This window comes from Choloepus didactylus, chromosome 10, assembly GCF_015220235.1.
Source record: "Choloepus didactylus isolate mChoDid1 chromosome 10, mChoDid1.pri, whole genome shotgun sequence".
Lineage (NCBI taxonomy): Eukaryota > Metazoa > Chordata > Mammalia > Pilosa > Megalonychidae > Choloepus > Choloepus didactylus.
Window position 1 is genome coordinate 23,224,440 of NC_051316.1, and position 72,089 is coordinate 23,296,528.

Here is a 72,089-nt window from a genome sequence, read left to right on the forward strand (position 1 = left end):
CTAATTTGTCATCTGAGAATTAAGTTCACTATTTCAAAAGCATGGCATTCTGCTTTGATAATTGGTGTAAACAAAGGCTAGGTTATAGCACTCATTTTAAAGTGCTAAAACATTTTACAAATGAACTTGATTAGAATATAATAGACAAAGGGGTCAGTATAGAATTCTCTTGCACCTTTTGTAATGTATGTTTTCATTAAGAATATGTATTTTGTAATATATGATTTTTTTCCCCTGAAACTCTTTAAGTCTCAAAAGAGTCTATCTGTTCTTTTTGAACTTTAAGGTAAATAGGAATCATCTAGAGTTCTGTGAGAATGCTGGTTCTAGTTCAGTTTTACTGAGAGTCTCAGATTTTTATTAGTCAGTATGATGGTTTGAAGATATCTGTACCCAAGAAAAGATCATGTTCTCTTAATCCATTCCTGTGGGAGTGGACATATTGTGGGTGGGCCCTTTTGATTAGGTTATTTCAGTTGATACATGCCCCAGTTAAGTCTTAATCCTCCTATTGGAGTCCTTTGTAAAAGGATAAGACACCTAGAGAAGCTGAGAAAAAAAGCCCAGAGAAGCTGAGAGAGAAAAGCCAGAAGCTGAAGGCAGTGAAACTCAGGAGAGAAGGACTAGCAGATGCCAGGTTGGCAAAGTCGCTGAGGATCGCCAGTAGCCAGTCTTCTGAGAGAAAGTATTGCCTTCTGATGCCTTGATTTGAACATTTTCATGGCCTCCGAACTAAGCTTATTAAGTTAATAAATCCCTGTTGTAAAAGACAGCTCATTTCTGGTATATTGCATTTTGTCAGCTTTAGCAGACTAAAACAGTCAGGAATGGATACTGGACTTTGAGATTATCATGTGGTTTTTCTTTTTTAGTTTCTTAATATTATAAATAACATTGATTTTTCAAATGTTAAACCAACCCTACATTCCTTACATAAATCCTTCTTAGTCATGATGTATTATCCCATTTATGTATTGTTAGATACAGTTTGTCAAAATTATGTTTACATAATGTTGATGAGGGATATTGTTCTGGGGTTTTCTTTTGCTTGCAATGTTTTACCTGGTTCTGGAGTCAAGATAATATTGGACTTCATTGAATGAGTTGCTGAGTATTTCATTCTTTTGAATTTTCTGAAAGCATTTGTGTAGAATTGGTATTATTTCTTTATTAAATATTTGGTAGAATTCACTGGTGAATTTATCTGGACCCAGAGTTTTCTTTGTGGGAAGGATTAACTTAAAGATTCAATTTCTTTAATAACTATAGGACTATTCAAATGACCCAGTTCTTCTTGAGGGAGCTTTGATAGTGTTTGTCTTGAGGAATTTTTCCATTTCATTTTAGATTTCAGAGGCATAAACTTGTTCATAATATTCAGTTATTATCCTTTTAATATACATAGGATTGGTGGTAACACTACTTCTCTGATTATTGATATTGGTAATTTGTGTACTCTCTCTTTTATTACTTGATCAAACTGGCTAATCTCAATGAAACAGCTTTTGGTTTTATTGATTTTTTTCTATTGATTTTCCATTTTCTATTTCATATATTTCTGCTCTGAACTTTATTATACTCTTACTTCTTCTTAGTTTAGCTTTAATTTGCTCTTTTTTCCTAAGGTGGAAGACTTGGTCATTGATTTGAGAGCTCATTTTCTTCTTTCCCAAGATAGGTATTTAGTGCTATAAATTTCACCCTAAATACTGCTTTAGTGGCACCCCATGAATCCGGATATGTTGTATTTTCATTTCCATTCAGTTAACATATTTTCCAATTTCTTATTTGATTTCTCATTTGATGCATGGATTATTTAGTTTCCAAATATTGGGAAATTTCCCAGATATATTTTTGTTATTAATTTTTAGTTTAATTTCATTGAAACCAGAGAATATACAGTGTTCTAGTTTCCTAGGATACTTAAAGGTGATACCATGAAATTGGCTTAAACAATAGGAATTTATTAGCTTACAGTTTTGAGGCTGAGAAAATGTACAAATCAAGGCATCAGCAAGGTGATGCTTTCTTCCTGAAGGCCAGCTGCCAGTGATCTTTGGCTCCTCTGCCACATGGCAAGGCTCATGGGGCTTCTGCCGGTCTTTCTCATCTCTTCTAGGTTTTATTGCTTTCATCTTCTTGTTTCTGTGGCTTTCTTTCTGTGTATTCATTCCATTTATAAAGGTCTCCAGTAATAGGATTAAGACCTGTCCTGATTGAGGTGAGTCACACCTTAACTGAAGCAGCCTCATCAAAAGGTCCTACTTCCAATGGGTTCACACCCACAGGTATGGATTAGATTTAAGAACATATTTTTCAGGGGTACATACAGCTTCAAACCACTACACTTTTTATGATTTGAATTGTTTTAAATTTATGAAAATTTGTTTAATGACCCAGAATATAGCCAATCTTGGTAAATGCTTTGTGTGCACTGAAAAAGAATGTGTTTTCTGCTGATCCTGGTGTGTGTGTTCCATATGTGTAAGAAGTCAAATTATTTGAAAGTGTTGTTCAAGTCTACTATAATTTTGCTGATTTTTGGTCTAGAAGTTCTATCAATTACTGAGAGTGAGGTATGGAAATTCCAACTATGACTGTGGATTTGTCTATTTTGTCTAATAGTTCAATTAGTTTTTGATTCAAGTATTTTAAAGCTCTATTATTAGGTTCATAAATGTTTTAGGGTTATTGTATCCTTTGAATGAATTGGCAACTTTATCATTGTAAAATGACCCTCTTTACTGCTAGTAATATTTTTTTTGGTCTGAAATCACCTTGTCTGATACTAATATAGCCACTCCAGCTTTCTTTTGACTAGTGTTAGCATGATATATCTTTTTCCATCCCTTTATGTTTAAACTATTTGTGTCTTTTTAAAGACTATATTTCTTGTAGGCAAGATAGAATTGGGCCTTTGTTTTTGAATCCAATTGACAATTGATGCCTTTTACTTGGGTTGTTTAGACCACTTATGCTTAAAGTGATTATTTATATGGTTAGGGCTGTCATTTTGTTGTTTTCTATTTATTTAATCTCATATTTTTCCCCCTTTTCTCATCTTCTGTCTTCTTTTGGATTTACTGAGTATTCTTATGATTCTATTTTTTCTCCCTGAGAGTATCTCCACCAAATATCCACTTGGCTCACTTCCTTATTTCCGTCAACTATTGCTTAAATATAAGTGTCATTTCTTAATGAGGACCACCTGATCATCATATTTAAATAGCAATCCTTGTCACCAAAAAGAAAGAATCTTTGCCAGTTTTGGGATAACTGAAAAACACTAGTTCCTAGGTATAATCTTACTCTGTGTGACCTTTCTTTCCATACACAAAGTAGCTATTAATGAGTAAAAACACTAGACTCATCAAAATAATTTGTTATTCTGGAAATTTTTCTATCCATGACTATAAAGTATATAGGATACAAAATTTTATTTTCAGAATGCTTTTATGTAAATGAATGCTGATTAATAAAGTTATGATCCAAGTACTTATACCTGAGTTAAATAATTTTGATTTACTAATTTAATGATTATTACATAATTGTTATTAAAGAATTTTCATTATTTTAATAAATTATTATAATACATCATTAGAGAACTAAATACAAATTTGTTTTTACCTTTTATCATCACATTAGGTGAGAAATGTACAGTACTTAGGTTTTTATCTTTTCCAAGATGAAAGTGAAATAGTAAGTCCATTTGCAAATCTAAATGCATTATCAATAAGGAACAAAAAATAAACAGACGCTATTTTAAATTGGTGTGGATTATTTACACTGGAATGTACCTGGGGCAGATGAATTATCTGGGAAATTAGATGCCCTTTGCAATCAATGCACTTTTCATCATGCATGTTACATGACAATGTCCTTCACTTTTGTCTTTACATTTTTAGTAAAGAGAATAATTACATTCTTTCTATATTAGAAGTAAATTTAGTTTAATTCAGTGGAAATCATTGGCTCTACTTCAGACAAAATTTCAAAAGATTAAAAATAAATGCACTCTACCTTCAACCTTTGTGCTTTGAAAACTGACCCACACACAGTAAGGAAGTAATGCCAAGAAAGCAGATTATCTAATGAAAACTTCAGTGTCTTCCTTCTCTCTTTCTCCTTTATCTTTCATGGGTGAATTTTCTCCTGAAACTAGTAGCTTCTGAGGGAATTTTAAAGGCATTTTCTACAGACAGATGATGATGTTTCTTGAAAACAATCAACAATTAATGCTAGAATGGCATGGACATAATATTAGGAGATACACACAAAGTATGATGAGTTTATTTTTGCCTTCAGGAGTATAATGGGCAGATTAAAAATTACTAAAATTAAGCAGAGTTGATTTTTCATATCCAAAGGCAAAGGGCAAAGGAAGGTCTCATTTTTCCTTTTACTCAGCATTATAAATGAAAAAAAAATATTGAAATAAACATACAGTCTTTAACTTTGCTGATTAGGACCTCTTATCTGTGCTGTTCATTATGTAATGGCCAGTTATTACTTCCAAAGTTAATTTTGGTTTGGATTTCTCTAATTTATTTGTTTACTTATTAGAACATACAGTTATTGAGATCATCCAGTTTTTAATCTTTGGACATAATATTTACACAAACTTTTGGGTACAACTGCCTTTTTTTTCCCCTTAAAATTAGTTGAGCCCTCCCCTGGCCTAGAGCTGTGGAGTAGGTGGTCCTGGAGATCCCCGATTTCCCATCAACCTTCAGGAATCTGGTTCCCACTCACAAGGAAACAGAGATTTTGCCCACCTAGTGCTTGTCTGCTTCTGAGTGAAAACCCAGAGGAAGACCTATGTCAGCCAGATTGTTGAGAGCACAACCACTGGGGACAGTAGACTTCAAAGACATAGCTGTATACTTCACTCAGGAAGAGTGGGCCCTGCTGGACACATCCCAGAAAAAGCTTTTCAAAGATGTGATGCTGGAGAATGTCAATCATCTGGTCTCAGTGGGATATCAGGTCTGCATAACAGATGTGCTTTCCTAGTTGGGGCAAAGAGAGGAACTGTGGAGGCAGGGAAAGTGGCCTTCAAAAAGAAGAAATGATACCTATGCCACATACCTGCAGGAAGGACACAACTGTCATCAGATCATTGCAGATAGCTCTCACTCGAGAGACTCTCTTTGAATGGAATGATCTGCAAGGTGATTTCACTCACGTATCTAGTGACTCAGCATCTGTTAACTAACATGGGAAAGAAACCATTTTTCAGCAAACAATTTGGAAAATTCATCAGTGACTAGTAATTTTTTAATCGATGTAAGAAAATTCACAACAGAAATAAATCATATGTATGTCTTCTATGTGGTCAAGACTTTATTCAAAGTTCTGGCCTTAGATAATATGATGGAACAGTGAAGAGAAGCAATATGTTATCTATGTGAGAAAACCTTCAATTAAAGTTCTGACCTCAGATGACATGTGAGAACCCACACTGGACAAAAACCATTTGCATGCCATATATGTGGGAAATTCTTTAAGAATAATTCTAACTTTAAACAACATGAGAGAATTCACACTGGAGAGAAACCCTATGAATGTCATCTATGTGTGAAAGCCTTCAGTAGATCTCTGCCCTTAGACAACATTAGAGAACTCACACTGGAGAGAAACCGTAAGGCTGCTATGTATGTTAGAAAGCTTTCAATGTTATGACGTTAGAAAACATGAGAAAACTCACTCTACACATGCTTTTAATTTGGAAGAGACGTCAACCATAACTTTAACCTTTAACCATACCAGGGAACACACACTGAAGAAACACCATGTTTGTAGTCAATGTGAAAGAACCTTTAATCATCCTTATTACCTCAGTCAACGTAAGTGAATTCATACTGTAGAGAATCCCTATGAATGTCATCTATGTAGCAAAACCTTTAGTAGCTCTACTGACCATATACAACATGAGGGAACTCATAATATAAATGAAATGAATCAGGACGTCTTCACTCACACCTCTAACTGATAAACAAGCCTGAGAAATCACATACCTTAAGTTATAATTTATCCCTTACACAAAATGAATGTCCTCCACAAAAGAGAAAACCGTGGTCTGTCATCCCTGTGTACTATTATTCAGCCACATACCAGCCTTCGTGTGCACCAGAAAACTCAGTGTAGGGATAACTTCTAAGAGAGGAAATAAGAGAAAATAAGAGGGAAAAGTCTTAACCATGAGGATGAAGCTTCTTGGAGGCATGCCTCATCATTCATGCTAGAGAAGTTATTCAATGGTAAATCATGAGAAATTATTCACACAGCAGCACTGTGGGACACGTGAGGAGTTACACTTTCAAAACACTCTCAGTGTCATGAATGAGGAAAAGTCTTCAGTGATTAGTAATTCCTTAATCAGCATTAATATTCTTACACTGAGGAGAAAACAATCCTAAAGTCACAGTGGAAAAAACTTCAGTTGGATTTCACATCAGAAAGCTCAGACTATAAAAGTAAAAAATAACAACAACGACAACAAAAACCCTCCAAAGTACCTTTAACCACACAATTCAGCAAAGGATACAAAAATTTGAAAGAGACCAACTGAAAATACGTCTTTAAAAATGTAGGATTGGCAAGTGATCTGGAAACATTGAATGCAGAATTTTTCAATAAGTAATAAGAAATGAGGTTATTCTCAAAAGATTAGTACTTCTATATATGTAAGCAGTAAAAGTTGTTCTTGAAAAATCTAAAAAAACAAAAAACAAACAAAAATAAAAATAAAAAAAAACTTGCTTAAGAAGTCTGGCTATACCTTATCCATTTTCCGTTGAGTTATCATTCTACTTGAATCCAAGCAAAGTGTCTAATTAAAAATCATATATATAATTACCATCAGCACTCATTCCTGAGCAGCTGTTAAGGATGAGATTCAATTGTGCGCACATCATCCCAAAGTGAACTCATCCCGAGGGAGAGGCATTAGAAAAGGAGGAAACTGGTAAAGTCAATAAAAGATTGACTCCATTACACGGCCATCTGTTAATTTATGACTTTGCTTCAGTTGTTCTGTGGTCTCCCATTGATTTACGAACATTAATATTGTGTGACAACTGCCTAGTGTCTGCAATAAATTATTGTCTGATTTTATTTTGTCCAACAGTTGTTTCAACCATGCGAACATATTTATACCGCCATCATTTTTCACTGTGCATCTGCCTAGAGAATATTGGACTTTATAGGAAGTCACTCAGAAGTACTGCACAAATAACTTATGTAGTTTTCATAAGCTGTCAATGAAGCCACATTGATGACTTATTCTGCATAATATACCCTAGAACCCTGCAGGTGCACAGAAGATGGAAAAGTTGCCAAAGCTTAAATTAGCAAGAAACATTATTCCACAGTATCATAGGCACCTGTTTTCAAGGCATGTGATTACCCAAATATTTGCAGCTAAGATCACCTTGTTAGAAAGGACTTAATGACTGAATAGCAGTGATTTCACCCCTTGAACAAAATTTTTCTAATAGAGGAATCTCTTTTGAAAAGCTAATCTGTTATAGGAGATAAAATTAGGTAGCGGGTTAAACTTTTGATGCAGATTTATATAATACAAAGGCATCTTGTGTTGTTCAACTTGCTTGAGCTTCATCTAACATACTAAATAATTATATCCTAAGTTCTAGAATTTCTCATATCAAGTGCCACACACAGTGTTTAACATGAATTGCAGAGTCAACTGTATTAGACCACATGTTCTCTTGCTTGAGGATAAGAGTATTTAATTTATTGTTCTAACCAGATCATTCCCTGGTGATAGTTAAACCTGCTTGGTTCTGTCCAAACTTGTACACCCCACATTTATAATGTACAAGTCAGGCCATGTCCTTGCTCCAGTGGATGTTATGATCTCATGGGGGAAGATGAAAATACAGGTGTAGATAAATTAAAAACACCCCAGTACTCAGAAACAATATAAATGCAGAAAGATCAAGATACTGTCATCTCACTTCTTACCCAGATAGCCAATGACATCCTCTTAGCTGGTTTCTTTCATTGTCTGAGTCCCTCCATTTTTTTCCCCCGCACTGGAGATAGTATTCTATTTTTTCAAAGTACACATCTGAAAATTTTACACCACCATCCTCCACTGCCACAGACACTTACCACTTGTTATTGGTTTCTCACTGACTTCTTCAGGATAAAAACCAACATCCCTCCACAGCCTTTGAGGCCCTGAGTAACCAGCACTGCAAGGGGCTACCCAAGTTCACCCAGTACCTTGCTCCTCCTGCTTGCCCCCTGCAGCCACCCAGCCTTCTCTCCAATGCGCTGTGTTCTGTCTCAACACAAAGCCTCTGTGCTGGGTGTTCCTTCCCTGCCAATAGTCATCTCCCCAGTGCTTCATCTCCTTGCCAATGCTAACTCATGCTGAAGATCTCAACACACATGTCTCTTCCTTAAGGAAGCCATTCCTTGCTCCTTGCCTATGTCAGGTTTCTTTGTTAATTGTGCCCATAGAAATATATTTTTTTCTTCAGAATATTTATTTCAGAATATGATTATTCATTTTTATCATGAACTCAAAAATGTATTTCAAATGAGTGAACAAAAGAACTTGACATTTCTTATTATAAATGTTATGTTGCTCTTAAATATTACTATTCTATGAAGCAGTTTGAACAACACTGTTTCCTTTTAGTTTCAGGGAGGCACAACACTATGCAGAAAGGAAAGAACAGAACACACTTGTGTTTAATGTAAAATAGGCCTCGTGGTACAAAGTGAGGAGGAGATATTGAGAAGCTATTATTCCACAGAGTAAGGCCAGAGGTCACTAGATCAGTCTCATCAGAAATAGTGAGCAGACTATATCTTGAAATCAGGAAAATAAAATAATTTCCCCCACCTTCAACTATTCTCTACTTCTGGAACTTCCATTATTTGTTTGTTGGACCTTAACTGACATCCTAAATGTCCCATAACTTTTTTTTGTCATTTATGTTTCCAAGTTCTACTCTCACTCTCCTGCGTTGAGGGCAATTTCCTCCATCCCATATTATAACTTACCAACTGTACAGCTACGTTTAGTTATCTGTTTATCCTATGTTATGAGGTTTACCTTTCTTTTATTATATGATATCTCATACTTCTAATACTTCCAATTGGTTATTTTTCATATCTGGCTGTCTTTGTTCTCCAGGTCATCTATTATTTTAAATCTATTTTTCAGGCTGCTTTGTTATTTCTACTTCCATTTCTGTGAATTGTCTTGGGTATGAGTTTAATCTTTTGTGGCAACACATTTCTTATGAGAATTGTTATTCATCTTTAAAGATTTTGCTGTTGTTGTTCTTAAGCCTGCTGTCCCCTGTGAGATAGTTGTGTGATGCGTAAACTCAACACTCCAGCTGAAACAGCTTCGAGTGGTGAATTTCAAGGATCTTGCTCTTCAAGGTAGCATAAGTCTGACGGATGAATCTAAGAACAATGCATGTTGTGTATCTATTTGTCCTTAGGCTATGGGCAAGCAGCACATAAGTGGGATGTTAGCTCCAGTTCATGGGCTTAAAACATTGTCCCAACTTTCTACTTTCATGCATGGAGCAAATTTTTGGCTGCTGCCCCTTACAGGGCATGCATTGCTCTGTTCATGATCTTTCTTTGGCTTTGAAGCCCAGATCCTCAGTGGCTGATCCACATCCCAGCTTTCTGAGAGCAAGTGTCTTAGTTATTCCAACCACCAGGTTTTCCTCCACATTCCTGGTCCACAGAGATTCTTCTCTTGCCTTTGAGCATGGGTATGAATTTTATTATATTTTATATACGTGAATATTTTATATTTTATTTATTTATGTGTTGGAAGCATGAAAAGATAGGAACATTTGATCTGGAAGCTGACATTATTACTTCCTATATTTTAAAAATTTTATTTGTTAAAGGTATTACCAAATACTACATGTTCATTGTTTTAAAAATTCAAATAGCAGAGAAAGACTCTTATTTCACCAGGTCTAGAAGCAGTCATGTGACCTGCTTCTGGTCCATGCCAATACAGCATAATAAGATGTCTTCTGGTGGGTGGCTCCTGGGAAAGTGATTACTTTCCTGATATAACAAGTAAAAACAAGAGGAAAGTTTCCTGGTTCCTTTCCTTCAATTGTATCCTCTATTAAACTGAGTTTGTTGTCAGATGTTGTAGCAGCCATCTTACATCTGGAAGGTGCATGAGCACAAAAAGCCAACATCAAAGAATATAAAGCAGCAAGAAAGAAGAGAACCTGGTCATTTATGACATCTTTGAGTTGCCAGTCCAAATTTGAGATCAGCCACCTTATAAATTCTTGTCAAGAACACTTAAAATATTCTTATCATTTAAGCCAGTGTCATTTAACATTGCATTTTTGTTGCAGTTGAAAGTATTCCTAATTTACAAAAGGGTGCATTTTACATTTTTAATTGCAAATAATAATTTCTTTACAGTAGGGTTGCTATGTGTATTGGGTATATGTACTCACCAGCGATGTCAGTGTATGTCAGTTTCCCTATAACCTCAACAGAACAAGGCATTATGAGCACTGTCAACTCATGAGATGAAAAATTATATTTAATTTTTTAAAAACTTTGATCCTTGATATAAATCTGGTTAAGTGTCTTGAAAGTTTTGTACCTTCTCCAGCTATCATATTCATTTTCTACAAACTGTATACTTGCCACTTCTGCCATTTTGCAGCTGTACAGCTTTTTATTACAGACACATAAGATCTTTGGGTACATTTAGGGAATTAGCCATTTGCTTGTCACACATGTTGAAAAGATTTCTCTCTTTCCAAAGTTTCCCTTTTCATTTTGCTTATATTGTGCTTTGGCATAAAGATTTTCATCATAAAACAATAGATTTCATAAGTATTTTCTTTATGGCTTTAGAATTTTCTCTCATGTTTGAAAAGACTATACCCTCCATCAATTAATTTTTGAAAAATCATCAAATGCCTTCTTAAGCAAGTCTGATAAACCCAGGACTAGCATCCTAGTTATTTTGGGATATAGAGTCTGTCCCCAAGGAACTGTGGTTCATGTCAGGAACTCTGATAGGAATAATGTCAAGGGATGTTTCAAATTAAGATTCCATTTGTCCCAAACACTTAGTACAACTAGTGTAGTGGAAGAGGATGTGCTTTGGACTTTACGTTCAAATTCAGGCTTAGTGACTATTCCAGTTTGCTAATGCTGCCGGAATGCAAAACACCAGAAATGGATTGGCTTTTATAAAAGGGGGTTTATTTGGTTACAAAGTTACAGTCTTATGGCCATAAAGTGTCCAAGGTAACACATCAACAATTGGGTACCTTCATTGGAGGATGGCCAATGGTGTCCAGAAAACCTCTGTTAGCTGGGAAGGCACGTGGCTGGCATCTGCTCCAGAGTCCTGGTTTCAAAATGGCTTTCTCCCGGGACATTCCTCCCTAGGCTTCAGCTTCTCAAAAATGTCATTCTTAGTTGCTTTCGGGGTGTTTGTCCTCTTTTAGCTTCTCCGGAGCAAAAGTTTGTTTTCAAAGGCTGCCTCCAAAATGTCTCTGTAAGTTGAAGCCCCTCTCTCAGCTCCTGCGCATTCTTCCAATTGTCCCTCTTGACTGTAACAAGTTTGCTCCTTCTGTCTGAGCTTATATGATGCTCTAGTAAAGTGATCAAGACCCACGCTGAATGGATGGGGCCACACCTCAATGGAAATCATCCAATGAAAGATCTCACCCACAGTTCGGTGATCACATCACCACGGAAACATCCAATCAAAAGTCTCCAACCCAATCAACACCAATAACTTTCCTGCCCACACAAGACTGCATCAAAGATAATGGAGTTTTGGGGGTCATAATACATCCAAACCAGCACAGCCACTTAATAACTGCATCTTTTGACAAGTCACTTAACCTCAGTGAACCGCAGTAACTTCCTCACTATTACAACTGTTGTAACATGCTGAAATTCCTTCATATGCAGTCCAAGCAACCCAACTAACATGGGCTTACACAATTGGGTGTTTACTTTTTTCAGAGGGCAAAGGTGGTAAAAAGCTGCTTAAGCACCTCATAGAGCTGTTACCGCAGAAGAAGGTGAAGTACAAGAGCACTGGGCCTGAAAACGGCGTGCCTGAGCAGTAGGTTCTCTTGAAAAGCTTCCTGTTGAAGTTCCTCTCAGAGACAGCTGATTCCATCTCATTGGCCAGAACGGAATGGTCAGCCCTGGGCTTGAAGGATTCTGGGAAGGTGAGTGTTTTTATAAGGACACTTTGCTATGTAGACAAAATCAGTGGTTCTAGGTTGACAAGCAGAGCCACAGACGGGGATTCTTGTACAAGTGATTTGTTGAGGGACTTCTCTCAGGAGAAGGGGGATGAAAGAAGCAGGAAAAACCTATGTTTCAGCTGGAGAGTAGCTTCAGCCTGACCCCACAGAGAGCTTTGAAGAGCAAGTGGTACCACAGAGTTGATAACGCCTTAAGGCAAAGGGCCCCCTTCGAACTCTCTTGTTGGACAGTCATCTGTGGTGTGCTGCTCCCAGGAGGTGGGATGCAAGTAACTGAAAGGCAAGACCTCTCCCTCCACCAAGAGCATCCTCTAGAGAAGCCATCTGTCGTGAGCTGCTAGCAGACAACAGACGACTTTGGGAATGGTGCGCTGACTGAGTAATAGGGAACTGTTTGAGAACATATCAGTGCCTAATAAATTGCATTCCCTTTCTCAGGAAAAAAAAGAAGGCTAGATCTTGGGTAGGGAAATAGCAGCACCTACCATAATTAGAATAATCACTTTTATTATGATTATGATAGAGGTGAGCACTTGAGAACTTCAAGAACAGCTGGCACTGGGCTTGCTAATAGAGAAATTGTCTTTAGTTAAAAAAAAAGTCTTGGTACTTGCTTGGGATAGAAAGTGAAACTCTAAGGGAATGTCAACTGGCAGTAGTCAAATCAGCAAAGAGAAACCTAAACTTTTGTATGTCAGACAAGATGAGAAATTTAATTTTTTTCCTTAGAAGAAGGGAGACTGAAGAGAGAGGTAGGAAGGATGTATATGTGGGGGGGAGGGGCGGGTAGCAAGAGAATAACCAAAGTGAGGTTATGAAATGACCAGTGAGGATTGCCTGACTGAGGGGTCATCAAGGAACATTTTAAGAATAGGAATTTCTAATGCTCAATTTTAAGTCACTGTCATTTTCCCTCTCACACCCTTCCAATCTTCTCTAAAGTCTACTAAATGCATGAATATCATATATATATATGGGCACTGTATTAGTTAGGGTTCTCCAGAGAAACAGAACTGACAGGATATATATGTCTGCAAATACTGTGAAATTTCTTATAGGAATTGGCTTACACAACTCTGGGTATTGGCAAGTCCAAATTTTGTAGGGCAGGACACAGTTTGGTAACTCCAAAAGAGATTGTGATGAATTCCCTGGGAGAAGCTGGCTGGTTGAAGTAGAAATGGAAATTCTTTCTGACTGCTGAAATCACCAGTTCTCCCTTTAAGGCCTTCAATCGATGAGAAGAGACTTTCTTGTTGTTGAAGGCAATCTCCTTTGCTGATTGTAGATGTAATCAGCCATAGATGCAATCAACTGACTAATGATTTAAATCCATGAAATACCCTCATGGTAACAATCAGGACAGTGCTTGCTTGAACAAACATCTGTACACCATAACCTAGCCAAGTTGATGCATGAAATTAAGGAAGGGAACAGTGTCATATATGAGCTGTTTGGGTTGTAGATAGAAAAAACACATGCCGTACACATAAGAAGTAGGGATTTTCAATCAGCAGTGACCATGAAATTTTAGCTCACATAGGAGATTTCATGATTTTTGAGGATGGTATTGAACTTGCATAGGGCATGGAATTAGATATTTAATCTAATTTTATGTCCTTGAGATATAGATAAGTATCAAGGGAAAGGACTCACCTAAAAACTACATTTCATTTTTGAATTTTATAATCATAATAATTATGCCAATTTTTTTGCTTCTCCTGTGGACTAGTAATAGCAATGGAATATATTGGAAATTTATAAAATTTACAAAATGATGGCCTTGTATGAACAAAATCTTGGTTATAAGCCTGGAAACAAATGCCATTGTTATCTTTGAGCAACAAAAGAACCACAACAGTTTTCTTGGTTCTGCTACAGTATTCATCCAAGGTTTTGGAATATTATTAGAGGTTTTATCATTCAATTTCCAATGTTCACAGGGCTTGTAGGTGGGGAAACTGCATAATATACAATAATTCAATTTCATTGTTGTATAGTTCAAGACTTTCCTTTGTCAAGCCAATTCCAAAAGCTAAATATCCATCACACAGTGGGATATACTTGGGGGATTCCAAACACATCAGTCTGAGCATATGTCTTGATGTCAGACACTAATATGCCTGTCTTGGGTTCAATATGAAACCTTTTAAAAGCAATAATTGTGCCAATTTATGGATGGAAATTATAATTTATAGCAAGGATGAGAAATGGACTTTCTCTAGGGACTATGGTAAATGATGCATGTATAAAGGATGAAAACATTAGTTCAGTTGAATAATGGTGCTACACATAGACATGTTTCCACTGGCATCTGATCACAGTCAACCAGTAAAGTAAGATTTCTAGGATGAAATGTTATTTATTGTGACTAAATAATTCACTTTCTCCAATAAAATGTAGATGTAATCGGTCTTTTTTAGTCTTCCTTAAAAAAGAATTTTGATGAAGGTACTTTCAAGTTTATTGGTTGAGTTCCTTCATTATTAATTTTAAAAGCATTAGTTTCATTCATTAAATATAAGTTGAGCTGTGCCAAATGGAAGCTGAATTGGCCATTTCTCAGGTTGTGGTTTCATTGGGTATGGATGGACCCGATGAAAGCCCTTGGAGCACTGAAAGTGTTTTGAGAGAATCACTGTATTGCTATCAGCAGCCTATTGTCAAACCACTGAAAAGAGATAAGTAATAAAAGGACTCAAAAGTATGACCAGGACTTTGATCAGAGATATTTCCATGGAGTTGTGGAAGTGAAAATTAGATCAGAATGAACTGAAGGATAAATGGTTGGTAATGAGTAGATATAACAAGAGGAAACCATTCATGAAAAGGAGGAGAGGTCATCATCAGTGAGAGCTCAAGAGGTTGAAATAGGGTGTTGGTTTATTTGTTTGATTGGAGTGTGATATTTAAGGAAGTTTAAAGGCTGTTGAGAAAGAGCAAGCCGAAAAAAGAAAAAGTGGAAAGAGTCAGAAGGTGGTTATATTTGCTTCAAGTTCATGTGCTTCTACTGCAGTTTCTATTTGAAGAGCATAATCAGTTTCCCAGTAACCAAAAATACAAATGGTACCTTCCCAAGTGTCAGGACATAATGGTTAATAATAGATCCCAGAGATGGGATCTTAGACACTCCAACTAAAATATAAATGCCCTGCTTCATAAGAAGAGAGAAGGCCAACATTATTCTATTAGGCCACTTTCAACAACTTGATTTTTGCAAAGTGTCTTCCAATGCTTGAATTTCTCCAAGTTGTCTTAAAACACATGGTTGCTACCTACATTTTGTTATTTCAAGTTTCAGGCTTAATGGAATTTGCCCAAGAACATAAAACATAGGGTGCTGAGGGTTAAAAACAGTCTGTCTTATTCTTTTGGTTTTTCTGAGGCAGTGCTTTTCAAACTTAAATAGCATACAGATCACACAGGGATCTTGTTGAATGCAGATTCTAACAAGATATCCAGGTGATGCTGATGTTTCAAAGAGCAAGTTTCTAGGATGTTCTGAGGTTGTATTTACAGCTATCTGCCTACTAACAGAAAGTGAAGAGATAAGAATTCACACATGCCATTCAGCATGTTTACCTCAATATGTACCCTCATTCCAAAATCAAAGAAATTGATTAGAATGAATTTAACACGCAAGACAGATAGCACGTCACTTTTTTTTTTTCAAAAAAGTAAAATTTAGTTTTGCTAACAGTGTTAAATTATTTGCTAAAAATCTGGTTCTATTTCCAAACTAGTTAGAATAATGCTAACAATACAAGAGACTTAAATGGCATTTCTTGAGACAGAAGTTCCACTCCTTATAAATTTTTCTCATTTTTAACATTTAATTTAATGCTCAAGAAATTTTGGTGAGAATTTTGGTGTGGTTTCTAGGTAACTACATTGACAAAATATGTACTTTTCCTTTTACTTGGTTGGTGTTACAGTGTGTATTGTATCATTAAGTGGAAAGCAGAAAAGATTGGCCATCATGAAACTCTTATTTGAATTCTGCATTGGTTAAGCTTTCAGTGTATTCATAATCCAGTTATCTAGCTTTCACAATCCAGTTTTTTATATCTCTGGAGTTTGGGAAAAACATCCTGTCTCACTTTTCCATGACCTGTGGATGGAGTAACCATTAGATTAACGCTCTGGTGGGTGTTTTTAGTACATTTTAGACCATTTTTATGCTAGGTCATTCAGAGAGATTTGATTAAGCCTAAATTGGGGGTTTCTGGAACTACATTCAATTCAATAAACTCTCTTAAAATAAAGAGAATTCTGTCAGGTGACCTTGTGAGGGCAGTAGGATCTTGAATATTTTTGAGTCTGGGACAGGAGGACTGGGAATCATTCCCTGGGTCTGGAGCTGTGGAGAGATTTCCTGACTGTTCAAGTCCTCATTAGGGCAGGCCCAGCTGCTGAACATGACCTTCAGGAAGGAAGGTAGAACTCCAGTCAGTTGACTGATCCAGGTTCCTGACTTTGGATCCTGGAGCTGGTCCAAGCTCTGGAGCCAGAGCTCCATCCTCTCATCCTGAGGCATCCTGAAGGGGTGATTTCACAAGTTGGCTAGGGTCAGAGGTTCTGCCAGGCTCTTTGAGGGAGGAAGGGGCAGCAAGTGGGTAGTAAACACACAGATCTCCCCCAGTGTCACCAGCGGAGGGCCAAGACATGTGATGGCTCTTGGCCTGAGGTCAGTCAAGCTACAAGGAAATCACACTCTCTGTCCTTCTAACCCAACCAAGATCATTTAAGGTCCAGAGATGGTAAGCTCTCATTTAAGGTGAAAACAACTAGGGCAGTGCAAGTTATAAAAGAAGATTTTTATAAGGAAAGGGCCACATGGAGAGACGCCCTAGAGAAAAAGACATTGCCCAGGGAGAATGGACCAACAGAGAAGGGCACCACAGCTGATGAATGGGGTCATCTGAGAAGCCAGCCTGGCATGGACCAACCCAAGACAGGCTGGTGCTGAGACTGGACCTGGCAAGCTGGGTGCCTGCTGAGACAGTGGGAGCTCCTCCTGTGTTGGGGGAAGGGGCGAAAATGGGGCAAGTGGGGTAGATGCCATGAGAGTGGAATGGGTGCTGCTTGGCACATCACCAGGGCACTTAGCCACAGTGTGAAAGTGGTTAGATACCCCACACCCTGGGAAGCTATGCTCTTTACCCTCCCACTTAGGAATGCCCAAGCTTCCATGTGGAGGGAGAAGGGCAATGCCCACTTCCCTTATGCGTCAGGAGACAGCCCCAGAACTGCCAGGCAAACACACAGGTCCAGGAACCATCTGTGAATGGTTAGTGTTGAGAAAACCCTGAAGCAGTATATTAAGGGCTTGTATGAGGCAGACCATCTGTATTCCTGTACCAGGAACCTGAACTAGTTTTCAGAAGCATTTGTAAGGCTTGGTGTTAAGTTTTCCTTAAAACCTTGATAGAACTCACTACTGATATAATCTGGGCCTGGAATTTATTTGTGGAAATGATTTTAATTCCAAATATAATTTCTTTAATAGATATAGGGCTATGTAGATTTTCTAATTCTTCATATGTGAGCTTTGTAATTAGTGACCTTCAAGAAATTTGTCCATTTAATCTAATTTATTGAATTCATTGGCATCAATCTGCTTAGTGATGTCATCTCTCTCATTCCAGGTATTGGAAACTTATTTCTTCTTTTTTTTCCCTGACCAAGTTGGCTACATTTTTGTCAATTGTATGGGCCTTCTTGATCAATCACTTTTAGGTTTCACTGATTGCCTGTATTGTTTTTCAATTTTTTATTTCATTGATTCACAGTGTGATCTTCATTATTTTCTTACTTTTACTTACTTTATGTTTTATGTTTCATTTGCTTTTCCTTTTCTAGTTTCTCAAGGTGGAAGCTGATATCACTAATTTGTGAATTTATTCTCTAGCACAGGCATTTATTATTATATATTTCTTCTTAGGCAATATTTTAGCTGCCTTTATCAAATTTAATTTGCTATGTTTTCAGTTTTACTCAGTTCAATATACTTGCAATATCCCCTTTGATTTCTTCTTTTACCCATTTTTTAGGAGAATGTTATTTTACTTTCAAATATTTGGGGAATTGTGAAATACCTTTCAGTTATTGATTTTAATTTCATTGTAGTCAGAACACAATGTATGGCTTGAGTGTTTTAATGTTTATTGAAAATTGTTTTGTAACTCTGAATATGGTCAATCTTGGCTAATGTCCCATGTGTTTTTGAAAAAAATTTGCATTCTGGTGGTATTGGATGGAGTGTTCTATAAATAGATCAAGTAGGTTGATAAATGTTGTTCAAGTTCTCTATCTCTTTGCTGATTTTCTGCCTCTTTGTTCTATCAGGTTTTGAGAGTGGGGTATTCAATATTTAAAACTCTGATTATAATTGAGGGTTTGTCTATTCCCCTTTGAGTTTCTTTCAGTTTTGGCTTTACGTATGTATGCATCAGTCAAGGTTCTTCAGAGAAAGAGAGCAAAAACCAAAAGGATGTGTGTGTGTGTGTGTGTGTGTGTGTGTGTGTGTGTGTGTGTGTGTTTACTGCTCAAGACTCAGGTTTTCTTTCTCTTGACTAGGCTGCCAGCCTTTCTCCTTGCATGCCCCTACCCACTGCCTCCTCTGCCCTGACTACCTTGAAGCCAGTTTTACAGCTGTGGGGCTGCAGAGAAAAACAAGTCGTACTACAAGGGAGAAAAAGGAAAAAAAAGACAACTTCAGATTATAATTATTCTAAATATCAAACTCTCCACTGACCACCCCTCCTCCCTCGCCACAGCCCTTATGCTACCCAGGCAACTGGGAGACTCCTAACTGGGTAGTTCCTTATCTCCCTCTTCTTTCCTCCTGGCCCTTACAGACCCCAAGTGGCCTAATTAATGCAAATAAGAACATTCTGGATCAAGTGGTCCTAATGACAATCTCAATAAATCCCTCACCCATCCCATGTTGCACCCTCCTTACTACCTGCCAGTGCTTTCCTTCCAACCCAAGCCCTGCCGTTAAAATGCTTCCTGTCCTTTATTTGGATACAGCCAAGTTCTAAAGCGAGAGCAGTCCCTGAATAAAGTCTGAATAAAGTCATCCTTGCTTGCTTTCTTTGACCACACAAATGCACGCACGCGCGCGCACACACACACACACACACACACACACACACTGTAGCAGGCTAACTTGTTAGCTTGTGAGTATGGTAAAAAACCAGAACCTTTACAGCTTTTGACTTAACATTTCTTTCCTGGAACATTTTTTTCTTATTGTTTAATAAATACTTACATAGAGTTTACTGTGAGGCAGGCTTTGTTCCAAGAGCTTAACAAGCATTGACTCATTTAATTTGTAAGGATTTAAACTGAGTACACTCTCTACGGAAAGAAATATTTTTTAAAACAAAATCTTGCTTTAGATTCTTGCTCATACAGTCCAAGCGTTTACAAATTTTTAGAAACTGAAAATCAATGTGTTCTCATAGAACATCTCCAGAAAACTAAATATGCTCTTCATTAAAATATTTCTTGTTAAGATGCCCAAAAATGGTTATGGAAGACACATGGGACTCAGAATCTCCATTTTTACATCAGGAGAGGAAACAAGGAGCTGAAATTCACTTTTATTTTATTCATGTGAGCAGTGACAGGTCAGTTTGTGGAGATATTAACTCCTGTTTTATTTTCACTATGTTTCTCCCTCCAGAATTCTAAGACAATTCAAGCACTGTGTATTACCTTGTCTCTATAAGGTTGCTGTGCAAAACCAAAGAGGAGCTTTCTCTATGACAAACTCCCCTCCTTGCTTTTGTTTTCTGAAATTCTATGCTCTTTAATGGGGGAGGGGGGGTAGGAGCCAGTCCCACTGAGGGGGAGTTGGGAGCAAAAGAGGAGGGGGATTTCCTGAAGACTGGAGGTAACCCCACACCTCACCTATTGCAAGCCGCTGTAAAAAAGGAAGAACTTTGAGGTGAATAGCTGGCAGACTCTTGCATTCACTGAGGGGTAGTGGCTCCCAGGCTCATCAAAGGTCCTGCACCAACCTTTGGGTTTGGATGACCTGTGCTTCTGTTGCCGTCATTTAACAAACCACCTCAAAATGTAATGGTTTAGAGCAACTACAGCTATTAAGAACAAGAGGTACCAGAAAATAGTGTGAGTACTGTGAGATGAAAATTTGGGGGCCACCAATGTCAAATCTACCTTCCCTTGGGAAGAAAGAACCAGACTTCAAGGAACTGGGCAGGTTCAGACATGCAAGTATAGCTGTCAGGTTGACAAGATGGATGGACTTCTCTTCTAAACCCAACATGTGCCTCTTGTATTCTCATGCTGTCCTTTGGATGTGACAAAATGCTCTTCCCACCAAAATAAAGTAAAATAAAATAAAAAGACTGGGATTGATTTCTTCCAGCCAAATAGGATGAGGGCTGTGAATCCTCTATAATTTGATTGAAAGAAAGTAATACAGTGTGACATTTCTTCCTCATCTGAATTTATGGAGAAATATTCATGGTCTGGACTGAGGCAAATGGGGTGTCTCAATAAACCGCTTTCATCCTGTGATGCTGTGGTTCTTGTGTCAACTTGGCCAGGTGATGGTGCCCAGGTGTCTGGTCAAGCAAGCACTGGCCTAACCATTACTGCAAGGACATTTGTGGCTGGTTAATAAACCAGAAGGCTGGTTTATTAAATCATCAGTCAATTGACTGCATCTGTGACTGATTATATCAATGAAGGGCATGTCTTCCACAATGAGAGAATTCAATCAGCTGGATTTAATTCAATCACTTGAAGACTTTAAGGGAGAAGAGAGAACTTTCATTTCTTCTTCAGCCAGCCAGCCTCTCCTCAAGAGTTCATTGAAGACCTTCACTGGAGTTGCCAGCTCACTGCCTGCCCTATGGAATTTGGACTTGTGCATCCTGCCCTATGGAATTCGGACTTGTGTACCCCACAATTGCATGAGACATTTTTATAAAATCTGTTTCCCTAGAGAACCTTAACTAATACAGTTCCCATACATGCACATGAGTGTCATTGAATTTTCCTAAGCAGAGCTATCACAAGAACATACTGTTTTTTAAAATTTTTTCTAGCAAATTATGGAGCAATGACAATACTATTGCAGGCAATATTTTGAAGACTTACTACATTCTGGGCTGTGTGTTAAGCGCTTTGAATATGTGAACGCAGTCTTCCAAGCAATATCATGAGGCAGGCCCTGCTTTTATCCTTGCTTCCACCACAGGGGAAAATGAGGCTTAAAGAGGGGTCAGGATTTGTTTGGAGTTACCTATGAGGAGAGAGACTTTACTTAAATTCAGATCAGATCCTTCTGTCTCCAAAGTCCATTCTTGTCCCACTGAACTACATGGGCAACTAAATAAAGGATAAGTAACACAATTTTTATCACCATAATTTATATCTGTGGAGCTGATATAATGCATCTAATATGAATCATACTGGACCTCCAATCTTGCTCAGAATCAAAATCCCTATATAATCATAAGCAAAGAATTTTATTATTGTGCTCATTTTTGTTTTTTCCATATTTATATCATTTCTCTTTTGCTACTTTTCCAAGTTCTAGATATTAGCGATACAAATAAAACATAAGTCCATACACGATTCTACACTTCAATTGGCTAACAGAGTTGAGAGCTTTTATTGCTACTTGGGCAAGTTTGGATGTATTATATTCCCCAAAATGCTACTTTCTTTAATGCAATCTTTGTAGGGGCAGATGTATTTAGTCTTGATTAGGTTGGAATCTTTGGATTAGGTTGCTTCCATGAAGATGTGACCCATCCAACTGTAGGTGATAAATCTGATTGAATTATTTTAATGGAGATATGGACCCTGCCCATTCAGGGTGGGTCTTGATTTAATCACTGGAGTCCTATAAAAGAGCTCACAAACAGAAGGACCTCAGAGCAGCTGAGAAAGACATTTTGGAGACAGCTGCTGAAAGCAGACTTTTGCTGAAACCTTGGAGATGCTATCACAGAGTTTGCTACTGAGAAGCTACGAGAGGACAAAATGCCCCAAGAGCAACATTTTGAAGAATGCACAGGAGCTGAGAGAGGAGTTGGAACACAACCTGGGATCAGCAGATGCCAGCCACGTGCCTTTCCAGCTAACAGAGGTTTTCTGGATGCCATTGGCCTTCGTTCAGTGAAGGTATATGCACGTTGATGCCTTAATTTGGATGCTCATGGCCTTCAGACTGTAAATGTTTAACCAAATAAATCCATTTATAAAAGCCAACCCATTTCTTGTATTTTGCATAATGGCAGCATTAGCAAACTGGAACACTACTGCTGTCCTTATTTTCTGGTTGGTATCCCACTACACAATGGTAAGCTTGCAACTCAATGTTAAAAATGAATTCAAATATGATGCAGTCATAGCAGATATTTCAGCCTGTAAAATACAAAATACCATCTACTCTTTTGCCTGCACCTTGACTTTGTTTTGAGAGAGAGCACAGACTACATCCTCATTAAGCTTCATGGTGACAAGGACACATTCTAACCTGCCTGGCTCCTGGCTCACTCCTGCACTGCCCCCAGATTTCTGCTGATGACAGCTTCATGAACATCCAGCTGCTCTGTGCCAGCAGAGCTGTGAAAACGGCACTGATTCAGTTCCTGCAGCCATTACAATAGAAATGAATCAAGGGTCTGGGATTATACTGCTCAGGGCCTGCCTTTAGCACCTTGAGCTCTTCGTTTATTTACTTTCATATTTATTCATAAACACAACAGAGAAGACATCTGTTACATGGCTGTTAAAATGTTTCTCCTCCTTTTGGTCTGTATTTTTAATTTTCTCATTTTCCCTAGTCTTTCATGTTTATTTTTACTCATCTTCTCTCCTCTTCCTCAGATTCAGCCAGACTTGCTTGTCTTCTTTCAACCAAAGGACAGAGGTAAGTCCACATTACAGCTGGGGAAACTGAGGTAATAGAAGTCGCCACGTGCTCAATTCTCCCACCTATAAGTGGCAGAGCCAGGATTCTAATCCAGGAGAAGTGGCTCCATGTTCAACCCTCTTAGGATTGGACTTCACAGTACATGATCAGTAGAGGTGTGTTCTGGTCTGAATCTATTATGTACCCCCAGAAAAACCTATGTCCTTTTAAACCAATCTTGTTGGGGTAGGCCTATTGTGGGTGGGACCTTTTGATTAGTTTGTTTCCATGGTGATGTGACCCCACCCATTCCAGGTGGGTCTTAATCCCCTTGCTGGACCCCTCTATGAAAGGATAAAAGACAGAGGCACTTTGGAGAGAGCTCAGAGAAGCTAAGAGCTGTAATACAGAGTTTACCCTGCAGAGTAGCAAGGAAGACCCACAGAAACTGAGAGAAGCTGAGACAGAAGCCCAGGGACATTTTGGAGAAAGTCACAGAAACCAGAAGCTAAATCTGGGAGAGAAGGATCAGCAGAGCCAGCCATGTGCCTTCCCATGAGACAGAGAAATCCCAGATGCCATTAGCCTTTCTTCAGAGAAGGTATCATCCTGTTGATGCCTTAATTGGGACATTTTCATGGCCTTAGAACTAATAAATCCTGATTGTAAAAGCCAGTCCATTTCTGGTATACTGCATTCTGGCAGCCTTAGCAAACTGAAACAAGGTGGGTAAGGTGGAGAGATACATGTTGGGGCAGAAACAAGCCTATAAGCTGAGTTATAAAACACAAAGAGGAGCCCATGGCAACTATAAAATAAAAGATTTGGTAGGAGTTGTAAATAAATTTCAAAGCGACAGTTTTGCTTGGCTTAAAACCAGGAAACATTTCATATTTTATAAGCAAAAACATTAAACTTCAAAATGTAAGTCTATCATATATAAGCTTCATAGAAGAAAGGAGTGCAAAAAGAATAACAACAAAATATAGCGTTTCTTTTCATCTTTAGCATTTTCCCTCCAACCAGCCTTATGATTTAAAGTAATGTTGTCAACATGTCGTAAAAGGACATGAAACTGACACTTGGCTATTAATGGCTCAATGACTTGCTGAAAGGGCCATAATAGAAGAAGGGCGGGCATTTCATAGCTGGGAATTCTATTCTGTAGACTTCCATGGCATCACACTGCCTCCCACAAATAATATTTCTTCTCAGAAAATGACCTCTCATTTTTCAGTGTTAGCACAGGGTGTCATCCAAATAAACAAATATGAGGACATCTGCAGACACATGAACGCACAATTGAAAGGTCTGGTTTCTTCTATCTTCTATCGATACCTGGAAATACAAGAGAAAAGATAGATTGAAATACATCTTCTCAAAATCTAAGCAAGGCACTTGTTAAAGAAGACTCTTCCATATAACAAAGGAGGTAAATTTACTCCCTTATTCCATGTCTAATGAAACACTCAGGAAATGGAAGTGTAAAATCCAGTAAGAGCAATACAAGTGAATTTAGAATTACTTCTCCAGAATACTCCTGTGTGACTTCTCTCTTTCTTTTTTCTTCACATGTGTATTTCTTTTTGTTATTGGAGACTAATTCTGATGGGCTCTACCAGAATTTTTCAGACTCAGAGAAATGCTGCTTGATACATTTTAATGGTCGCATCATCTCCTGATTCCTTGGATCAGCAGGGAATCCTCAGAAGGCAGAGTTAGTATGCATCTTAAAGCTATTCCGGGAAAGGATTCTAATCTCACTCTGTGGACATGAGAGCTGGATAGTCTGGGGAGGGTGAATGCATACATGCAATCTGGGAAACGTTTGCTCTGAGTTGCACATCCTGTCAGTGCAAAGTCTATTAAGGAAAAATAGGCTTTTTAAGCATCAGATTACTGCATACTTAGGGAAATGGCTTGCTACTGGGCATGAAGGTTATGGCCTGGCTCCTCCTGAGTTGTGTAGAGCGCACCTTGGACTATCTATCACGCAGATCTGGGTCCTCATCATGGCTCTCTTAGTCTCTGTGACCTCTTCGAGAAGGTGGACAAATAATTTTCCTCTGTGATAAATGGAAATAAAAATTTTCCTCACAGGACTACTGTAAAGATCAGAGCCAATGGATGCAAAATTCCTAGTAGAATGTTTAGTTTGCACATATTTTTAAAAAGGGGGTATTAGTTATTATTTTCTTTTTTAAGTTTAATTTTGTTGTTTTTTTTGCATGTTTTTTTTCCCCCAGAGACTAGTTTTTCTTCAGTCTTTGAGGATTCAGATCCTTACATGGGCGTTGGTGTTGGTCATGGGGCAAGCTGCAGGTCTAAATCACAATAGGGGTTTGGGCTCTTCTGCTCTTCACGAGAATGGTTCCAGATTACCTTTCTGTGAATGGCAGGACTTAGCAGTAATGTAGTTTCACATACTGCTTACAAAGCACACAGGTGTCTGTTACAACTATAATTTTTTCTGTGTATTGTCTGCCTCAATGCTGACTCTTGGCCTAGTGGATAAGCAGCCTCCAGCCCAGGGATGTAAACTCCCCAAGAGCCCAATCCCACATCTGCGGCCACCACCCATGCCACCTCCCTCACCCAGAGCCCACAGCTGGTCCCAAATGATAAGCTCATCATCTCCAGACCCCCAGTCCCTTTCCCTCTTTGTGTGCGTTTGCTTTAGACTAACCAATCTACTAACCTCCACCCATGGACCACAATAAAAGCATGAGTCTGCGAGCCCCCTCTTCCTCTACCCACTTTCTGGCTGAGCCACCCAAGCCCAACACCCTTTCCATCCACAGCTCGTGCTCCTCATCTCTCTCTCTGGGGCTTGTGAGTAACACACGATCTTTTCTCATGCCTTATGGCCTTGGTTTCCCCTTGTGTTGCACCTGACCAAACCCAGACCCACATTTAAAATCCAACTTAATTAATTAGGAGCAGCATTAAAGACACTTGTTTCAAAAATGTCCCTGATGGCTGCAATCTCTACTATTTGACCACTGAACTTACTAACTGCTTTTATCCTTGGGTACTCTGTGGGGACAGTTCTTAACAGCAAATCAGCTCCATGTGTTCACTGGCCCTTTTTGGCCTGACCAATGTTCCTTCTTTCTTTGTCATCTTGAAAGTGAGTACCGGAGACTTGTCCTATTAATTCTGATATTTTGTATTACTTGGAGACGCACCTTAGAAATTGTAGATTCTCCATAAATGAGAATTTACAGTTACACGTAATTAATTTACAGTAAATGTTAACTCAATAAATGTTAATTTAATATATGATCTTTCTTTAATTAGCCAAAGTAAAACCTTTTCACTTACAACTTCATGGTATTAGAAAAATGGGAGAGTTTTTTTTGAAGCTAATTTGGATTAAATTAAAGCACAATGCAGATAGCTGGAGGATGAATGTGACAAAGAAGTTGATGAATGGTGCAAAATTCTGACATAAATGTTTCTTAAACCTGGAACTAGTTTTGACTACTGTATCTGGTCCTGGATACCACAGGCTTCAGTGTGACACTGCAAATATATGTGTGTGTGTGTGTGTGTGTATATATATATACACACACATACATATATGTATCTACCACCTGAAGCTTTTGGCCCTCTCTACCCCTTATTTCTTCTGCAAATGTTTAAACTCACAGCATTATCCCCATTTATTGAAGGCCTCTGGCAATTAAAGTCAGTAATTTAATTATATGCTGCCTTGATATCACAGAAATTAGAGTATGTGTGTGTGTGTGTGTGTGTGTGTGTGTGTGCGTGTGTGTGTGTGTGTATAGTGTGTTTCCCAGGCTCATCTCTGCATTATCCCAGTGCAATGCCTTAAGAAATATCACCTTCACCATGACACATTTCTATAGGGTGACTCCAAAGTACTTCCTCACATCGCAGTAGCTATGGAGAACACTCACTGCATGATTTTAAGCACACGGGAGGTACGTTGCAGGTTTTTATGTCTGGGCAGGAAGTCCCCAACCCAAGTCAGAGATTGCCTCTATTTAAGGTGTGTTTGTCATAGAATGCTGACGCTCAATGAGATCTAAGATACCTTAAGATGATTTGATACAGAAAGGTCAGCTGAAATAAGCATGTGTGCATGCATCCAGCTCTCCAGGACTTCTTTGCTTGGACCCACCCACAGAATATAAGATTCCTTCGGTCTAGGGCGTGGTCCTAGAATTTCTTTTCCAACAAGATGCTGTTCCCACTACCATCCTGTGGACAGCACCTTTTTTGGGTAAAGGGCCAGATATTGAATTTATTTCAGCTTTAGGGGACACAAGGTCTTTGTCCAACTACTCAACTGTGTAGCAGGAAAAAATCCACAGGCAAAATATAAATGAGTAGGTGTAGTCGGATTTGGCCCTGGGGGCCACGGAATGCCAACTCCTGATTTAGATGATCACAGCTCACAAACAAGGATTACAACTTTAAAAACTCTAATTTCCGTGATATCAAGGAACCATATTATTAAATTACTGACTTTAATTGCCATAGAACTTCAATGACAGGAGGTAATGCTGTGAGTTTAAGGGGGAGAGAGTGCCAAAGCCTTCAGGTGGTCAACCGTATATTTACTGCATAACCGAATCACTTTTTACTACCCATTAATCAATTCCTCTTTTATTTCACGTGACAACAGCGATTCTTAATTAAGCAACTCTCAAAACAGTCTCATCTCTGTGCTTAGGAATGTAGTGAATATAAATTCCTTCCTTCAAAAGAAGAAAACAGGTTAATTAAGGAATAAAATACTGAGAGTATTTCAAGACTGATTTGTTTTCAAAGTCTAAATTTCTAACTCATTTGTTGTCCTTGCTAATGATCATTTGTAGTTCCAGTCATGCCACTAATGGCTAGAAAATAAAATGGGCTTTTTATTTGGTTCCCAGACTGGCGAAGAGTTTCGGTAATTAATCTGCCTGCTGTATTGTTATCGGTGCTGATATATTTGTTTCCCACTTGCAATGCGGTTAGCAGCAGGTGGAAAAAAAAGACATATTATGAATCTTTTCTCTGACAAAAACTTTTCTATACTTTTGCTTTCTTACAGATTTAGCTCAAACATGAAAGGACCATTCCCCATTGGCTATGGGTTTATTGTGAAAATCAATTTCTTTGATAAACAGTCCAGTGTAAAACTGTCATCTCTTTCTTTTCCCAGGGAAAATATATAAATAATAATGGTAATAATGGTTGATATGGAGGAATTTCCTGAATTTATATCTCAATATTAAATACTGTGAATACCGGGTAGTTCATACCATTGAAATAAAAAAACCCATAAGAGGAAATTATATTTGCCTATTTGTCACTTCAAATTCCTTTAAGCAAAATGTACCAAATTAAGAATGTGGGCTTATATTTTTGCTATGCTAAGTAAATTTGAAAATCACTGGGATGGTCATTAAAATTTAAAGGCTTAGTGCTCTACCTCACAGAATCTGTTGTTTTTTTTAATCTGTGGCTTCTTTCCTCCTTTCTTTCCTTCCTTCCTTCCTCTAAGTAAATTCTCACCAGTTACAATCTCGGAACACTCCTAACAAGCGTTTTTAATTCTTCCATGAGGATGATGACTGTTAGTTGAAGCCTAGTCTTCTACCAAGCATAAGCCGTGTCTCCTCTCTCCACATTGAAAGAAAATCAAATAGTGGCTTGATGAAAACATGATGGAGATGAGATGCTAAAGAGCCAACCACTTCTCATCAGGTAGTAGGATGGTATTAAGCCATGCTGCCCCACCAAGCTGTGGAATTTGAGCAAGTTGGGGCATGTTTTCAGAGTCTCAATGACCTTGTTGCCAAACCAAACAGATGGGAGTGATCCCTGCAGGCCTAAACGCCTGATTTTTATATTAGTACATCTGAAACTTTAGACAAAAAGGGAGTCTTTCTAGACTCAGTAAGAAAATAGACACGGTTTAGAAGGAACAAAAGAGATCATCACATCATTGCTTTCGGTTGAAAGGTTAGTTCTCCACGGTGATGAAGAGGCTTTTCCCACCATAATACTAGAACACTATGTTAAAGACTACTTTTCATTTTGCAAAGGAAAAAACTGTGACTCAGACGGGTGAAGTGACTTGTACAAAATCACGGATGGTGTAACGACATGCTGGAATCCAGCCTTCGGGAGCCCAAGCCAGCGAGCCCCTCGTGCTGCCCAATCCTTTACTCATTTTACTCTTCCTCCCCTCCCCCTCCTCGCCCTTCCCCTCCTCCCTTCCCCTCCATCCTCCTCCCCCTACAAAACCAAAGTAGGAAATAGTGCTGCCAAAAGTCTGTTAAACCTTCAGATTCAAACAAATTGAAACCAAATATTACTTAATATTCTAAATTTCAAGAAAAAGAAAGTATGCAAAATCCATTTGCTTGTCTTCATGGATAATTATGAAGCCACTAAGTATTAAACGAACTGTTGCTTGCTTCAATCAGTTGGCAAGCCTGAGTGATGAGAAGCAGCTGGCAAACCCTGTAATCAGCATCACCATTAAGATATTCCACAGCAAACCATGCCAGCCGTGGATTTTTGTTTTGCTTCTTTCCTGTCTTCAACACTGACATCAGATGGCCTTGTGTATGGTGGTAGAACATCTTCACATACCTATTCAGTTAACTATTTATTAAATGTTTACTATAGCCCAAGCATTCTAGAAGGTAGTAAGAATTTAATCATGAAAAATACTCATGAAATGCCTGCTGTGATGAAGCTCACATCCTAGAGACAGATGATAAACAAGAAACAAATAAATCATCAAAATATATTCAAGAAGTAATAAGTGCTATGAAGTAATGAAAACACAGTAAGAAAATAGCTTCGAATTAGTTAAGTTGGATTTTAAATGTGAGTCTGGGTGCAGATGGTGTGACACAAGGGGAAACCGAGGCCATAGAGAAAATACAGTGAGTTACAGATCCCAGAGAGAGAGGGGCATGAGGGGTCGATGGGAAGTGGGCTCTACAAAAGTGGGCAAGACAAACACAGGAGGAGGGAGAGGGACCCGTGGGCTGGTGCCTAATTGTGGTCCAGGGGTGGAAGCTAATAAGTTTCTCTCAGAAGTCAAGGATTGATTAGTTTAAAATAAATGTCCATGAGAACAAAAAGGGCCTGGGAGTCCAAGGGCAGTGGGGATGGTAAGCTTATTATTTGGGAACAGCTGTGGCTTCTGGGTGAAGCGTATGTGTGGCCTGGGTGGCGACCGCAGATGTGGGTTTGGGCTCTGGGGGAGTTTACCCCCCAGGGCTAGAAGCTGCTTATTCACTAGGCCACAGGTCAGTGTTGAGGCAAGTGGCTTAGCCAAAGCGAGATGGATGCCGAGGCAGCACACAAAAAAGTCAAGCACTGTCATGGGACGGTGGCTAGTTTAGTTTGACTGGTGACAGAAGATTCCTCCAAGAAGTCAGTTTACTGAGAACTGAGAAGGCTCCAACCTCAAAAAGATTTGGAAGAAGGAGCAGCAAGTGCAAAGGAGGTGAAGAGCTTCGAATGTTGGTAGTTCAGCATGAAGATCCTCCTAGCTGGAGCTCAGTAAACAAGAGGAAAACTGTAGCAGGAAGATAAGATTAAATTAGTATTTATCCTTATTTTCCCAGGTGTGCAGGTTTGAATGTATTATGTCCCCCAAACTCCATTATCTTTGATGCAGTCTTGTGTGGGCAGACACATTAATGTTGATTAGATTGTAATTCTTTGAGGGTTTCCATGGAGATGTGACCAACCCAACTGTAGGTAATAACTCTGATTAGATAATTTTCAAGGAGGCCTGGCCCCGCCCATTCAGCGTGGGCCTTGATTAGTTCACTGGAGCCCTATAAAAGCTCACACAGAAGGAGTCAGCTTGCTTTAGCCAAGAGGGACACTTTGAAGAATGCACAGGAGCTGAGAGAGGAGCTGCAGCTTACAGAGCAACATTTTGGAGACGGTCTTTGAAAGCAGTTGCCAGCCACGTGCCTTCCCAGCTAACAGAGGTTTTCTGGACACCATTGGCCATCCTCCAGTTAAGGTACCTGATTGTTGATGCCTTACCTTGGACACTTTATGGCTTTAATACTGTAACTTTGTAACCAAATACACCCCCTTTATAAAAGCCAATCCATTTCTGGTGTTTTGCAATCTGGCAGCATTAGCGAAACAGACCACCAGGATATTGAGATTCATGTAAGGCCTCCCATTTTATGTCCCATATAACCAAGACTGATCTTCTGTATTAAGAGAACAATATTCTTCCCTTCTGAATGGTCAAAAAAAGTTGAAAAAATTTCATACAATTTCCAGAGCTAAATAATATCACATGTATCTAATTTTATCTATATAGTCTCACTACATGAAAATTCTAAAATTACTTTATTTCATAATTTTGCACAAAAATTATGAGTGACATAGATCCCATAATTGGAATTTTAGTGTCTTATAGATAAGGAGAAATAGGGTATGGTGTTTGGCATGTAAGTATGCAAACTGATTTCTCATTAAAATGTATTTATAACCTAACCAGGCATTGCAAGTAGTTTGCATCTATTGTTTGTTCAAAGCAATGAGAGAGAAAATATTAATAAACTCCCAAGTGCTTGTGATCACTTTCCACTTCTCCAGTACTTTGAATTCCACAAACTACCCCTTGTTTAATCTGTAATCTCTGGTCCCCCACTCCCACCCCTACATTGTTGGGTTGCTTCCTGCAGCCCACTCACTAACCCCCTCTCTCCTCTAAAATAAGAATACTGATGACATGGTTTGACTTTTATGCTTTCTTGAACAACAACTGTGGAAATTAAATATCTTGTTAAGAACCATATTATCTGATTATCATGAGCTTTAGACATGGTGTTTCTTAAACATCAATGACACATAGTGAAAGATAAGGGCAGATGCTGACTTACATTAAGAAATGACAGGGAATGATGAGATGTAATTGTCACAAGGGAGGAAATTAAGAACTCTGCTTACAGCATTTCCTTGGGAAACTCTAAAAGTTTTGACTTTTCCAAAGAGCAATTCAATTTTCAAAACAAAACTTGATAACTCCATTCTTAAATAGTTTAGTGAAAATATTAGTTTGTTATTAAAACCAATCCAGATGATCTTTCTCTCCCCCAAACTATAATTTCTTTCAGTATGGAATTTGTGTTATAGGGTTTATTTTATGTATTTTTTCTTTTTTTATATATAACAGCTTTATCGATATATAGTTTCTGTAACATATAACTCATTTAAGTGTATAGTTAAATGATTTTTAATGTCTTCAGAGAGTTGTTGTACCCATAACCACAATCCATTTAGAACATTCTCATCACTCCCAAAAGAAACCCATTACTCGTTAGCAGTCATTCCCCATTTCCCAAAGTCCTCCAATAACCACTATCCCTAAGCAACCCACAAATCTACACTCTGCCTCTGTTGGACTTGTGTATTCTGGGCATTTCACATAATTGACTATTAACACGCAGACTTTTCTATTCTGGCTACTTTCACGTAGTATTGTGTTTTCAAGTTTTATCCATGTGGTACCATGTATTGGTACCTTATTCCTTTTAATTATAAAACATGTTCCATAATAATAATAAACCACATTTTATTTATCAGTTGATGGACATTTTTGTTGTTTCCACTTTTCCACTATTACAAATAATGCTACTATAAACATTCATGTACAAGATTCTTTGTGGACATACGTTTTCATTTCTCTAGGGTATACACTTAAGGATGGATTGCTGGGTCCTATCATTTAACACTTTGAGAAATTGCCAAATTGCTTTCCAAAGATTTGCACCATTTTACTTGCAATGCATGCAAAATTCACCTGTGAAGCCATCTGATCTTGGGCTCTTCTTTGTGAGCCATTTTTTGGCCAACAATTCAATCTTTCTTAAAGGTCTATTCAGATGAGTCAGTTTCAGTACATTGTGTCTTTCTAGGAACGTCCAGTTCATCTAGTTATCTAATTTTGGCATGCAGCTTTCCTTCCCGCTGCTCTTGTGACCTCACATCACAAAGCAAACTCACTAGGAACATACACTATTCATCCCACTTTCTCATTATGTTTTGACCTTTGTAATTCACATTCTCTGAAATCTCTGTGGCCTGTCACCATTGCTTCTCACTGATCCACAACAATTATGGTCCATTTGCCCTTCTGGGAGTTTGTTTTCATGTGAAACTTGAGAAAATATTCATGAAGTCAATTCAAATCTCAAGCTTAAATTGAGTAAAAAGCAGAAAGGAAAGAAGATTCTCAGGATATTACAGCTGTGGTCTCAAAATACAGATTGTTTTATGGGAAGCATGGCTTGAGTCCTTCTCTCCCGAGTTCTTTGACTTCCCCTCTTTCCCTCCGATGAGCAGGAAAACCTTATTAATTCGGTTTTTTAGTTATTTCAAAGGACAAAGTTCAGTTCCAGCCTCCCTTTATCTATTCTGTTTATCTCAGAAAAAAGAGCAGAGTTGTCTAAATTGACCTCAGTACTGTTTACTGTTTAACAGTTGCCTTTTTGACAATCCAGAGCTTTGCAATGAAAGTAAATCTCTCTCCACTTATATATTTATACATTTATACTCATGCTGTAAAACCATTACAATAAAAAGTAGATAAAAATAATGTAAATGGAGATGAAATTAAATATTAAAATGTCCTAGATTTAAATGGCTTGTGACTGATATTATATGAATGAATAAATTAAATATATGCATTTTTCTGATGAGATATGCAATTTTTATTATTTGATTAAAATAATCATTTCAATTCTTCAAAGGAGATGTGTGTGCTAATTTTTAAGAACAATTACAGTAGATGTATTAATATAACCATGTCTTTGTGAAGACTATGACATAAAATATTTATGCAAAGGAAACCTGGGATAGTGGGACCATGGAGTTCAACCTGGTATTTGGAGTAGATGCATTACATGACCACAATAAATTTTTACCCTTGCCATTTGCTATCCATAAAGAAAGACTGGAAGTTTAGTCCTGACAACTCACAAATGCGAATCAAAAATATTTATCAGAGGAACACCGGAAGAAAACATTTTGATTTTGACTTCACTTTCAACAGTGACCAAATATATTCCATATGCTTCTCCCCACCAAAAAATATCAGTTTATTTTTGTGGATCTAAAGGACATGGATTGACAACAGTCCAATGCAACAGTCTGCTTATCTTCCTAACTAGGTGTACTGGGTCATGGGCAAATTCAACACCGGGCAATGCACAAGGAGCATATGAATGAATGGGAAAGGAAACGTGGTTTAAAACTATGTTACTTTACCTGTACAGGCACAAATACCAATAACTTCTCCACTTTACTTAGTGGACCCTGCGATGGAGCCACAGTTAGCCATGTGTTGGGAATTTTGCTCAAGTGCAACACAAATTGTGTTCCAAAATGATAGGGAAAGAAGTTCTTTGGGGCGTGTCTTAGTACACAAACTACTAAAAGCACTGATGAATGTTAAATTATAACTTAATATTTTATTAAATATTGTTTAATCTACTTTCATTATAGCACTGTTGGAAGTTTTCATATATATTAAATAATGCTTAATTTTGAAACAGAACCCTAGAATTACAACAAAGATTCATTATTTTTACTCTCTCAGAGTATTTTTATATTGTACAGAGAGCGTTATTTAGAAAACAAACCTCCTGACTGTCACATACACCTAATTATTATATTGCTTAAAATAAAAGGAGAAAACTACAGCCCAAGGCTGCTTCATATTCATTTCTGCTTAGGGACCAGACAATTTGGAAGTAACTGAAGATCCTGACAGAACGGATATCAGATTAGGGAGAGACTATTATTTAGCAGCTTTTCTTTCCTCATGTTCAGTATCCTTCCAGCCATAGGAAAACAAAAGCTCCCTTAGTATTAAAGCAAACTCTTTCAACAGATTCTTTTAGTAATCTAGTTCTAAACTTAACCTTACCCTTTGTGTGTTTCCCTTTAGTTTTTGTGAGATAAAGATTAGGTGAAGCTTTGGAAATTTGTGTGTGTGTGTGTGTGTGTGTGTGTGTTCTGAAGTCTTGCCCTTGTTTATTTTATGATTTTCATTAGTGCATCAGTAGTTTCATTGTAGAATTTTTCTGAATTACTTTGCCTGAGAAAAGACGACATTTTTAAAAAAAGAAACAAAATCTGGTAAGTAACTATAAAAGGGAGTCTTAAATAAGTATCAGCTTGACAATTATTTTTAAGAAATTTTTGCAGTGTTGAAAAATCTACTAATAAGTATTTAAAACAGTCAGTAAACAGCAAAATCCTGGCATACTGCATATGCAGAAAAAGGGTAGGAACATATGTATGGAAATTATTTATTTCCATTTGCCTTTTATACAATGAGTAATAACTTAAAATAAATAAAAATCATTGGTTCCCCCACAGAATCATGCCATTTCCTTAAATTCTCCCCAGATTTTTATTGGCCATGGCTATGAACTAAAACTGTAGTTATTCATTTTAAATGTAATTTTGGCAGTTTTACAACCAGAGAGCTGTGGTAACAGTGTGCTGTTCTTACTCCCCAATCTTTATTATTAAGATAAATTCAGAGTACTTTATGCAATCATATTTAAAATATCACTGGGAAAAATAATTAGGTTAATTTATTCATGTTGGTATCACCTATGAAAGAAGAATCAGGTTTGAAAATCTTTCACTCTCATAAATACAAAGCATTTTATTATTTTATACTATACAAACAATTTGCAGAAAAGTTGAATGGAAAGAGCCCTTCTTAAATGTTACAAAAATAGCAATTAAACAAACAAAGCAATCTCTTCTATCACCAACTGAAATTATGACTTTAAATAAGAACAATTTCTTGGTTCTCCAGTTTCTTCAATTGCCAAAAGCAGCTCTGGCTCGTGTTCTACCTACTTTGAAAGTTTGATGAGGACCAAGGATATAAACTTAGGAATGTATTAAGCAAAATGCAAATTCAAGTATTGCTAGTACTTTATCCAAAAAAAAAAAAAAAAAAAGCAATATGAAATATCAATTCATTTTATTCTTTTACCATAGATAAGACAGATTTTAAGGAAATAAAGGAAATACCCTTACAGGACGGCTTAAGAGAGAGGACTTTCTGTTGCAAGTGACAGAAACCCAACTAAAGCCTATTAATTAATAGTGTAAGAATAGGCTTCTCTGAAATTCAAGGGTCAAATATTGTCACCATCACTCATGAGTTCTCTCAGCCCTGCCTTTCATGGGCTCCCATGAGAGATTCCCTGTGGAAGCAAGATGTTGGCAGCGTCTCCATTCCTGAGTCCGCCCTCTTCAGGCCTGCCGGAATGACGCGCTGTTGTGCTCTTGGAAGACTCCACGAGTCTCTGGGCATCCCACTGGCTCTGATGTGCTCACGTGTCCGTCAATGAGCATGCTTTAGTCATGGGAACGTGAGGCTCTGATTGACCAGGCCCGGAGCACCCCCATTTGGTCGTGGGGTGAGCGTTGCTAGAAACAAAGGGCCTGAGAATGGGGAGGAACAGACCCTTCAAGGAAATCGGGGGCCAGGAACATAAGAAAGGAGAGCAGATGCTGGGTGGGAAAGCTAACGAAAGTCCTCTGCGGAAGAAAAGAGAAGCTGGCAGACGGAGTTCCAGGATAAACCCTGCTGGAAAAATCCACTGCTGTGTAACTAAGAATATGGTACTAAAGAATTCAAGGTCGAAGCCCCTGATTTCAAAATCAATTGAGATGGGCCTCTTTGATGTTCACAGACGTTATAGATCTATAGGAGGGTTTCTAACCAGAGGTGATCAGCCAAATCTCAGGGGGAGATTATGAAATGCAGGTTCCTCCCCGTCACAGGAATGTTGCAAAAGCTCTCCATGGTTTCCTAATGGTTTTCCCCGTTGTGAAATATCGTTAATATCTATTCGGGACCTATTCGGGTTATCTAACGACAGCCTCAAAGCGATCAGTATCTTGGCAGGATAATTCTGTGAAGAAATTCCAGAAAAGTCTCTGAAGTGTCTGACAGTGACGAGAAAGAGCCGCAGGGAACCGTCGGGGTGCAGGAAGGTCGAGGCTGAAGGCTGGTGCGCAGAGGCACTGGGCTCCTGCTCGCTGGCCCGGCAACAAAAAGGCTGGGTGCACGGCTGGTAGGTGCGGTGAGGTGCTCGTTGAGGCGGGCTGGGGGCTGCACACTCGCCGAGGGACTGTGCACTCTGGGTGCGCGGCTGGAGCAGAGCGCCGCTGCGTGCTGACAGCCACGCAGTAGGAGCAAGAAGAGGCGAAGCAGCAGAATACTGCAACCAGGAAAATAAAAGCCCCTTCCCCCTGCACTGTCCCTCTGGTGCCCTCTACTGACAAAGTTTAGTATCATACTTGCGGTAAAGGAGAAATGTTTTGAAGGTTCCGACTCCATTGTCACTCATAGTACGAAAGGGTGAATTTGAATCTGAGACGCAGTGAATGGATAACCGGCACACCTTTCAACGGCAACCCCTGCCAATAGTACAAATGACAAAAGACGCTGAGAATTGTTTTCAGGGAGCATGAAAAGTTGCATTAGAATAGCCACTGAAGTGTTTCTGGATGCAGGGAGCTCTCCATAGACAGAAAGGTCATGAATACCACTTACCAAATGGGCCAGTTATCTGCACAATTTTTTCTGCTTTGCAGGCCAGTCTCTGCACCACTCAACTCTGCCTTTGATGTACAAAAAACAGCCTTAGATAATACATAAAGGAAGGGGCCCATGGGCTTTAGTTTGCTAACACCTAAAATAGAGTACTCGCTACATGAGATAATTTCCACAATGAGAAGCGAAAATACCTTAGCAGATTGCAAAGAATCAGCATCTGGCCCTGTACAGGAGGTCAGAAGACCCGTCCTGAACTTTCTTGCTTTGAGATGTGGGCAAGTTATGGGTCATTTCTGGACAGCTCATCACATATAAGTAAAAGGGTTTGACTAGATGAATAAGCTTCCCATTAGTTCCATAATTCCACGATTCTGGTTGGGGATGGAGAGATGACCCCATAGGCTCCTTTGTTCTGCAGAAGAGTGTCTGCATTCATACTTGGTCATAATTTCTTCTCCTACAGTTTAGAGATTTAATGTTTGAAGGGTTGTAGTCTAGAGAGGGTTTGGAAGAAAGAGGGAACTCTGTTGAGGAAGAGTTGATAAGCTTCGTAGGGGAGGTAACTCCCGAGAATAGCCTTCTCAGGGCTGGAGACTTGCCAGAAATTTGGGTGTTAAAGAGGAAGACAGAGTAAGAGAGGAAACTGTGGAAAGTTTTGCATGCTGAGTTAAAGACGTCGAGTTTTACCTTGTGAACAAGGAAGATGAAGTAAGGTTATTAAACTTCCTCTGCCTATTGTTGTGCATCTGTCTAATAAGTCTCAGCACACATTTCAAGAGGCATTCCTTTACTACTTCCTGTTTGGGATCTCTTGATACATTAACATGGTCAGACTTTAACTTTAGAAAAAGAAGAGTCACTAAATTGAAGTTGAGCAGCACAAACTACAGGAAGACAAGCAAAGAGATGTTTGCAATGGTCCAGGAGAGAAACGACAATGTTGTAAATGATGGCAGTAGCCCTAAGTTGAAGAGAAGTGTCACAGAAGAAAGTAGAGTGATCAGTACTTTTTGACAAAACTGTCTATTGGAGGTTGCTGGGGTGGGGGTTAGTGAGGCAAAGAAGCTCAGGTAAGTCTAAATTTTGATTTCAATACCTAGTGGGCAGTGAATCTATTCATTAAGATCAAGAGATCTATAAGCAGGGAGATAATGAAATAAGTTATTCATATTGACTTACAGATGTTCATTTGGGGGCACCTAAGTTATTTGGATTGTAGTGTGTTCAAAAGATGGAACTGGTTGGAGATTTGGTTGCAATCACCAAATAGGTAGTAGCTGGGAGTATTGTATTGTTTAAATTCTTGTTACTTAAAGCATAGAATGTTTGGAAATATGGAATCTTAGCCACTCAGATCCAAGGAATCAGAATCTGCATTTTAGCAAGATCACTACGTGATTCATTAAAGTCTGAAAAACCATGGTTAAGATGACCCAGGGAAAAAGTCAGAAAAAGAGCTCTAAAAAGACCAGGATTTAAGGAGCAGGCAGAGAAAGAAATGTTAACAAAGGGGTTTCAAAGGGGAATGAGGAAAGGAAGGAAAGCTAAGAAAAGGGAGGCTTACCAAAAGAAGGACAAAATTAACAGCTTTAAGTGCCAGTGTCATAGATGGAATACAGTAATGGTCGCTAAGAGTCACCGCCTTCACAATCCATGGCTTCAGCAGTTCCTAGAGCTTATGGGGCAAAATCCTAACTGAAGTGGGTGAAAGCTTGACTTGGAGGTAGTGGTAGTCTTCTCTTCAGAAAAGTTTGGAAATGAAGAGGAAGTGATGATGGCTGAGGGGAGGGAGTACATGGATGCAGAGAAAGCTCTGGGAGCCAGAGAGGGGTTTTTCCCACTTAAGATGTGAACATTTTGAGCAGGTTTGTAGGTTGAGGGGACGAGTCTAATTATTTGGGAGAGATTACGAGTATAAGAAAGAGAAGGTAGATGTTACCTGTTGATTAGCATCTAGGAGGAGAAGGAGAAGTTTTGGAGAGTTTCATCATCTGAGATGGTTGAGATTAGAAGAAAGAGCATGTGCCAGTTTGCGTGTAGAGGTGAAGTTTCAACGCATTTGTTTTGTTTTAAACACCTAAATAACAATTTGAATGAGTCTATGAGCAGTAACCAAAATTGTCTTTGAGGGAAGATGTGCTGAGACAGTGGAGCAGAAGTGGTGCAGGGACCTCATGATCACAGTGAAGATTTGGTGGAGCTATGGTGGGGAATGGGAGAGGATGCCAAAGGACAAAAAAAAAAAAAAAAGCACCTAAAGTCTACCGTAAAGTGAATGAGTGCCAATCCTGAGATGTTGTGAATTTCTCCTGCAACGTGCTCTAACTCAGGGAGAGGAATGGAAAATGGCTGGCTTGATCCAGGGTGAGATTTTGCAGGGCAGACAAAGTAGAAGGACAAAGGGTTGTTGCAGATGGAGGAGGCCAGAGAGAGAGGCGATAAAGTGATGTACTAGAGGAACTGCAGAATGATTTGAAGCTTGGACTGGGGGAATTGACTGACAGTAAAGGAAGAGGGTTGAGGAACTGGCAGAGAGCAATGAGATGTTGAATGTGGATGCAGGAAGGGTGTGCAGGCAACTGAGCAGAAATGATGGGAATTTGTGGCCAGAGATCAAAATTTTAGGGGTAAATCAGTTCTCAAGGAAGTTATAGCCTGGGGTGGAGACAATAAAGAGAACAGTGGGCAACACTAGTTTGATTAGAAAACTGAGTACAATGAGGGATGAATATGGAATTCATTCCTTGTCTGAATAAGAAGAAAAGAAATTATCTCATGGACTCGAGATCAGCAATCTATGGGCTGCCTGTTTTGGTAAATAAAATGTTACTGGAGCACAGCCATACCCATCTGTTTGTACATTTTCTGTGGCCACTTTCATGCTACAAAGGTGGAGTTGAGTAGTTGTGGCAGATTCCCTAGGGCCTGTAAAGTCAAAAACATCTACTGTCTGGTCCCTTATAGAAAATGTTCAATGATTCCTGTTTTAGAGTAAGGAGTACTGAAGATTTCTCGTTATCTGAGATCGAATGATCTTTAAAAGTGTGAGTTCCAATTTCCCTCTGTGACAGACACTTGAGTTTGAATAAGTCATACAAGCTCTGAACCCAGTTGTTCCCAGTCACTGAGATGCAGATGGTAACAAACGTTTTAAATTTAATTCTCAATCAGTCAAGTGTGCACTGAGCATCTAAGATGGTCAAGAATATATTTCAATGATCTCATGACAACTGGTGCTGAGAAGATTATCAAAATATAAATCGTGACCTTAACCATGCAGCTGAGAGGACAATATTAACATATTTGAAATTCACAAGACACATTCAGGACAGAGCATGAATACAAAGAATTGCCAAATCATGTAGTAAGCTATGGTATATCCATATACCCAGGCTTTAAAATTCTCTTTTGTCAAAGGAAATATGTTTCTGATTCTCTGGTTTTATTTAAAATATTTAAATACTGTTTTAATTTCTATAATGGTTATGAGATCCTCCTGTTTTTTTTTTTCCTTCCTGATAGTGTTTTGGTAATTTATTTTTAAGGAATTTACCTGTTTCATTTAGTTTTCAAATTTACCATCAAATTTACACTGCAGAGTATTTTTAAAGTTATGCTTTCTTATATCTGCAGCATAGGTAGTTACGCCTTCTCTCACCAAACTTTCTAGAATTTTATCTATTTTTTCAGTATTTTTAAAGAACCGTTTTAAAATTTGCTAACCTTTTAAATAATAACTGTTTTCTATTCCCTTCTTTTTTTTTGCCTTATAATTTATAAACCCCTTAATTTTACCTTCTCTGTGTTAGGCCCAGTAGTCTTTTTCTAGCTTCTTAAATTGTGTATTTGGATCATTAATTTTCAACCATTCATCTTTTCTAATAAAAACCTTTGAAGCAATAACTTTCCTTCAAATTATTCCTTTAGATGCAGCCTATAAGTTTTAATGTGCATGTTTAAATTTATTATCATGCAATTCAAAGAATTTTTAAATTCCCATTTTAATGGAAATTTTATTATTTGTCCGATTAATTACTTAGAAAAATAAATTTAAATTCCCTTGTGTGTGACACAGTTTTATTATTAAATTCTAACTTATTTGTGTTGTGTTGAGAGTATAAAGATAATGGAGCTTGTCTGTGGCCTAAAGCATAACAAATTTTTATGATAGTCTATGTATGCTTGAAAAGAATTTGTGTTCTCTAATTACAGCATATAGGGTTTGTGTTTAGCCAATATACTCAGCTTGTTAGTATTTTTAATCAAACATTCTTTATCCCTACTAACTTTTGTTTTCTCAATCAACCAATGACAATTCTGCTTATAATTCTATCTGCCAGTCTTTGGTTTACTATTGGGGGTAGGTTATTAGGTATATAAAGTTTTAGAATTGTTGTGTTTGCTTAGTGAATTGAAGCTTTTGTCATTATGCCATTACCATCTTTTCCCTAGTAATATTTTTATCTTAAGCCTGTTTGCTATTAATATTATAACTATCCAGTCTTTTCCCTCACATCTTTTCTACTGTTAGCCTTTTTTGAGCCAAGTATTTATACATGAAATTTATATATTTATGGGTAGATATATAGATTTTTAGATGCAGATGCATGGATATAGATATCGATCATTAGTAAGTAGCATATACTTGAATTTAAAAAAAAATCTCTGCCTAATCCTTCAATATTTGGCTCCAGTCTTCCTAGGTGGAAGCTACAGAATTCCTGATCATGCTCATTATCTAAAAAGCATCACATTGTACTTTTGTCAATTTTAATTTATACCAGAAGAATGTTATTAATAACTATTATTTTTTCAAAGAAATATTATATAAACAATGATAGAAAAAGTCCATTTTCTGCCTCATTATTGTTTTACTTATGAGTCAACAGGTATGAAGTGGTTGCTGTTATCATTAGCATCAATTGGAAGACTTTTTCAGTTGCTTACAATTCACAATTTTAAAGTCATAAAAGCTTAGAGATTTTAGGCTTTCATAAATGACTTTTCAAACTTAAAACTATTTTTATAACATCACATTTACTTATCCTTCATATTATGGATTGCAGAGGAAATATAAATCAGTATTGCTCTACCCCAATTAGTCATGCATCCTATTTTAATAATTTCCAGTGGAAAAAACTCTACAGATTTATACATTTTATCTTCTTCCCAGTGTTTTTAGAGATAATCACATGAGGAGGGAAAATCAGTTCCTAATTAAAATGCTTGGAATCCAATACAGAATGAAAGTTTGCATATTAATTTTGATTTGATAATAATAAATTATTGATATCTATTCCTATGTTGGGGGGCTTACTCTATTTTTTGAGATTGAGACTGGGAATAATTGCAAATCTGAATAGTTGATTTTCAACTGTCGCATTCAGAAAATTCTTATAGATGTATTTTATTTTACAGGAGTGAGGATGGCATTCAACACAAGTTCTTACCTTTAATAAATTCATTTTGGTGCCTAAATGAAACATCAACTAATATCCTGCTATACCTATTTATTTTCTGAAATCTCTACAACAGTATGAAATTCAGTGAAAAACTAAAAATAAATGGCAACTGTGTCACATTAAAATTGTATCTGGAGTTTGTGCAGAGATTATAAAGCTAAGTAAGTGGGCTAATGTCTAGAGTTTTGGGGGAACACCAGGGAGAGAAGAAAGAGCCAAGGTAGGAAAGAGAGTGTGAGCTCTTTATCAAGTGAGTCTTTTCTGTTTTTTTTACATGGGAAGATAATAGATGAGAGTCCTAAAATCAGATTTAGAATATTGATCCCTTGCCAATGACATGAGTCAGCACAGCCAGGCAGTATTAATGCTTTGAGGTAAAGAGAGAAAAATACTCATAGATAAAAAAGTCAACAGGCTGCTCTCAAGCCTAAGCTGTAATCACTACTGAGCTAATTAGTGGGATGGTCAAGGCCAAAGCACAGGAAAGGCCAGAAGAGGCAAAGATCAATGAAATTGTTCAATGAAGACTGAAAGTCAGAGCCCTTGGCTGACAGATAGTTCTGAGAATCCCCAAGAAATGAGGATGGCTTCAGATAGGGGAGGTCAAAAGAAGACAGTCATTGACAAAAGGGTCAATGAAAAGATCAATAACAGAAGGAAACAGCTGCCACATTAATCATTCTTAATGTCAGGGTTGGATCAATGATGCTGACCTTTTTTACAATAGTACGATGCAAGAACTTCAAAATGGATCTCTTACATTGACAATAGCAGTTAAAAGCCTGACCATCTGCGTGTCTTTTAGTAATGAGAGATTAAAAATGCAAACATATAGTGGTCAGACCACATATGATAATAGAACTCTGATTCAAAACTGCTGTTGTAACTAGCCAGGGAAGCCAAATCATAACCTCTACAGTAATTGGCCCCAAATTGGTAGGGCTTGATCAGTAACAACCAGCTTCCTTACTTTTGCCCCCACTTCCAACTCAAGTCAACCAGAAAAAGCTAAATGTGCTCCTCTAACCAATCACGTAAGATGCTCTGCTCCTACTTAGACTGCTTCCCACTATCCCATGCCAAAGTCTCCAATTAGAACACACTAAAAGCCTTCTTTTTTTTTCCACTGTAAAGCTTTCCCACATCCCTGCCTGCCTTTGAATCTCTGCCAAATGCAAGTGATGGCAGCTATTTCCCTTGCTCTAAAAAGCTCTGAATAAATATTCTCTCTTCTCATTTGGGTCATGACTTCATTTATTTCCTCAGTTTTACTAGAGGTTCCACCAAGACACAGTCTGAACCAGCCATTGCTATGACCCCAGTCTTCAACCAGGTATGGAATCCACAGAAGACCCTTGTGCCTTGCTACTTGTGACTTGTTGAGTTTGTGTTGACATGTGTACTGGTTTGTATGTATTGTGTCCCCCAGAAAAAGCCATGTTCTTTGATGCAATCTTGTGGGGGCAGACGTATTAGTGTTGATTAAGTTGGAATATTTGGATTGGGTTGTTTCCATGGAGATGCACCCCACCCAACTGTAGATGGTAACTCTGATTGGATGATTTCCATGGAGGTGTGGCCCTGCCCATTTAGTGTGGGCCTTGATTATTTCAGAGGAGCACTATATAAGCTCAGACAGAAGGAGTGAGCTTGCTACAGCCAAGAGGGACACTGTGAAGAATGGACAGAAGCTGAGAGAGTAGCTGCAGATGAAAGACAGTTTGAAGACAGCTGTTGAAAGCAGACTCTTGCTCCAGAGAAGCTAAGAGAGGACAAACACCCCAAGAGCAACTAAGAGTGACATTTTGAAGAGGAGCTGCAGCCCAGAGAGGAACATCTTAGGAGAAAGCCATTTTGAAACCAGAACTTTGGAGCAGACATCACCCATGTGCCTTCCCAGCTAACAGAGGTTTTCCGGATGCCATTGGCCATCCTCCAGGGAGGGTACCTGATTGTTAATGCATTACCTTGGACGCTTTATGGCCTTAAGACTGAAACTGTGTAACCAAATAAACCCCCTTTATAAAAGCCAATCCATTTCTGGTGTTTTGCATTCCGGCAGCATTAGCAAACTAGAACATGGTAAGTCAGTATGGACTCTGAAGTCTGCTCTCTTTGTGCTGAGTTCTTTGGTTATTCTTTCTCAGCTTGGTGCCCAAGCTTTGTTATTGGTTTCCATTTGTTTGGCAATCTTGGTGGAATCAAGCCACTCCTTTTTATTCCTTTTTGATTTTTTTGTGCTGCTATTTGTGGCATACAATCTACAAGGGTTGTTTGTCTTAAGGAGGATCGTAGGCTAGAAGACGGGAGTAGTTCCTATAAGCTTTGTATTTGAGCCAGCTGCTCAGACAGGTGAGTTTTCAATTCTCACCAGACAAGCATCAATTTGGTGCAACTTTGCTGTAGGTCACCAATAAAATTTTATGAGGTTCTCTCTCTGTATCAACTTTTTGTCCTGAGAACTTGGATTTGAGAGTGAGGGAAAATTCTCTCTGGTCTTCTACCTGCCTGTGGGCACAGGTAGTCAGCTCTGGGTTTGGAAGTGGCCAATCATCAGGCTGGGGGCCTGAGACACTAATTTTGTAAGCACCACTTTCATTTGGTTATTGCTAACTCACAAAGGGTTGTCTAAGTCTCAATCCTCTACTTCTCCAGGAAACACTCCTGCTTCTTATAGGTACCCTTGTATATATAAAAGAAAAGCCTGCTTTTCTAAATCAAAGGATGATTTGGGCTTTCAGTGGACACTCTGGGGCATATTTTATTTGAAAAAAATATTCATTTGAGAGGTGGCTCAGAAAAGAGAAGGAATAACATTTCTCAGACTCGATGAGCAGCATTTTTTATTGGCATGAAAAGATTTCTAAATGGAATTCTGATTAGAAAATTGCATCACTAAAAAATTCTTTAGCTAAAGCTAATGAACAATACGACAAATTTAAGCAACAACAAACTAGATTTATTTTTAAAGATATCTGGTTTTAACATTTTTCTCTATTAGTAAGATTGTAAGTTTATTCAAAGCATTGCAAATGTCCTTTAATATAAATTGAAATTCCAGATATTACATAATAGAGTATATGTACGCAATTTTTCAAAATGTTGTCATTTGATGAAAAGATGTCTAGGCAGTTGTCAGTTTCACAAAACTTTTACACTTTATAGATTTTTAAAAACCTTAACAGTGGGGATACAGATGGCTTGGCACACAAATTATTTTATCTGGAATTATTACTTGGCAATAGGTTTGAATAGTATTCATCAGTTCTATTTGTGAGTTGACCGACACCTGTACACAGCTGAAAATACCAAGGCTTTTTTCAATAGTGCAGTTCATCATAAATAAAATCAGAAGTGCTCACATGGACACAAAAAGAATCCCTTCAGGTTCCTATACATTGAATTTCAGTTTTATTTTGGATGAGCGAACTGGCAAGTAATTTAGGCTTTTCTGAAATTCAGAAATTTGTGGAATTTTTCAAAAATTGTGGTAGATTTCAGTGGCATGTCTCATTTTCAGATTAAAAAGAGCAATGGCCTATTTCCACATGGATTAACATCAGGGAAAAGGTTGTGACACACATATAAAAATTAGACGCCACTGGATGCTGAGACCAGGAAGTTGCTGACCAATTAGCTGGCTAGAGGTGAACTCCATTTGCGCTTCCTGTAAGGGCTTTGCTGTGGGGTTGAATGGTGTCTCCCCAAAAGACATGTTGAAATGACCCACAGCACCTCAGTATGTGACCTCATTTGGAAATAGAGTCATTAACAGATGTCATCAGTTAACATGAGGGCATGCTGGAGAAGGGTGGGTCCTTGAATCCAAGAAGGTGCCCCTATAAGAAGAGATCAGACAAAGAGAGGGAAATGCCATGAGCAGACAGACCTACAGAGGGATGATGGCCTCATGATATTGGAGATGGAGATGGAGATGGGAATGATGCTGCCACAAGCCAAAGAATGCCTGCAGCCACCAGGAGCTGGAAGAGGCAAAGAAGGATCTCTAAAGGTTTGCATCTTGATTTAGGATTTCTAGCCTCCAGAACTGTTGGACAATACAGTTTGTGGTAATGTGTTACAGCAGTCCCAGGAAACATAGAGACCTTAAACTCCACATACCCCAAACTAACCTTGGCATCTGTTCTAGTTTGCTAATGCTGCCAGAATGCAAAATACCAGAGATGGATTGGCTTTTATAAAAGGGGATTTATTTGGTTACACAGTTACAGTCTTAAGGCCATAAAGTGTCCAAGGTAATGCATCAGCAACCGGGTACCTTCACTGGACAATGGCCAATGGTTTCTGGAAAACCTCTTAGCTGGGAAAGCATGTGGCTGGAATCTGCTCCAAAGCTCTGGTTTCAAAATGGCTTTCTCCCAGGATGTTCCTCTCTTAGGCTGCAGTTCCTCAAAAATGTCATTCTTCCTCTCTTAGCTGCTCCGGAGCAAGAGTCTGCTTTCAGTGGCCATCTTCAAAATGTCTCTCATCTGCAGCTCCTGTGCTTTCCTCAAAGTGTCCCTCTTGGCTGTAGCTCCTCTTCAAAACGTCACTCTCAGCTGCACTGAGTTCTCTCTGCCCATTTATATGGCTCCACTGATGAAGGCCCGCCCTGAAGGGTGGGGTCACACCTCCATGGAAATATCTCATCAGAGTTATCACCTACAGTTGGGTGGGGTGCATTTCCATGTAAATCTAATCAGCACCAAAATGTCTGCCCCACAAGACTGCATCAAAGAATATGGCTTTTTCTGGGGGACATAATACATTCAAACCAGCACAGCATCTTTCCTTGAAACCTGCCCCCCTGCTGCATTCCTTTTGAATACGTTGTGTTGCCTGCCCTGTTGCTTAACTCAGAATCCTTCCTCTGTAGCCCTCACCTCACATAACCAGGGGCCGACATGTTCTTTTACTTATTTTTCCCTAAAATAATGTATCTACAGAAAAATTAGGACATGCATGGGTTTCCTTTAAATAATAAGGTGAACACCTCAGCTTAGGTTTCAGAACTTGGCTGGTACCTTACCATCCCCTTTTTTCTCCTCCCTGATCATACCCTGCTCCCCAGAGGGGACTGCAGACCTGGCTTTGGTGACAGAGGTCATTAGTCCCTTGCTTTTCTTTAAGGAATGAACATCCAGTTTGTTTTTGATACTGATTTTTCTATCCAGATACTACAATGAGAGGGGTTTTCATAATTCTTAAAATTATATAATTTCCCCAAGCTATGTCTTCCATTGATGCACAGTCTATTTTTTCCTATAATATAGTATGGACTCTTCTTCCACAAAATAAGTCTTTTTTGAGTTCAAGAAAAAAATTTATTCTGTATTTAAGTAATTCTTTCCATTTTGTGCTGTTCTCTTTTTCAGGAATATACATCAAATGTGTACAAAGGCTCTCCTTGCCTGTTTTCCACATTCATCATTTTCCCCCAAATCACTTTTATATTTTATTCTTTTCCACCGTTTTCTTCTTAATTTCATTGGGCTCCTACTCCTCCAGGAGCATGACTGTTTTCAGTTGTGTTATTCTCTTGCTTGATAATTGCCTTTTGTTCTCATAATACTTGATTTTTTTTCTCTTTCACATATATATTTTTTGAACTCTGCTGATTCAAAAGTTTTAATGGTTTTGAACATTTGTTCTCTGAGTTCTGTTTAAAAGGATTTCATGACTACAAATACTTTAAATCTTGAGACTATGGAGAACTACTTATATGACCTCTGCGTGTGTTCCTTTAGGTAATTTATTTTGTTTAATCAAGTCTTCCTATATATTTTCCTTCCCCTTCCTTCCCCTCACTGGCACATTTCTATTCTCTGTCATTCCACCCCTAGCTAGCTCCAGGCTGGCTCCTTTGTGATATGTCCAACCATAGGATCTTACTGGGATAGTTGATAATTTAGATTTTAGTTTCCAGTCCAGAATACCTCTCAGGAAAACTATTTTATTAGTCTTGAAAGAAGAGTTCCCTTAGTAGTTAGCATTAAAGAGAAGACTATAGCTCTCTGCAAGTACCACTGAATCAAAGAAGAGGGGCAGGATCTGTTCCCTTTTGGGGTCCCTGGGGTAGGAGGAAGCTACAGATGATAAGAGTAGGAGGTGTCTTTGTCATTCCCTGTTGTCAATATGGGTTCCTACAGAGATGTTCCCAGAATCCTCTGGGCCTTGCCCCTCTAATCAGAGACCACTGAGCAAGCCGTGCAGGGCTATAACACTTACTTTGGAGCACATTTCCTTCATTCTAGCAATCTAGAGAAATTAGCATCTGCTTTCAGCTTCCTACCTTATTTTAATCCAAATTTCATACCAGTTTGGAGGTGGGCTCCTATAGTTTATAAATTGGGAATGTGGCTATTTACACATTTTAATAAAAGATGGGGAATTTCCCCTTCTATTTGTTGTTTTTGTTTTAATTGTTGTATAATTTTTGCTTGTTTTATTATTTGCTTGTTTCAAGTGGTGTTTGAAAGGGTAAGGGGAAGAAAGTGCCTTTACTTCTCCATTTTTTACCTGGAGTCTCATTGATACATTTTAAAATTCATCTTTGGGATTAAACTTGCAGGTTTTTTTCTTTTTTTTTTTTTTTAATTTTTTTAGATACACAGTCACAAGTATTTTCTGTAGTTTCTGATTGCTGCTGAAATAACCTTTCTTCCAGGCACTTTAAATAAATAGCTGAGTTAGGAAAGTGTTTTCTACCTACTGTAAGAGAAAACTGATAGAATTCTCTTTTTAAGAGGCCACCATCTACCCACCTTCCCCTTTTAGAGTGTCTCCTTAAGAACACAACAGGCCCTATAAAATGTATGAACTTGTGATTTTTCAATGCAAGTTCATGAGTTTTCTGAGCCTTGGAACTGTAAGCAGTTATCTCTGGAATTAGCTTGGAGGTTTTTCTGTATAAATTAGTGTGAAACTCTGCCCAGATTTTGTAGTCACTTTCATGTCATCTTACACCCATGTAACTCTGATAATGTTTACTCAATATTAAGTTTATCTTCTATCTCTCTCCTATATTAGTATGGAAGGATCTTTTTTTTGGAGAGGCTACTTTATTTTCCTAGCACTTCCATTATCTCACATTAATGTTAATGACCTGTGAACAGAAATTCCACTCCTGGGAGAGCATTTGGTGTTAAAGGTCAACTTTTTCCTCTACTTGCGTTTTGCAGAGAAATAAATGTTTTTCATAAAAGTCATCAAAACTATACAGAGTTCTCGTCCATGAAGCCAGTTCTAAGGCACCATTGCTTTATTTCATGTATTAGTGGTTTAGAATCACTTCAAAAAACTTTTAAGCAATGTTGCCTCATTAGTGCTAGCTTCCTCTTCTCTGACCATTCCTGGAAAACTGCTTCAGAGATTTTTTAAGAGGCTATTTAAGTTCAACTCAATAAGGGAAAAAGAAGTAGAAATAGAGGAAAAGGTGCAAAATGATGACCAAAATTTAGACATGGAATAAAGGAAAGAAGGGTGATGGGAAGATGAAGCAATTACATCTATTTTGCTTGCATTGGACTCTAAGGGCAGAATCCAGGGTTGCAAGCCTTTCCAGTGTGGTAATGTGGAGCGGTCCCCCTTTTGAGGAAACCCCTCTTCTCTCCAGAGCACAGTGGTTCTAAGCATGGGCCTGGAACTGACAGCCTGGGTTACCTCCCCACCCCTTTTGTTCCTGGCTGTGCAATCTTAGGCCAGCCTTTGAAGCTCTGTGCAATTTCTTCACGTGCAAAATGAGAGTAAAATTATCCCTCACCTCACAGGTTGTTCGGAAGATTCATTGAGTTAGGAAACACAAAGCATTGAAGAAAAGATGAAGCACTTATTAGGCATTCATTATATCTAAGTTAGTATTAATTCTTGAGTTTATTTGCATGCATAACCTAGTTTTGACATTATCAGTCAATCTAAATCTCTTTCAATATCCATTTATCCTTATCTGTTTCATGCCTTAGATGTTGTACTCCAATTCTTTGCAAATGATATAAATGTGTAATTCTATTTTTAAGAAATAGAAAAAAAAATCTCTGCTTTCCTTTGCAAGTTGACCTTCCTCTTTTTTCCATAAGATATTATGTGCTCTTCAAATAGGTCAGAGCATATAGAAGTAGAGCCTTCTATGATTTGGAACTGGGTAAATCTACTCTGTAAGTCAAAGTAGAATGGTGTGGGGGAAAAATGTTTCTGTACTATACCTTTGCCCTACTAAGCCCCAAGAGCCAAGTTGTTTGGCTTTTAATACAAACAGTTGGGGGACTGTTATAAGTCATGCTCACTCAACCAAAAAAGGGCCTTTTCACTGAGGTAGAGTTATGTTTGTGTATACACGTATGAGGGTGTTTATGTGTGTGCTTGTGCATGCATGGGTTTGCTGTGTATATATGTGTGCTTACATGTGTGTGTTTGTGTCTGTGTGTATATGAAAGTGAACAGCAGTCATAGGGTAGTAAAAAGTGTCAAGTAGAATACAAGGTGTTTGAAAAACAACTATATCATGGGACTCAAGGGATAAAGAATCCTGAACAGGAGGTAGTATTAGAGGACAATTTCTATTTACTGCATGCAAGAAGACCTGGCTTCTTTCTTGAGAACTGAGATGCAGATACCCTATTTAAGAGAAAATTTTGTTCTTTGCTGAGTGACCATCGTTGCTTCTTCTAATTCTTGGAATTTCTTTGGGAGTCCTTGTTCAGTACTGATAAGTCTTATTTAATTAGGGAGAGAGCCACAGTGATTCTTGTCATTATAATTCCTCTCATGCCAGCCATTTGGGGAAAGGCCATCACAAATTATCAACTAACACTGGTTCCTCAAGTGTACAAAGTGAGTAGTGACGTTTCCCAAAGCAAACACGTCCTGGTTTCAGCAGTGATTAAAAATTGACAAGCTAACAATCACTGCATTCCCAGGGTGCTCATTGGGATACAACAAATCCCATCCCAGGGCACCCCATGGAAGTGGCTTGAGAACACAGGTTCATTTCTCTCTCTATTTTCTGCAGAGCTGGAAGAAGATGGTGTCAGTAGTGCACTATTCTCTAAGACAATTCATGCACAGACTTTCAAGTCATGCCTGTGATGTGACTTTCACCCTAGGCATATGTTGTCTGATTAGAAATGGAATCAATACCAGTTCATAAGGCAGGACTAATTGGGACAACTGTCCATGGATTCCAACCAATACCTGAAGAGGTGGGTCAACTCCCACCCAGCTTTGGGCTTACACCTATCAAAAGTAGGGCCAGGGGCCACATTGCTTTGAGCTTCACAACTGTGAAGAGACTCAAATTTCAATTCTGGACTTCATCTCCAGCCAGGATCATCCTCCAGCTACAAAGATACCCTGATGAGACTGACAGAAGGTTGTGCTCCAGGACTGGACTGCAGTGTCCACCTGAAACTATACAAGAATATGCTTTCTTAATTTGTTCAATGCTACACCACATTTGTAACCTTCCTTGGACTTCCATATTTTGCAAAATATAATGAGACTCTAAAAACATGAAAGAGAGCTGGGTTTCTCACAGTTTCTGAGATGCATCCCTCCCTCCAGTCTTATGTCCCTAACTAGCCTCTGTCATTGTCAACTCTTCTTCCCCAAGTGTGAACCTTACATATATTGAGTCCCTAGCATGGTACCCACCCCTAATGATTAAAAAATGCTTGTGGTGAGGCCACTCTGGCCCTGGATGAGCTCTTGTTATGATGCAGTAGGCAGAGTACCCTCCCCTGTGATGAGGGCAAGTCTGTACTGGGAGAGAAGAGAGTGAAGGGAGCCTGGAGGGGTGAGGGAGACTTCATGGAGAAATACCAATCTGGCTGGTTCCTGGAAAATTGGGAGAAGTTTGCTTTGCTGGGAAAGTCATTCCAGAGGCCAAAAATAAGGTTGGGAAATTTATGCATCAGCTGCATCCAAAGGGCTCTGTGGGAAACACTGGAAATCTGTAGGCCAGATGGTGTCCAGCATATTTCAGGAGACTTTCATCTATAACACATGTCTCTGGAGGAATCTGAAAAATTGCTATGGACCAGACTAGTGCCAAACTCCAACCTAGATAAGAAAATTCCCCTGATTTCCTCCTCTCTGTTTTTTTCTGTTTCCTCAAGTGTACAAGCAGATTAATGATGTTTCGAAAAGCAAACACATCCTAGTTTAAGTAGTGAATAAAATTGAGAAGTTAACAAATCCTAGTGCATTCTTTAGGATATAACAAATCCCGTCCCGAGGCACTCCACAGAAGCGTCTTTTGAGAACAGGTTCAGTTTTCTCTGTTTCCTTCTAGATGGAAGGAGGATGAATAGCTTCCAAATGTGGTGCCCCAGTCCCCTTGCTTTCCACAGAGGTGGGGCCAGGGTTCCGCCTGAGCCTGGGGTCCCATGGCAGGTGGGGAGAAAAGTCACTGCCCCACCTGGACAAGCTCTGAGGAACAGTATCATCATCACAGTGAAGAAAGGACCACACTTTAGGACCCATACTTCAGTTCTCTCTGAGGAGCTTCAATAGGCTTGTTTAACTCTGTAAATAAATTTATATGTTTATTCTCCTTCTGGAGGAAGAGTATGGAAAACTGTCAAACAAAATTGGCTCAAGGCTGTACAGCGTTGACAGCTGCCTGTGCTGAGGGGTTCTCAGATGTCAATCAGAGTGAAGGGAAGAACTTGCAGTTGGTCTGCAGCTGTTCTGCCACTGAGGCCACCAGCTTGATGAGGCAGGCAGGGGCAGAGCAGGATGGGGCTCTAGGTTCTTCTCAAGAAGACCGTGAGTACTGCTGCACCCATCTGGGGATTGTCCAACCAACATAGTTCCCGTGACAAACTTGCTCTTCCCATGCAGCCAAATGCAGGTTGAGTGGCGAGAGCTCAGTCAGCTCTGGAATGCCTGTCTTCCTCCACACTGGGTGGTGTCCAGAAGAAGGGACTTGAACTCAATGGAAGGGAGACTATGATAGTTACTCCATATGGAAGGCTTGCTGCACATCATGGTCCGCAGTTTTGAAACATTGCAGCCTAATTCTCACAATGACTGTAAGAGGGAACTATTGCTACCTGTTTTTTTGAAAAGAAAACTGCGTGTGTGTGTGTACAGTTGATTCTCCTTTTTTGCAATAGTTATGTTCTATAAAGTTATCATGAATACCGAATTAGCAAATACTGAACCACTGCTCCTAGAGGAAATAGAGGGTTGGGTTGATATGAGTCTCCGGTCACAACGTTTTTGTCAACTGACCAAATGTCAACATTTTGTCAACCTTGTTTTCTGTGTGTTCCTGCTAAAAATAACTTATTTAATATATACTGTGGATTCAGTAACATTGAACTCATGGCCAACATATGTCTGAAAGAAGCTCATCTAATATATGTTCTTTCCTCCCAAGACATTTCACATCCTTCTTGCACTTAGGAACACTAGACAGCACTTAGCACTACACTTGGAGACATTTCAAACAGTGCAAGCACCAAAAAAACAAACAAACAAACAAAAAAATCCCACAAAAATGTGAAAAACATGGTACTAAATATATAGCAAAAAGGACACATGTTTACTGCCTAAGAGTGGAAACAAAAAAGTCATAGCATCACTTTGTTCAACCTCAGCTGAGAATGTGTGTGTTGAGTGACTTAAAGTTTGTACCACTCTGCACATGTGCCTGAATGACTGAGAAAGTGACACTAGTATTGATTTGGGGGGTTACAAATAAATTTTAGTGAGTAGATAAATACAGACTCCTCAGATAATGAGGATTGACTCTATGTATACACCAATACATACATGCACACACAAACACATAAACACATAAATAAATACATATAAAGAACATGTAATATAGGAATAAAGGTCTTTGAAAAAACTATACAATGAACGAAGAAAAAGAATGTTGAATGGAGTTTCATTTTCAGAAGTATGATCTGGGAATACTTTATTAAGAAGGTGATATTTAAGTAAAACCTTACAGAAAGTGAAGGGGAGATACAAAATCAATAAAAAGAAACAGAATAAAGGGTGGAGGGGAACAGAACTTTACAACACAAAGCATGAACTCTAAGGTAAATGATGGCCCATAGGTACTGGTATAAGTAAAATAAGATTGTTTCATCAATTCTAACAAAATACCACCATAATATAAAATGTCAATAATAAGGAAAACTGCATGCATGAGAATGGTATATGGAAACTCTGTACTATCTGCATGATTTTTCTGTACTATCTGCATGATTTCCTACTCTAGGAAAAAAAAGAGTAAGGTAGAGAGTATCTGGCCAGTTCAAGGAACATCAAGGAGACCAAAGGCTGAAGCAGACTCATCTGGGATGGGGGTGGGGGTGGAGCAGTGTGAAAGGAAAGAGTATGCTATGAGGTGAAAGAAGGATGTTTATTTCTCTTTGTCTGACAGTCTTGAGGTGAGCAACTTAGCTCCATGTGGGCATAAGTGTCCAGGTTCCTTCTTCATCTACCAGTCACAGCTGGGTCACATCTGGGCCACCTGCTCTGTGTACAGCTCCAGGGAAGGGGAAAGAGGGCACATTCTAGGCTAATAGTTTCTTTTTTTTTTTTTTTTTAATAATTTGGATAGGTCTTCTGTGGTAGACTGTTTCCACATATGACTGCAACAATTCATTCCATTGCATGCCCTTTTGCAATGTGACTTTGCCACACTTCCCATCAAGAGATGGAATCTATTTCCCTTTCCCTTGAATCTAGGCTCTCTCTGTGATATGCTTTCACCAATATCATGTTGTGGAATTGTCAGTGTGCAGCTTTGGAGTGCAAGCCTTAAGAGTCCTTGCAGCTTCCATTTTTCATCTCTTGAAACCCAGTTGCTAGGCTGTAAGGAAGCTAAGCTAGATAGAATGAGGAGAGCAGAGGTGTCCCAGCTGATAGCCAGCACAACTGGGGTCATAGCAATGGCTAGTTCAGACTGTGTCTTTGGTGGAACCTCTAGTAAAACTGAGAAAATAAATGAAGTCATGATTCAAATGTGGTTGAAGCCATATTGGAAGTCCTAGCCCTGGATTAACTCCTATATGATTGTAATTGTAAGAATGAGCCCAGAGGAGACTAGCAAAGGAATTCCCAGCTGAATCAAGACTACCCACTCAATCGTGAGGAATAAAATCATAGTCATTTTAAGTGAATCAGTTTTGGAATGATTTGTTATGAAGAATGGATAACAGATAGAACCTGCAACGTTGCAAATAGAAAATTCTCTTATGCCTTCAGCTTAAAATTATTCCCATTAGCCTAAAATTTTAGTAATTAACTAAGTGCAATGGTAGCTGGCAATATCTGAGTGGCCATGTGCTCAGCTTATATGGAATAAAAAGAGAACAGAGCCTGTGGATCGACAGGTGCCTTTTGGATTGGGAGGCTAATTTGAAGATGCACCATGGTGAAAAAGCATTGTCATAAAAGGCATTTGGAACCTAGACTCAGAGAAACCAAGATTGAAATCCTGTCTCTGCCGCTCCCTGGCTGTGTCATCTTGGGAGAGTTACCTCTTTGATCATCAATTTTGTCATCTCTAGAATAGGCACAATTAAACCAAGCAGTTAGAATTCTATGAAGATTAAATATTATAATATATGCAGAGCTCCTAGGGCCTGGTGCAAATTCTATTTTTAAGAAATGGTAGTTGTTAGGAGGAGAAACTTTCATGACCACTAGGGCATTTTGATAGCTAGAAACAGTTGATACTGATGCCTTAGCTCATCATGTATACACCCAGTCACACTTGCCCCTTAAGTTTGGATATCTATGCCCCATAATAAATCATCAGATTTTCTTATACCATAGTGGCTAAGGACTATTTACTCTAGCCATTATCAGTATCCCCATAAGGTCGTATGTACTTTTATTTTAGTACCTTCCCTTGAGATCAGAATACTGTAGAATTACATTTACTCTCTAGATTCCACATGACAGTTCCCTATTTCCTCTTACAGCTTGACTCCCAATATAGATGCTCTTAATTAAGTTTCCCAAAGAGTAGATTTCAGTCCACTTGCATTGTAATCCCCAGGGACTTTGATTAAAAGGTGGGATCCTGGTCAACCTATGGTATTGGGGTATAGGAATATGCAGTTTAACAAGTGAAACTCATGCTCACTTTAGTAAGAAAAGTACTCAGAAGCTTCCATTTCTCCATGTGGACAAAGCAATTCCAGCGTAGACACCGGCTCCTAAGCTCCAGCCCTCTGAACCCCTTGTGTCCTCCTAAATCATCCCAACCTTTACCCCTCTCAAAAGGTTAGCACATGGAACAGCTTGTCTAGTTACCATTCTTCTCTAATTATGAAAGATAAAGCATGAATCTGCCTGCTCTCAATTGTAAACTGATCCCAGAAGTAGCCTCGATTTTTTTAAACTAGAAAAGGTGGTTAAAGAAACCAGTTTTGTTTAGCCATGAGCACATTTCTTTCATTTACTGATGTAAATTGGTAACTTACAAAGTACCAAGACATCAGCAGGGCTAGGGAGTACGAGATGGACAACGCAGTCCCTGCACGTCATGAACTCATAGAACATTAATTGACCCTTTATTCACTAGCCAGTTCTGGGAGATGAAGGGGGCAGATTCAGGAAACAGCATTCTTCTGACTTCTCCACCAGGGAATTTTATCATCCTAACTACAGTAAATTAGAATACTGTGCATGAGTTGTATGTTTTAAATTCCAAGTAACAGCAAAGCCCAGGCATAGTTTTATGGGGGAAACAATTGCAAGTTTATTATCTTTAGCCAGCATCATCTCCGTAAATAAATGTCAGTCCATTTCTTACAAGATACCCTACTTGCAATTTTATCAAAGACGTCTTAGGTTATTAAATTTCACAGGTGCATCAAGTTGTGGAAAGAAAGTAGAACAAAATTGAATATGTTGTATCATTCATTAACAAATATTTATTGAGCTCTTACTATTTGTACGGTGTAGTTCTAGTGCTAGGGTTAAAACAGAGTACCCAATATATAAGGATTCCTGATCTCCTGGGACTTATCTGCTAACAAGAGGAGAAAAACAATTAAAAATTAAGCACAATAAATAAAGTATATAATATGGTAGAAAATGATATGTGCTGTGGGAAATAAAAAGGTAGAAAGACCAGATGAACTAGGTATGGGATGGGTGACAATTTTAAATAGCATGGTGATGGCAGACCTCATTGGAAAGGTAGCATTTCAGCAAAGACTTGAGAAAGCTAACTTGTGAATATGTGGAAAGAACATTCCAGGTGGAGGGAATAGCCAGTGCAAAGTTGCTAAGACTGAAGGGTTCCTGGAATCTTCAGAGGAAGAGCAAGGAGGCTGATGTGGGTTGAGCAGAGTGAACAAGAAGAGAGTAATAGGACAGAGGTTAGGTTGATAATGAGACGGGATCTTGGTAGAAGACCTTTTAGGCCACTGTAAAGAATTTGGCTTTACTCTGAGTGAAGTGAGAAGCTACTGGCAGATTTTTAGGAGAGGAGGGAAATGCTCTGACTTTAGTTTTAAAAGAATCCTTATGGCTGTTGTGTTGGGACCACACTGTAGGGAGTGAGGGTACAGGTAGGGAGATTTGTTTAAAGGTCATTATGGAAACCCCTATCTGAGTTGATGGTGAATCCTGACAGTTTGGTAGTAGTGGATGTGGTAAGAAGTGGCCAGATTCTAGATGTATTTTGAAGATTTACTGATGGATTTGAATGAAGAATGTGAGAGAAAGAGAAACAAGGATTGTTGACTCTTAGATATTTGGTCTAAACAACTATGAGGATGGAGTTGAGACTGGGAAGGCTAAAGATATGGCAGGGTTTGAGTGCAAAGGTTGGGAGTTAGTTTAGACATTTTTAGTTTGAGATATCTATAAGACAGCGAAGAAGAAAGTTAAAGAAGTTGTTGGGAATTTTAGCCTGGAGTTTAGGACAGAGATCTTGACTGGAAAACTACATTGAAAGTCATTGACATATGGATAAATATGTAGTCATAAGGTTGGATAAGTTCACCAAGGGAATGATTTAGAAGAAGAAAAGTAGACCAAAGACTGAGCTCTAGGACAGGCCAACCTAAAGAGATCAGATGGTAGAAGAGGAATAAGGAAATTGAGAAGCAGTAGCCAGTGAGATGGGAGGAAAATTAACTGGCTGCTGAAGTTTAACAAGGAAGAGGAGTGATGAGTAATGTGAGATGCTGCCAATAGTGTGAGTGATGTGAGGACGTAGAGTTGACCACTGACTTGAGCCATGTGAAAATCATTGGCCACTTTGACAAGAGCAGTTTTGGGGGAAAGTGGTCAAAAATCGGACTGGAGTGGGTTTCAGAGAACATGGGAGATGAAGATTTGGAGAGAGTGAGTATAGATAACTCTTTCCAGGAATTTTGTTGCAAAGGGGAGAAAAGAAATGGGGCAGGAGCTAGCACAGGGAGTAGAGCCAAGAGAAGTTTCTTTTTGTTTGTGTTTTATTTGCTGCTGGTGATGCTATAAAGATGGGAAATGTAGAAGTTTAGATGCTAATAGGAATTTTGAATAGAGAGGGAAAATCAAAGTTCAGACATGAGATCATTACGGGACCATTTTCCTTGAACAGGTGAGGCAGAACTGCTTTAGGGATGAGTAAAGGTAATATATCTAGCTTAAAAGGTGTGAAGGCAGCATGTGTGGGTACAGATGCTGACAGGTGGATCAGTGTGGTGGTGGGAGCTCGTGAAAGTTCTCTTTTGATTGTTTCAGCTTTCTCTTGAAGTAGGATGCTGAGAGTGAGATTGGAAGAAGAGATGCTGGAAGTTTTAGGAGAGAGGACAAAGGGTAAATTAACTGTCTAGGAGTATGAGAAAGTGAATAAATGGAAATTATTGTGTGCTACCTGGCAACATTGAGGGCACACTGAAAATCCATGGCCCTGAATTTGAAGTAAGACCAATCAACTGGCTGTGGACTTCTGTTCATTCAGATTTAGCTGCAGAGATAAAGATACAGAATAGGCTGAGAATTGGTTCTAACCAGGGTTGTAATTTTGACAGCAAGCAATAGGGTGTGAGAGGAGGCAAGGGTTCAAGAGTATACATGATGGAGGGATGATGACGGTTGATTTTGCAGTTTAGTCCGGGTAAAGAGGGGAGAGAGTTGATGAGGGAAAAGAGATAAGGTGGTAGGACTGTGGATTGGACAACCCTGTTTCCTTGAGTTACCGGTTGGTATTAGAAAAGTGGCTGTGTTAAAAGATGCTTAATTCAATGTAGTTATTTTAGGTTATTTGTTTTTCTTATTCCTTTGCTTGGTTATGGTTTGTTAATTTTCTTGGGGTATGGTAGGAACATGTTGGAAGCAATGTAGTTATTTTAGGTCATTTGTTTTTCTCATTCCTTTGTTTTGGTTTTGTTTGAAATGTTTTTTATTGTTTTTTAATTTTTCATAAAGTTAAAAACATAAATAAATATGCTTAATTTTGTTACTTGATTATTTTGTGGAGATAGATTTTATCTCTTTTGCTGCTGCTTCAAAGGAAAATAGAGAAATTGAGATATTTTTTGTGAACTTTCACTGCTGGAATTGACTAAAACTTTCTAATTCTCTTAAGAATTGTGTTTTCATGGAACTTCCATTTTTAGCATAAGTGCTTGGGGAGGCAGGGTGAGTCTTTTGGATCCCCAGGGTTGTCCTGACTGTAATGCTGTCCCCAGGAAGCATTTTCAGGACCATGATGACAGGGAATTTGTATTTCTAGCTGGGGGGTGGGGGGGTGGGGTGGTTCTTGGTGATCATCTTGTTCAAAGACTTCATTTTACAGATGAAGACTCCGAGTCTTGGAGAGGTGATATGACCTTCCTTCCCTGGGTTCATGGCCAATTGATGCACAGTCCTTACCAGAACCCAGATAGCTGCTTTGGCCATTTTTTTTCTGTGCTTCATGCTGCCTCCTATTTTACTATGGAGGCAAAGTCATCAGGCCTGTTTTGTATTGCTCTTTATGTGACTGTCCATGATGTATTCTCTTTTTTTTTATTATTTTATTGAGATATATTCACATACCGTGCAGTCATACAAAACAAATCATACATTTGATTGTTCACAGTACCATTACATAGTTGTACATTCATTACCAAAATCAATCCCCGACACCCTCATTACCACACACACAAAAATAACTAGAATAATAATTAAACTGAAAAAGAGCAACTAAAGTAAAAAAGAACACTGGGTGCCCTTCTCTGTTTGTTTCCTTCCCCCATCTTTTCACTCGTCCATCCACAAACTAGACAAATGGGAGTGTGATCCCTATGGCCCCCCCAATCCCACTGTCCCCCCTCATAAGCCACATTTTTATACAACTGTCTTCAAGATTCATGGGTTCTGGGTTGTAGTTTGATAGTTTCAGGTATCCACCACCAGCTACCCCAATTCTTTAGAACCTAAAAAGGGTTGTCTAAAGTGTGCGTAAGAGTGCCCACCAGAGTGACCTCTCGGATCCTTTTGGAATCTCTCTGCCACTGAAGCTTATTTCATTTCCTTTCACATCCCCCTTTTGGTCAAGAAGATGTTCTCTGTCCCACGATGCCAGGTCTACATTCCTCCCCGGGAGTCATATTCCACGTTGCCAGGGAGATTCACTCCCCTAGGTGTCTGATCCCATGTAGGGGGGAGGGCAGTGATTTCACCTGTCAAGTTGGGTTAGCTAGAGAGAGAGGGCCACATCTGAGCAACAAAGAGGCATTTGGGAGGAGGCTCTTAGGCACAATTATAGGGAGGCCTAGCGTCTCCTTTGCAGCAACAGTCTTCCCAAGGGCAAATTCCGTGGTAGAGGGCTCAACCCATCAAACCACCAGTCCCCTATGTCTGTGGTCATGTTAGCAACCATATGATGTATTCTTTATAGAAAGTAGAAGGCTGACAGTTTACTTTGAGGCACTCGTTTTTCTTCTGCAAGCCACGTATCTCAGATTCCACCAGCACAAGTGTTTTATTTATTGGAAGGACAAAGAGAGAATTCTGAAGCAGAAATTTAAAATGCCCATCTGGGAAAATTCAGATGAAAGCTTCATGGTACAGTTTTGTGACAGCTGAGCCAGCAGCAGGCTCCGTGTGTCTCTCAAGGTACCTGCTTCTACTGAAGAAAAGAGAACATCTAAAGTGCTTGAGGGCAAGCTGTCCAAAGGAGAACCTTTCTTTTTTTCTGACAAAGAAAGCAACAGGAGAACTTCAAGCCTCCCAGAAGTTAGTAAAAGGAGTCAGAGATCCTGTAGCTGGGGACGGTTCTTGAACAGTCCCGGGAAGTGCCTGCTGGGATTGGCCCTTCAGCCAATCCTGCAGATAGGTATGGTGGTCATCAAATCTATGCAACCACCTCCCCACTCATGTGCAGAGGGTAACAGACATGCACACTGTGCTTCTTGCTGTCCAATGGTGGTTTGCAGCACTGAAAATATTGAAAAATATAGGACATTCCTGTAGTACACAGTCTGGTGTCTTCTTACTTTCTTACAAAGATTTAGAGCAGTCTTTCTCTACCAGAGCTCCTCATATTAGGCAGAGTCCAGGAAATGAAGTGAGTGACTATTTCAGCTCATTAGAGAGCAGTTTCCTGCTTGTCCAGTAGCTGCTGACCACTGTATAGTCCTAGAAGTGGCACAGCCATTCATGTGTCTTTTTTAAACTCTGTTTTGGAGCACAGTGTGGTGGTTAACTTTATGTGTCAGCTTAACTAGGTTATGATGTCCAGATATATATGTCAAATATCTTTGCTTTCTTCCCTGCCTTATCCTCTTATCATATAACATGAGCTGTGTTAAGTTTACATCATAGTAAAGTTAGAGGAGACCAAGGAGAAGAGTGACCAGGGCCCAAAGACTTTAAACTCTCTTCTGGGGAAAAGGTTAGAGTCTTTTCAGATGTATTCAGGACAGTTGTATCACATTCAGCAGAAGTATGACTTTTTATGGTCTTTATTTGCAGATGAAGTGTGGTTTAAGGAGATGTGTATTTATGGTAAGTTGACAAGGAATGGACTAATTTTTTTTTTTATGTGTCAACTTAACTAGGTTATGCTGTCAAGTTATTTGGTCAAAAACTGGCCTAGATGTTGCTTTGGAGATATTTTGTAGATGTGATTAATGTCTAACAAAGATTACCCTCCATAATGTGGATAGGTCTCATCAAAGAGTTGGAGGACTTATGAGCAAAGAAGTGAGGGGTCTAAAGAAGAAGACAGAGAAAGAGGGGTAGGGATAGGGAAAGGGGAGAAGGAGGGGGAATAAGAAGGAGGAGGAGAGGGAGGAGGAGGAGGGGGAGGAGGGGGAGGAAGGGGAGGAGGAGAAGAAATAATTCTGCCTCAATAGTGCAGCATCACTCTTACCAGAATTTCCAGCCTGCTGGTCTACATAAGGATCTTGGAGAAGCCAGCTTCCACAATACCATGAGCCAATTCCTTAAAATAAATCACTTAATAAATATACACATACATCCTGTTGGTTCTGTTTCTCTGAAGAACCACACTTGATACATACAGCAAGGGTGATGTTTGCAAAATGCTAAAATAAGCTACATAAGTTTTCAATTTTGACATAATAGAAATAGATACATTAAGAGTTATCAATGCAATTGGAAAATCTCTTGCTTCTTTAAACCACAATTGATCATCATATTGGTAAAATTTTTCATGTATTCTATGGGAAAAAAAAGCCAACCATATAATTTCTGCATGACTTCTGCCACTTTTTTCTTTCCCTTTCTCTCCCACGTCACCTCTTGGAAGAGTCAAATATGTATATTAAAGAGAAAAATTGTAATTTTAAAAATACTGTTTTTGTTTAAAACTGATTTTTTTATTTTTACATTGTCTTTGACTCCTATCCGTAAACAAAATCACTAATGAATGCCTTAGAGTATGATAGAGGAACTTCTTCAGGCTTATGTTATAAATACCTTTACTGGATTCCAACATTAAAAAGGAAAGGTTTTAGGAATGAAATAATGAAAATATATATGCTTAAAAGAACTCTGTAAATAAAAGAATGCTCGTGCAAGTAAAATAAGACCTGGAATTGGAAAATATTCTGTTATTTCACATTCAAGGAAATCTAGTTTTCAGTGTAAGAGTTCATCTCCTCATGACACCCTTTAGGAGCATCAGTAGCTAGAATATTTCAACACAGATCCTGGGGACACATTCTTTAAAATAATCTGGAGTCAGTCTACCCATACTGAAACCATTATTGTGAATCTCATTTATTTTCTCAATGTTGCGCTGCACACACTGAGTTTAGTAGTAAGGTAAATGAAAGTTAGGTGCCTGCTTGCTGCTACATCAAAGAATTTTGCAAATATTAAAGGACAGGCATGTTCTGCAATTTAAAACATGAAAATGGAATTCACCCCTAACCTTTGAGATCCATCTAAAATAGCATGAAAAAGGGCTGTTTTAAACAGCCACATTTTAGATGGTTACAGTCTCATTGTTTTATTGCCCTTTCCCTTCACTCCCTGACTGGGGACACTGTGGGGATTTGCCTCATTGTGACAGCACAATTACTGACCCTGTTCCCTTAGCTATAGCTTTGAAGTATGAGGTATCAGGCAGAAAAATCAGATCTGTGGTTTTTTTTTTTTTTTTACAGAGTACACACAAAACACACCCATATATTTAACTGCTTAATGTTCCCCTTTAATTACTTGAAATTACAAATCACAAGCCAACACATATTCACTTTTGCAGGCAGAAGGATAGAGCCAGATAGTCCAATCCTTATTTATGGATAGACAATCCGTGATCCACATGCCACTGTAAAATACTGATCGCTAGCCCTGTTCCCTTCTTGTTATCTAATGCCCGTGATCACCGTCCTTTATTTATTTATTACCATCCTCCCTTTATTTTTTGACATTTTCCTTTCTCTTAATTTCTTACACCCAGTTATTCTACATGATTCCATCTTCTTCCTGTTGCATAAACCTTACACCTTCCAGAGGTATCTGAGGACATTATTTATTCCCAAGGGTGGCATCTTATAAAATAGGGTGTTTTGGAAATTTGGACCATATATTAATTTAGCTATGGGTTCACAGTAACAAAGCACAGTATTGGGACTATGAAGCTTGATTTTAACCCAACTTTTGACAAGAAGAAGAGACGGCAACTCAGTCAGTGACCACACCACATATACGGCAAGTGCTAAGAGAGAGATCTTTCTGCACAGGAAGCTGCGAGAGCTAGGAAGAGGCCAAAGCTGTGAAGCAAGCCTTGAAAATAAGATGAAGAGCAGTGCTTCTTTCATTCCAAAAGCTTCTTTGGGTTTTACTCCCTTTCCCAGCTAAGATCCTTCCAAGATTCCTTATTTGCGTTGAAGAAAGTTCTACACTTCCCTTTGTTTTCAAGGCCAAACTCAAATTGGCTCCAAAGCATCTTTCCATTTAGACCTCCGTTACTTCCATGCAGACCCCCAGACACCCATAATTATTCATTTTTCCCTAAAAGTGGATCCATTTTACATAATCATCCTTGGATCAGGCCCAGTGTGGCCTTCCCACTCACACTTACATGCACAAAACCATCTAAAGCCAGATCATACATCAAATCATCTGTAAGCTCTCCTTTATGTCTTCTAGGGAGGAATAACCTACAATTTTCCCACAAGGGAACTATTTACTTTTTTTCTACCTTCCCACAGAGAAGTCTTTACCTTTCTGTACCATTTCTAAATAGTTTTTAAATAATGTCATGAATACTATAGTGTCCCTGCTGACCTCTAAACTTCTTGAAAGAAGGAATTGAGTCTTGTCCTTTTTGCTTTAAGTGCAGTAAAAATTTAATAGTCATTTTTGAAGAATGGCTTAATGTCATGCTGAAAGGTGTTTTAGGGAAAGGAGTTTTTGTTTAATACCCATTAAGTCAGGTTGTACCTTACCTCTTTTTCCAACTCCATAAAATGACAGAATTCATTCTTTTTACTGAGTTCATTCTGGGCTCTAAGTCTATCTCCAAGAAGCCAGTTTTAAATCAATGGCTCAATAATTTACTACTCTTGAGAACATGGCCAAGCTGATCAACAGTTCTTAGTTCCAGTTTGCTCTTAATAAAATGAAGAAAACATTAATTCTTCCATTGCATTGTGAGGATTAAATGAGATGGGAAGTGCTCAATTCATTACCTGGCCCTGTGCTTGATAAGCATCACCTCTTATAACTGCACTGAAAGAATAAACAGATTCAGGGAACCAATTGGGATTTAATTTATTTTTCCCAGGGAACAAACTATATTTCTTGTTGTTTAATAACCATTAAACACAGTTCTTAGCTCTTCCCATTTTATTTGGGTAAACAGATAACCAAACACACATATATTTTTTGTGTTTAACAATGCATCAATTATGCAGACTAAATTTAAGAATGCCAGAAACACTGAAATACAGAGGCAGTAAAAGTCATACAATTACATGTGTACGTGTTTAAATAATCAGTTTGATTTACAGAAGTGGTGCAAAAAGGTCAGAGAAGTTTAATCTAAAACAATCTTACTCACAGAAAATGAAAACCAAAAGCAGGGAAATTTAGGCACAGGGAAATAAAAGCCTGTTCTGGTGTACTTTTTCCAGAATAGCTTTAAACTAACTTCTAGTATTTGCATCTTTATTTGTGACCAAAATTATTCATGGATTTGTCCAATATCTTGCTAGAATTTTAAGCCACAAATTAGGATGCAAATTCAATAAATCACTAAAGAAAGTAGTCGCAGGACTGGACCTTGTGTTGGTAATTATTCCTGATTCATCAGCCAGGGCAGAAGCTGATGTTATCATTTCATAACAAATCACTTCTGAACACTTTCCTCCAAGGTGCTTAACAACAGCCAAGACCCAAAAGCTGTTAAATGTGAAGAAGAGGCTGTCAGCACTGCACTGGAGTCATTTTTCAAAAACCAGTTCCGTAGTCATGTCAAAACACAGGCTTTCTTCCCTCCTAGGTTAGCAGAAATGTAAAGTGGAGGTTGACATTTAGATAGGAAGCTTTGTATTAGAATCATGTATGATAACTCATTGCACACATTTGGCCAGTGATGAAGGGCATGGACTTTGGTGTTGGAGACCTGGGTTCAAATTCAGACTCTGCCACATTTTAGCTGTGTTCTCTTCTCTGTCACTTAGCCTCTCTGTGTTCCTGTGTTCCTATCTGTAAAGTCAGGATAAAAATACTATTGACTCCAAGGGTTACTGTGAGAATGAAGTCAGTCAATAGATACAAAGTGCTTCAAACAAAGCACATTCTGTGAAGTTATTGCTATTACTGTACATACACGTTTGTTTCTGAAAAAAAGACAACTTCCTTAGCAGTTAGCACAAAATCTGCCATTATATTTTCAAATTCCTGAAACAGTAATGTAAATTAAAATTCTATAGCAGAAATGGCTTACATTTTATTCACTGTCTGAATGGATATGTCTCCTTTAGGATTTTATATGTTAGTTCCTGTCTCACCATAGTCCCGGAGGCTGTAATTTAATTGCAGAGCTCAAAGATAAGTAAAGGGGATAGAGCACCAGCTCATGAAGGTTAGGACTTTCCCATTTTTTTTACAGGGATGAGCCTTCAGGAATTCTGTGAAAAGGATGCATGCCAGGGTCAGATGGACATCCCAGTGACCACTCCGCTTTCCCTAGCCTAAGAGAGGATGGGATCTGCCACTAGATCTCCAGCTCAGGAGGTCTTGGTTTGCTGGATCTGCTATCACAAATACCACAAATTGCTTTTGACTTAGCAACAGGAATTCATTGGCTCATGGTTTTGAAGCTAGAAGTTCAAATTCTGGACACCAACAAGGATTGCTTTCTCCCCAAAGACTGCAGCTTCTGGAGCTGGCTGCTGGCAATCCTTGGGGTTCCTTGGCTTGTGTCTCTGTCTCCCATCACATGGCGATGTCCTCTCCTTTCTGGATTCTGTGACTTCCAGGCTCTCTTTTTAAAGCCTCTAGTAATCTGGCTTATAGCCCACTCTGATTCATTTGGTTACACCTAACTAGGTCCTTCAAAAATCCTATTCACAAATGAGTCCACACCCTTATTTTCCTGAACATATTTAAAGATACTATTTACAATGGATTCACCCACAGGAACCTGGATTACAATTATGAACATATCTTTTCTCGGGGATATGGTTTAACCTAGCATCCGGGGCCTTACCTTCCTCACCAAGAAGGGGTCAGGGAGAAACAACAAGGAGGCGTATTCCTTCTTTTATTCAGGGACTATGTGCTTCATTGCTTTAAAGGGAGAATTTTAAATATTTCTTGGAAAGTCATATTGAATATCAAGATAGATTTAGGGCAACACACAGTGCTTCTGCGGTCTGTTAAGTGTTCTCTTCAGCAGGGTTTTTTGCTGTTCTTATAACTGCTCATTGAGAAATCAGGCCACATGAATCCTCATCTTCTCATATAGTTTTGGAAACTCCAATAAATCTTTATGCACCCAGGGTATCACAGGGTTACTGACTTCACAAGGGGAATCAGAACCATAATCACCTTTTGCTTATGGCTGGGGTTAATATATAATATATTAATCAGAACATATTAAATTGGAATATAGAATTTGCCTAAAAGCAATTTAAGGTTACTTGAAATAAATCCAAGAATTTCCTCCAAAAATGTGCTTGAAATTAAATTGAAAATGAAAATGAGTAGGTGAAAATTGTTTTCACTTGATATTACTGAGTGTTGTTTCTAATAGAAGGAATCCATATTCTCTTACATAAAAAATGTTCAGTATGTGGTTTGAGAGACTCTGAAGACTATCACTTATAATAAACCCGTCACCAAATTTTCCATATTGTGGAAAAGTTATTTATTGAGAAGCAAATCTTGATTTTATCAGTTGACACGATTATGGTGGGGTGTAATTACATCTATATAAGCACAATACAAGACAATTTTATAGTTTCTTTTAATGGAGTCTTTTGAGTGTTGCAAAGATCAGAGTTTTAATTTAATGGGACTTTAATTAAGTCATCCAGAGCACTTTACAAAGAATCACAGTAAGGGTTAGCATTGTAAAATATTCTGCACTTTGGTTTTTAATCGTGGAGGAAAGTTATTAAAACACTTGCCCCCTGTGGCTATTCCAATAAGTGTTACCTGCCAAATAATATGGTGGCATCTGCGGCAATAACAATCCCATTGGGTTATGGGTTTTGAATCACCCTATAGTGCAGGGTAGCTGTGAAGCATGAGTTTTGCCCTGAGAAATACAAGATGCTCTTCCAAAGCACTGATGCTGCTTCCATCCTAAAATCAGTTGAGCTCAGACATCAGGTATCACAGAAATTAAGCAGGATCTGGTCAAAATCCAAACTCTATCTTATTGAAGTCTCCTTTCTCTGAGACTAATATCTTTGTGAGATGAGCTTTAAGTTGAGGAGTAGACTTTGCTCCCACCAGTTCCTGTGAACAGTGTAATGACTGAGAACCTGGGCTTTGTGGTTCTAGAAACCTAAGTCTATTAGCTGTTTCTTCTTGGGAAAGTTACTGAACATCTCTGAGCCTCAATTTCCTTATTTTAAAAAAATTAGGAATAAAATAGCTACCTCATAGGTAGTGCTAGTTTTATGATTCCATGTAACTTTTGGCACACATCCCTTATAATAGCACAGCTATTACTTTAACTATTATATATAAACCATAGAATGTAATGTCAAATAAATTCTATTTTAGCTTATATAAATGGTAGCTAGCAAAATATGCTTACAACAACCAGACAAAATCTTATGTTGTCTGCTTAAATCAGGATCCCTGGTAAAAGCTTACAAATCTACCTCAAATACATCCTTCCCCCATAATCTCATATGCAAATAGTTATAATTTACGTTATGCTTTTGTTAAAAGATTTTGTGGCCTGGCCAATAACCAATGAGAGAAAAAATAATGCTCTAGGAGCAAGCTATTTTATTTTAATGCTCAAATATTTAAATTAATAGCTTTATGGGTCTTTGCACATAATCAGCAGAAATGTCAACTTATTGAAGTATGTATGAATTCACTAAATATTCTTAATCATCATTAAGCCCTAAATGACCTGTGACATCAATTTGATTGCAAAGAAACGATGATAAATTACTTTGAGCTACCAACTATATATTTATATAATGGAATATTGGTAAGTGTTTTGATATTTTAGGGGATGTTAACTGCTCCATCTCAAAGATAATTTATGCTATATAAGTTTACCTATATGTATATATAAAGAAAATGTAAGAAAGTGATTCTGCACTTAAAAAAATAATGTAATGTATGAACACCAAGTTGATACAAAATGTGAATATCATTTAAAAATAAATGGGCAGCAAAAATGGGAAGCTGTTACCTGTAAAGCTATAATGTAAAAATGCATTGCAGAAAATGGAGTGTCTTGACTGTGTAATCTGTTATGAGTTCCCAAACTGTGTATAATATGTGTATAGGTGCTTTCAAAACCGCCCTCAAATGTAGACTTCCAAAATAGCAATATAGCTAGATATGTGTAAATATGTATATGTATATGTTTACATGTATGTAAATCTATATCCATATCCATATCTTTCTAAATATACATATCCTTTCGATGTTTAGATATAACCTGACCCCAGCCATAGGAGCTGGGTATTATTATGATGATTCACAGCTTAAAAATGAGGAAACTAAGGCTGTTTGGGACTCAGCAATTTGTGCATGTTTCTAAGCTTATAAGTAGCAAATCCAGGAACCTAAGGAGGTTGACTAAATCCTACTCCAGACTTCCTACTGACACAGGTGCTTGGCCATAAACCAATGGCTTTTCACAAATGTGGTCATAATGTTAGCTCCTTTTTAGATATCCCAGATTAAATGCGGCTGTTAATGGACCCTGTCCAGCAAATAAATCAAAGAATGTTTTAATCTGGAGATAATTTATCTAGAATAATCACTTTTATCATACATGTCCAAAAATGCAAATGTTGTTACACATAAGCTAACCACTGAACTGCACAGAATACAATATAGATAAACTAGTATATTGAGTTTCACACAGCTCTTATGTCATTTTTCTAGAAATGGTTAATTTCATCAAGGGGAAATAAGAATAGTTTCCTTCAAATAAAAAATATTTTTTTCTTTTTTTCTTCACATTTTGTAGCCTATGGAACATTGGGTTTTGCTGTCTTCATGAAGAGATAGGAATAAAAAAATAAAGAAATTTAATCCTGCCAATAGTGAGTTGATATCAATTTAGCTTTAGCCGACATAATTGGTAGAAGTTATGCCCATACTTCTGCTTCTAAAATGGTGAAGCATAACAAATTTTGAAAGGATGAATAAACAGTTTTAAAATAGATGTAGAATTTAATTTTAAATAAACTAACATTGGTGCATTATGCGATTTGTGATTAAGTGTTGGGGTGATCAGTGTAAGTTGATAAATAAAAATGCAATGAGGTTGAGAGTGATTTTTAAAAACTCTCTGGCTTTATTCTCCTCAAGGGCCATATATGCGTCATTCATTGCCTGTTTGCTGTAGTGTCAACTGGAGGAGAAAACTATCTGCTTTTCTACTCAATGGTAATGAATCCCAAGAGATCTGAGTGAATGTAAAATCCATACATTATGCCCCAAATGGTAAAACTGTGGTTTTTTTAGAAACAGAATTATCTAATCAGCATAGCCATTTTGATATTTAGTATCTGTCAAGCTCGACACGACTTCATTTAAGATCTCTAATTTATAGCCATGGTATCTAGGTTGGGTTTTCATTATTTGCTAGTTTTGCCTTTTCCCACTCACTCAGTAGAAGACACTACAATAAGAAGTTGCATGGTTCTTTTCCTCTCAGGCTCTCTAAAGTTGAGTTTAAGTGGAAACCATTATAAATGTAGGGTTTG